General features: G+C 46.7%; 1 protein-coding gene across 1 annotated transcript; it reads left to right on the top strand.

Annotated features, from left to right (window-relative positions):
- The first annotated feature begins 47,184 nt into the window (after positions 1 to 47,184).
- Positions 47,185 to 48,572, top strand: LOC138680795 (uncharacterized). Its single transcript, XM_069768045.1, has 2 exons — positions 47,185 to 47,439; positions 47,591 to 48,572. The coding sequence occupies exons 1-2, from the start codon at positions 47,324 to 47,326 to the stop codon at positions 48,474 to 48,476; spliced, it is 1,002 nt and encodes a 333-aa protein (XP_069624146.1). The 5' UTR covers positions 47,185 to 47,323; the 3' UTR covers positions 48,477 to 48,572.
- The last annotated feature ends 23,517 nt before the right edge of the window (positions 48,573 to 72,089 follow it).

The following is a 72,089-nucleotide window of genomic DNA, read 5'->3' as shown; positions in this document are numbered from 1 at the left end:
TTCCGTCCGTGGGAAGTAAAGCCCACCCCACATGGACGGAATAGTACGTCTAATGGCAGAAAGGGGTTAATATTGGCCTTTCTGCTTGTGTGCCAGTCCTGACTCCTGGGTGTGCCATCTCTCTCTCTCAGATAGTGGGCCATAGAAAGCCTTTTTTTTTTTTTTATTTGGTTTCTAAATTCTCTCTGAAAAAATCACTTTTTTTTTATTTGTTTTCTAAATTCTTCCTTAAAAAAATCATTTCTTTTGGGGGGGTTTCTAAATTCTCCCTGAAAAAATAAAAAAAAACAGTGGGAGATTAATATTGGCCTTTCTGCTTGTGTGCCAGTCCTGACTCCTGGGTGTGCCATCTCTCTCTCTCAGATAATGGGCCATAGAAAGCCTATTTGTTTTTGTTTTTTTATTTGGTTTCTAAATTCTCTCTGAAAAAAATCACTTTTTTTAAATTTGTTTTCTAAATTCTTCCTTAAAAAATCATTTTTTTGGCGGGGTTTCTAAATTCTCCCTGAAAAAATAAAAACAAACAGTGGGAGATTAATATTGACATTTGTGCTTGAGTGACAGTCCTGCGTGTGTGGCATCTCTCTCATTTGGTGCCACCAAAAACAGAGTGTGTAACATTGTGCCTGCTTTTCCTTGCGGTCTCACCCACCTGTAATGGGGTATCTAAATCATACTGAAGTTATAGCTCACGTGTAAGTTGTTTGACAGCAACAAATACCGTTAGTTTGGTTACGTTTTTAAAACAATGAGGAAGTCTGGTGGAAGAGGTCGTGGCCGGGGGCGTTCATTGTCAGCTGGTAATGAGGGTAGTGGTAGTGGTGGAGCATCAGGTGGTCGTGGGAAAAAAAATATTGCACCTAAGTCTGGAGCTGTGGAGCCAGGTTCGTCGTCTGGCTACACAAGGCCTCGAACGCTCCCTTTTCTGGGAGTAGGAAAACCGCTTTTAGAGCCGGAGCAGCAAGAGCAAGTTTTGGCTTACCTTGCTGACTCAGCCTCTAGCTCTTTTGCCTCCTCTTTTGAAACTGGTAAATGTAAAAGCAGCGCATCGTTAGTGGATGTTCACGTCAGGGACAAGTCGCTTCCTTGTCCTCTTCAGCAAAAACAACAACAGAGAAGGATGCAGCAGGCGACACAACGGGTTACTCCATGGAGCTCTTTACACATACCGTCCCTGGCTTAGAAAGTGAAGCAGTTAACAGGCCATGCCCATTACAAGTTGAATCTGACATGGAGTGCACTGATGCACAGCCACAGCCAGACTACTATGCTGGTCCTTTGACTCAGACCACAACATTGCCCTCGCAGGGTACTGATCCAGAATCAGACCCTGATGAGACTATGTTGCCCCGTCACGAACGCTCTACCACCGACTTACACGGTGACACAGACGAAGTTGCGCACGAGCTAGAAGAGGAGGTTATAGATGACCCAGTTGTTGACCCCGATTGGCAGCCATTGGGGGAACAGGGTGCAGGCGGCAGTAGTTCTGAAGCGGAGGAGGACGGGCCGCAGCAGGCATCAACATCGCAACAGGTTCCATCTGCCGGGCCCGTATCTGGCCCAAAACGCGTGGCAAAGTCAAAACCTGTTGGAGGACAGCGTGGCCATCCGGTTAAAGCTCAGTCTGCAATGCCTGAAAAGGTATCCGATGCTAGAAAGAGTGCAGTCTATTTAATGATAAACTTATCTGGAGCAGCCAGTGCCAGGCAGCAGCTGCCAAGGCAAACAGGATCATGGGGTGCATTAAAAGAGGTCTGGATACACATGATGAGAGCATTATACTGCCTCTGTACAAATCCCTAGTTAGACCGCACATGGAGTACTGTGTCCAGTTTTGGGCACCGGTGCTCAGGAAGGATATAATGGAACTAGAGAGAGTACAAAGGAGGGCAACAAAATTAATAAAGGGGATGGGAGAACTACAATACCCAGATAGATTAGCGAAATTAGGATTATTTAGTCTAGAAAAAAGACGACTGAGGGGCGGTCTAATAACCATGTATAAGTATATAAGGGGACAATGCAAATATCTCGCTGAGGATCTGTTTATACCAAGGAAGGTGACGGGCACAAGGGGGCATTCTTTGCGTCTGGAGGAGAGAAGGTTTTTCCACCAACATAGAAGAAGATTCTTTACTGTTAGGGCAGTGAGAATCTGGAATTGCTTGCCTGAGGAGGTGGTGATGGCGAATTCAGTCGAGGGGTTCAAGAGAGGCCTGGATGTCTTCCTGGAGCAGAACAATATTGTATCATACAATTATTAGGTTCTGTAGAAGGACGTAGATCTGGGGATTTATTATGATGGAATATAGGCTGAACTGGATGGACAAATGTCTTTTTTCGGCCTTACTATGTATTTTTTTTAACAACATCCAATTGATCAGCGCAAAGTCATCTGTCAAAAATGTTCAACTACCTTAAGCAGAGGTCAGAATCTGAAAAGTCTCAATACAAGTTGCATGCATAGACATTTAACCACCATGCATTTGCAAGCCTGGACTAACTACCAAACGTCCCTTAAGGTTGTAGCACCCTCGGCCAATGAAGCTAGTCAGCAACGCAACATCCCTTCCGGCAGTGTAGGGCCACCATTTTCTGCACCACCTGCAGTATCTGTGCAGGTTTCTTTGCCAAGCCAAAGCAGTCAGGGTCAGGGAATCACCAGTTTCGTAGTAGGAAACACTGCATCTAGGGCCCCGGCGGCAACAATACCATCTCCCACCGTCTCTCAGTCTGCCATGTCCACCGGCACCCCCGCTAGTTCCACGATCTCCAGCTCTCCAGTCCAGCTCACCCTACATGAGACTATGGTTAGAAAAAGGAAGTACTTAGCCTCGCATCCGCGTACACAGGGTTTGAACGCCCACATTGCTAGACTAATCTCGTTAGAGATGATGCCCTACCGGTTAGTTGAAAGCGAAGCTTTCAAAGCCCTGATGGACTACGCTGTACCACACTACGAGCTACCCAGTCGACACTTCTTTTCCAGAAAAGCCATCCCAGCCCTCCACCACCATGTTAAAGAGCGCATCGTCCATGCACTCAGGCAATCTGTGAGCACAAAGGTGCACCTGACAACAGATGCATGGACCAGTAGGCATGGCCAGGGAGGTTACGTGTCCATCACGGCACACTGGGTGAATGTTGTGGATGCAGGGTCCACAGGGGACAGCAATTTTGGGACAGTTCTGCCTAGCCCACGGTCTAGGAAACAGTTGGCTGTAGCCGTTCGCACCCCCTCCTCCTCCTCCTCGTCCTCCTGCAGAAGCGAGAGCTCGTCCACAGACCGCAGTCGCACAACCACTCCATCCGCATCTACCACTGTTGCACACCAGGTCTCCCATTATGGGGCAGCTACTGGCAAGCGTCAGCAGGCTGTATTGGCTATGAAGTGTTTGGGCGACAACAGACACACCGCGGAAGTTCTGTCCGAGTTCTTGCAGAAAGAAACGCAGTCGTGGCTGGGCACTGTAGATCTTGAGGCAGGCAAGGTAGTGAGTGATAACGGAAGGAATTTCATGGCTGCCATCTCCATTTCCCAACTGAAACACAATCCTTGCCTGGCTCACACCTTAAACCTGGTGGTGCAGTGCTTCCTGAAAAGTTATCCGGGGTTATCCGACCTGCTCCTCAAAGTGCGCAGACTTTGCTCGCATATCCGCCGTTCGCCCGTACACTCCAGCCGTATGCAGACCTATCAGCGGTCTTTGAACCTTCCCCAGCATCGCCTAATCATAGACGTTGCAACAAGGTGGAACTCAACACTGCACATGCTTCAGAGACTGTGCGAACAGAGGCGGGCTGTTATGTTTTTTGTGGGAGGATACACATACACGGGCAGGCAGTAGGATGGCAGACATGGAGTTGTCAGGTGTGCAGTGGTCGAAGATACAAGACATGTGTCAAGTCCTTCAGTGTTTTGAGGAATGCACACGGCTGGTTAGTGCAGACAACGCCATAATAAGCATGAGCATCCCCCTAATGCGTCTGCTGATGCAAAGTTTGATGCACATAAAGGATCAGGCGTCTGCAGCAGAGGAAGAGGAAAGCCTTGATGACAGTCAGCCATTGTCTGGCCAGGGCAGTGTACAGGACTTGGTAGCGGGCGAAGAGGAGGAGGAGGACGAGGAGGATGATGGGGATGATTATATTTTTAATGAGGAAGCTTTTCCGGGGCCACTGGAAATTGGTAGCGTGGCAAGGCCGGGTTCTGGTTTTTTGAGGGACACAAGTGACGTAGATTTGCCTGAAACTGCCCCTCAACCAAGCACAACCGCAGATTTGACAACTGGAACTTTGGCCCACATGGCGGATTATGCCTTACGTATCCTCAAAAGGGACACACGCATTACTAAAATGATGAACGATGACGATTACTGGTTGGCCTGCCTCCTTGATCCTCGCTATAAAGGCAAATTGCAAAATATAATGCCACATGACAACTTGGAACTAATATTAGCAACCAAACAATCAACTCTTGTTGACCGTTTGCTTCAGGCATTCCCAGCACACAGCGCCCGTGATCGTTCTCACACGAGCTGCAGGGGCCAGCAGACCAGAGGTGTTAGAGGGGCAGAAATCAGAAGTGGCGTTGGACAGAGGGGTTTTCTGACCAGGTTGTGGAGTGATTTTGCTATGACCGCAGACAGGACAGGTACTGCATCATCAATTCAAAGTGACAGGAGACAACATTTGTCCAGTATGGTTACTAACTATTTTTCATCCCTTATCGACGTTCTCCCTCAACCGTCATTCCCATTTGATTACTGGGCATCCAAATTAGACACCTGGCCAGAATTGGCAGAATATGCATTGCAGGAGCTTGCTTGCCCGGCAGCTAGTGTCCTATCAGAAAGAGTATTCAGTGCTGCAGGTTCAACATTAACCGAAAAAAGGACTCGTCTGGCCACCCAAAATGTTGATGATCTAACCTTCATTAAAATGAACCACAACTGGATTTCGAAATCTTTTGCCCCACCTTGCCCGGCCGACACCTAGCTTTCCTATGAAAAGGTATTGCCTGTGGACTATTCTGAATGACTTTTCCAATCTCGTAATTTGCAGCACCTGATTGTCCAGCATACGACATGTTTACACCTCCCTAAAAGGCCAAACTCCCCACATGGGGCCGTGGTATCGCCACTTGGCGCCAGCACCCGTGAGAGTGCTGTTTGTCTGAAGAGGTGGGTGTGCCCGCTTTTGGTCGATGGCACTGCCACTGGGTCCCTCATAGTACAATAAAGTGTCTCTGGCGGTGGTGGTGCGCACCCAACGTCAGACACACTGTTGTAACATGAGGGGCCCTGGGCTTGTACCGCCGGCCACAAGAGAGTTCCCCCACCCCCAGCTCAAACATTGCTAAACCACTTGCACAATTATCTCTCACAGTTCCACCAATGTTTAGTCTATGCGCTGACATCCTTAAATTCCAGCCACTGACAATACCATTGTATTGACATGTATGATGGTACTTAACATAGTCCGGGGCAGTGTCCTATATTTACCCAAGTAAATACTTTGCGCCAAATTACTAGGTCTGAAACTCCGCAGAGGAGCTCACCCCAGTACCGAATGATTGCACCCTTTGGTGGTTTCGTTTTGTTGTCATGCGAGAGATTAACATCAATTTATTGTTTGGGACTACTAACTGGCAGACACTCATTACAATCGGCCTCCGCTGACAACACCAATGCTGCCCGTGTACCCCTGGAACCAATTATAAAGTGCCTACAGCCCAAATTTTTTTATGTTAGGCCTTCGAAGCCTGTCTGCGGTCCGTTCTTTCTACTACTCCTCCACTGACCAGACCACTGCTGCCCGTGTACCCCTGGAACCTATTTAAAAGTGCCTACAGCCCAATTTTTTTATGTTAGGCCTTCGAAGCCTGTCTGCGGTCCCTTCTTTCTACTACTCCTCCACTGACCAGACCACTGCTGCCCGTGTACCCCTGGAACCTATTTTAATGTGCCTACAGCCCAATTTTTTCTATGTTAGGCCTTCGAAGCCTGTCTGCGGTCCCTCCTTCCACTAGGCCTCCACTGACCTGTCTACTGCTGCCCGTGTACCCCTGGAACCAATTATAAAGTGCCTACAGCCCAATTTTATTATGTTAGGCCTTCGAAGCCTGTCTGCGGTCCATTCTTTCTACTACTCCTCCACTGACCAGACCAATGCTGCCCGTGTACCCCTGGAACCTATTTAAAAGTGCCTACAGCCCAATTTTTTTATGTTAGGCATTCGAAGCCTGTCTGCGGTACCTTCTTTCTACTACTCCTCCACTGACCAGACCAATGCTGCCCGTGTACCCCTGGAACCAATTATAAAGTGCCTACAGCCCAATTTTATAATGTTAGGCCTACTACGCCTGTCTGCGGTCCCTCCTTCCACTAGTCCTCCAGTGACCAGTCCACTGCCGCCCGTGTACCCCTGGAACCTATTTCAAAGTGCATACAGCCTACTTTTTTTCTTTAATTTATAATTATAAAGCCCAGATGGACTACGCTGTACCACGGTAAGAGCTACCCAGTCGTCACTTCTTTTGCGAGAAAAGCCATCCAAGCCCTCCACCATCATGTAAAAATCCGCATTGTCCATGCTCTCAGGCTATCTAATAGTAGAAAGGTGCACCTGACAACAGATGCATGGACCAGTAGGCATGTCCACGAAAGGTTACATGTCCATTACGGCGCACTGGGTTAATGTTGTAGATGCATGGTCCACAGGGGACAGCCTACTAAGTCTGTCTGCAGTCCCAAATAGAAATTGTCTTCCGCTTACCACACCAATGCTGCCTGTGTACCCCTGGAACATTTTATAAACTCCATTGACCAAAATTTTGGGTTTAAAGCCTACTACCAGTGTCTGACGCTCCAAGGTGTTCTCCGGGTTGCCTTTTCTGAGCTTTGATCTTCAGGCTCTCGTTTAGTAGTTTTTTTTAAATCTAACTGCAGTGGGGCTAGTACTTGGGTTGGGGCCTACTACCAGTGTCTGCCGCTCCAAGGTGTTCTCCGGGTTGCCTTTTCTGAGCTTTGATCTTCAGGCTCTCGTTTAGTATTTTTTTGTAAATATAACTGCAGTGGGCCTAGTACTTGGGTTGGGGCCTACTACCAGTGTCTGCCGCTCCAAGGTGTTCTCCAGGTTGCCTCTCCATTGCTTCAATCTTCTGGCTCTCGTTTAGTAGTTGTTGAAAACAACACTGCATGCGGCCTACAAGTTGGGTCAGGGGTGTAGAGACGGTGTGTTCCACTCCAAGGTGTTCCCCAGGTTGCCTCTCCATTGCTTCAATCTTGAGGCTCTTCTTAAGTAGTTGTTGAAAACAACACTGCATTCGGCCTACAAGTTGGGTCTGGGTTGTAGAGACGGTGTCTTCCGCTCCAAGGTGTTCTCCAGGTTGCCTTTCCTGAGCTTCTATCTTCAGGCTCTTGTTAAATAGTTGTTAAATGGAACAACTGCATTTGGCCTACTAGTTGGGTTGGGGCCTACTAACAGTGTCTGCCGCTCCTTGCTTTTCTCCTGGTTTCCTGTCCTGAAATTCCATTTTCAGGCTCTCGTTAAGTAGTTGTTAATGTTAGACTGCATTTGGCCTACTAGTTGGGTTGGGGCCTACTATCGGTGTCTGCCGCTCCTTGCTGTTCTCCTCCACTGAACAAAGCTGTGCCGCCTGTTTACTACTGTTGCCAATTTCGAACTGCATTTAGACTAATTACTGATTTGGGCCTACTCTCTGTGTCAGCCTCTCATTACAGTTGTCCTCCACTGAACAAAGCAATGCCCCCTGGTTAGTCCTCTTACCAATTTTGAACTGCATTGAAACCACTTTATTCTTTGGGCCTATATCTGTGTTTCCTCCTCATCCTGCCCATTGCCCAGCCAGTGATAGATGAGTCTGCTGGTACATTGACCCATAACGCAACATTCCCCGTGCACGCTACACAGCAAGATTGTGACCCTGCTGTAAGTCAGGTTCCTCTTCCCGCATACCATACCACCTTACACGGGGACAAAGTGTTGTGAATTCTGTGGCTGAATTCACTCCTGTGGTCACAAGTGGTACTGCAGCTTCTGAGCTTCCTCCCTCAGGTGTTCTGGTGAGCTCGTTAACTGCTTCATTACTTAACTCCGCCTGATGCTGCTATCCTTGCTCCTTGTCAATGTTTCAGTGTTGGATCTGAGCTTCTCCTGATTGTTCCTGTGACCTGCTGCTCTGTATAGCTAAGTGCTTTTTGCTTTTTTGTTGCTTTTTTTCTGTCCAGCTTGTCTTTTGTTTTGCTGGAAGCTCTGAGACGCAAAGGGTGTACCGCCGTGCCGTTAGTTCGGCACGGTGGTTTTTTTTTTGCCCCCTTTGCGTGGTTTTGCTTTAGGGTTTTTTGTAGACTGCAAAGTTCGCTTTACTGTCCTCGCTCTGTCCTAGAATATCGGGCCCCACTTTGCTGAATCTATTTCATCCCTACGTTTTGTCTTTTCATCTTACTCACAGTCATTATATGTGGGGGGCTGCCTTTTCCTTTGGGGAATTTCTCTGGGGCAAGTCAGGCCTATTTTTCTATCTTCAGGCTAGCTAGTTTCTTAGGCTGTGCCGAGTTGCCTAGGTAGTTGTTAGGCGCAATCCACAGCCGCTTTTAGTTGTGTTTAGGATAGGATCAGGTGTGCAGTCTACAGAGTTTCCACGTCTCAGAGCTCGTTCTTGTATTTTTGGGTATTTGTCAGATCACTGTGTGCGCTCTGATCGCTAAGCACACTGTGTTTCTGGATTGCCTTCATAACACCTGTCACTAGCAAACATAACACAAAGAGGAAGGTGCAGATGAAAGTGCAGGTTCCTTCATCAGGTGGGGGAGGAATACTCGTTGGCGACGTCACTGGCACAGGGCCCCTCATAGTACGCAAAAGTGTCGCTGCCGGTGGGAGGCGCCCCCGCCGTGCAAACACACCGCCGTACTTTGAGGGGCCCTGTGCCAGTGCCAATGCCAACGAGTGGGCCCCCCCTGCTTGCTCAGGATCACAGCACTTGCAAAGTTTAAATACTTACCTTACCTCAACTATTATTATAAGGGAAATTAAGATTGACAAGCTTCATTAAGAAGAATGCATGGTTTTGGCATTAAAATGGGCACTCTAGGTGTTTTCCTGGCCCCCACTCACTGCCGACTATGCTGCCCCATTGACTTGCATTGGGTTTCGTGTTTCGGTCGATCCCGACTTTACGTCATAATCGGCCGATTTCACTCGACCCGACTATTGAGATAGTCAGGTTTTGCGAAACCCGACTCGACTCTAAAAAAGTCAAGGTCGCTCAACCCTAGATAGGACTGCTCTATTATGGGTATACCTTGGCGATTGGTGGATCAGCTTAAAGGGAACCTGTCACCCCGTTTTTTCAGATTGAGCTATAAATACTGTTAAATAGGGCCTGCGCTGTGCGTTACTATAGTGTATGTAGTGTACCCTGATTCCCCATGTATGCTGAGAAATACATTACCAAAGTCGAATTCCGAGTCCGAGTTTGCACCTCGGCTTTGGGAAAATGGCCGCCGTGATCTCTTGTGCACACGCGCGGCATCCCGCGGCCATTTTCCTGAAGCCCCGTGCAGCAGAGCACTGCATCTGCGCACGCGCGGCCCCAGGAAGATGGCCGCCCCCACCGATGAAAGGGATGACAGCGCAGATCGCGCGCTGTGTCTTCACGTGGGCGCAGGGAATTCGGACCTTGGACATGCGCACACCACTACGCCACCAACGGAAAGCTGGGGAAGAAAAGAGCGCTGTGAACACGGCCACCCGACCTGACCAGCCTGATTGACAGGCGAAAACGGCGACTTTGGTAATGTATTTCTCAGCATACATGGGGAATCAGGGTACACTACATACACTATAGTAACGCACAGCGCAGGCCCTATTTAACAGTATTTATAGCTCAATCTGAAAAAACGGGGTGACAGGTTCCCTTTAACCCCTTCCCGACCTGTGACACAGCGTATGCGTCATGAAAGTCGGTGCCAATCCGACCTGTGACGCATATGCTGTGTCACAGAAAGATCGCGTCCCTGCAGGCCGGGTGAAAGGGTTAACTCCCATTTCACCCGATCTGCAGGGACAGGGGGAGTGGTAGTTTAGCCCAGGGGGGGTGGCTTCACCCCCTCGTGGCTACGATCGCTCTGATTGGCTGTTGAAAGTGAAACTGCCAATCAGAGCGATTTGTAATATTTCACCTAAAAAAATGGTGAAATATTACAATCCAGCCATGGCCGATGCTGCAATATCATCGGCCATGGCTGGAAATACTAATGTGCCCCCACCCCACCCCACCGATCGCCCCCCCAGCCCCCCGATCTGTGGCCCGCTCCCCTCCGTCCTGTGCTCCGCTCCCCCGTCCTCCTGCCCGCTCCCCCCGTGCTCCAATCACACCCCCCCGTGCTCCAATCAAACCCCCCCGCACTCCGATCCCCCCCCCGTGCTCCGAACCACCCCCCCTGCACACCGATCCACCCCCCCTGCACACCGATCCACCCGCCCGCACACCGATCACTCTCCCCCATGCTCCGATCCCTCCCCCCCCGTGCTCCGACGCCCCCCCGTGCCCTGATCTCCCCCCCCCTGTGCCCTGATCTCCCCCCCTTATACTTACCGATCCTGGCGGGTCCCGTCCGTCTTCTTCCCCGAGCGCCGCCATGTTCCAAAATGGCGGGCGCATGCGCAGTGTGCCCGCCGAATCTGCCGGCCGGCAGATTCGTTCCAATGTGAATTTTGATCACTGTGATATAATCTATCACAGTGGTCAAAATAAAAAAACAGTAAATGACCCCCCCATTTGTCCCCCATAGATAGGGACAATAATAAAATAAAGAATTTTTTTTTTTTTCACTAAGGTTGGAGTTAGAACTAGGGTTAGGGTTAGGGGTAGGGGTAGGGGTAGGGGTAGGGGTAGGGTTAGGGGTAGGGTTAGGGGTAGGGTTAGGGGTAGGGTTAGGGGTAGGGTTAGGGGTAGGGTTAGGGTTAGGGTTAGGGTTTCGGTATGTGCACACGTATTCTGGTCCTCTGCGGATTTTTCCGCAGCGGATTTGATAAATCCGCAGTGCTAAACCGCTGCGGATTTATGGCAGATTTACCGCGGTTTTTCTGCGCATTTCACTGCGGTTTTACAACTGCGATTTTCTATTGGAGCAGTTGTAAAACCGCTGTGGAATCCGCAGAAAGAAGTGACATGCTGCGGAATGTAAACCGCTGCGTTTCCGTGCAGTTTTTCCGCAGCATGTGTACAGCGATTTTTGTTTCCCATAGGTTTACATTGAAATGTAAACTCATGGGAAACTGCTGCGGATCCGCAGCGTTTTCCGAAGCGTGTGCACATACCTTTAGAATTAGGCTATGTGCACACGGTGCGGATTTGGCTGCGGATCCGCAGCGGATTGGCCGCTGCGGATCCGCAGCAGTGTTCCATCAGGTTTACAGTACCATGTAAACCTATGGAAAACCAAATCCGCTGTGCCCATGGTGCGGAAAATACAGCACGGAAACGCTGCGTTGTATTTTCCGCAGCATGTCAATTCTTTGTGCGGATTCCACAGCGTTTTACACCTATTCCTCAATAGGAATCCGCAGGTGAAATCCGCAGTAAATCCGCAGGTAAAACGCAGTGCCTTTTACCCGCGGATTTTTCAAAAATGGTGCGGAAAAATCTCACACGAATCCGCAACGTGGGTACATAGCCTTAGGGTTAGGGTTGGGTTGGAATTAGGGTTGTGGTTAGGGTTAGGGGTGTGTTGGGGTTAGGGTTGTGGTTAGGGGTGTGTTGGGGTTAGGGTTGTGGTTAGGGTTACGGCTACAGTTGGGATAAGGGTTAGGGGTGTGTTGGCGTTAGAATTGAGGGGTTTCCACTGTTTAGGCACATCAGGGGGTCTCCAAACGCAACATGGCGCCACCATTGATTCCAGCCAATCTTTTATTCAAAAAGTCAAATGGTGCTCCTTCCCTTCCGAGCCCCGACGTGTGCCCAAACAGTGGTTTACCCCCACATATGGGGTATCAGTGTACTCAGGACAAACTGGGCAACAATTACTGGGGTCCAATTTCTCCTGTTACCCTTGAGAAAATAAAAAATTGCTTGCTAAAACATCATTTTTGAGGAAAGTAAAATGATTTTTTATTTTCACGGCTCTGCGTTGTAAACGTCTGTGAAGCACTTGGGGGTTCAAAGTGCTCACCACATATCTAGATAAGTTCCTTGGGGGGTCTAGTTTCCAAAATGGGGTCACTTGTGGGGGGTTTCTACTGTTTAGGCACACCAGGGGCTCTGCAAACGCAACGTGACGCCCGCAGACCATTCCATCAAAGTCTGCATTTCAAAACGTCACTACTTGACTTCCGAGCCCCGACATGTGCCCAAACAGTGGTTTACCCCCACATATGGGGTATCAGCGTACTCAGGACAAACTGGGCAACAATTACTGGGGTCCAATTTCTCCTGTTACCCTTGAGAAAATAAAAAATTGCTTGCTAAAACATCATTTTTGAGGAAAGAAAAATGATTTTTTATTTTCACGGCTCTGCGTTGTAAACGTCTGTGAAGCACTTGGGGGTTCAAAGTGCTCACCACATATCTAGATAAGTTCCTTGGGGGGTCTAGTTTCCAAAATGGGGTCACTTGTGGGGGGTTTCTACTGTTTAGGCACACCAGGGGCTCTGCAAACGCAACGTGACGCCCGCAGACCATTCCATCAAAGTCTGCATTTCAAAACGTCACTACTTGACTTCCGAGCCCCGACATGTGCCCAAACAGTGGTTTACCCCCACATATGGGGTATCAGCGTACTCAGGACAAACTGGGCAACAATTACTGGGGTCCAATTTCTCCTGTTACCCTTGAGAAAATAAAAAATTGCTTGCTAAAACATCATTTTTGAGGAAAGAAAAATGATTTTTTATTTTCACGGCTCTGCGTTGTAAACGTCTGTGAAGCACTTGGGGGTTCAAAGTGCTCACCACATATCTAGATAAGTTCCTTGGGGGGTCTAGTTTCCAAAATGGGGTCACTTGTGGGGGGTTTCTACTGTTTAGGCACACCAGGGGCTCTGCAAACGCAACGTGACGCCCGCAGACCATTCCATCAAAGTCTGCATTTCAAAAGTCACTACTTCCCTTCTGAGCCCCGACGTGTGCCCAAACAGTGGTTTACCCCCACATATGGGGTATCAGCGTACTCAGGAGAAACTGGACAACAACTTTTGGGGTCCAATTTCTCCTGTAACCCTTGGGAAAATAAAAAATTCTGGGCTAAAAAATTATTTTTGAGGAAAGAAAACGTATTTATTATTTTCACTGCTCTGTGTTATAAACTTCTGTGAAGCACTTGGGGGTTCAAAGTGCTCACCTCACATCTAGATAAGTTCCTTTCGGGGTCTAGTTTCTAAAATGGGGTCACTTGTGGGGGGTTTCTACTGTTTAGCCACATCAGGGGCTCTGCAAACGCAACGTAACGCCCGCAGAGCATTCCATCAAAGTCTGCATTTCAAAATGTCACTACTTGACTTCCGAGCCCCGACATGTGCCCAAACTGTGGTTTACCCCCACATATGGGGTATCAGCGTACTCAGGAGAAACTGTACAACAACTTTTGGGGTCAAATTTCTCCTTTTACCCTTGGGAAAATAATAAATTGCAGGCTAAAAAATCATTTTAGAGAAAATAAAATTTTTATTTTATTTTCATGGCTCTGCGTTATAAACTTCTGTGAAGCACTTGGAAGTTCAAAGTCCTCACCACACATCTAGATTAGTTCCTTTGGGGGTCTAGTTTCCAAAATGGGGTCATATGTGGGGGATCTCCAATGTTTAGGCACACAAGGGCTCTCCAAACGTGACATGGTGTCCGCTAATGATTGGAGCTAATTTTAAATTTAAAAAGCCAATTGGCGTGCCTTCCCTTCCGAGCCCTGCCGTGCGCCCAAACAGTGGTTTACCCCCACATATGGGGTATCAGCGTACTCAGGACAAACTGGACAACAACATTTGCGGTCCAATTTCTCCTATTACCCTTGGCAAAATAGGAAATTCCAGGCTAAAAATCATTTTTGAGGAAAGAAAAATTATTTTTTATTTTCATGGCTCTGCATTATAAACTTCTGTGAAGCACCTGGGGGTTTAAAGTGCTCAATATGCATCTAGATAAGTTCCTTGGGGGGTCTAGTTTCCAAAATTGGGTCACTTGTGGGGGAGCTCCAATGCATAGGCACACAGGGGCTCTCTAAACGCGACATGGTGTCCGCTAACAATTGGAGCTAATTTTCCATTCAAAAAGTCAAATGGCGCGCCTTCCCTTCCGAGCCCTGCCGTGTGCCCAAACAGTGGTTTACCCCCACATATGAGGTATCGGCGTACTCGGGAGAAATTGCCCAACAAATTTTAGGATTCATTTTATCCTATTGCCCATGGGAAAATGAAAAACTGAGGCGAAAAGAATTTTTTTGTGAAAAAAAAGTACTTTTTCATTTTTACAGATCAATTTGTGAAGCACCTGAGGGTTTAAAGTGCTCAATATGCATCTAGATAAGTTCCTTGGGGGGTCTAGTTTCCAAAATGGGGTCAATTGTGGGGGAGCTCCAATGTTTAGGCACACGGGGGCTCTCCAAACACGACATGGTGTCCGCTAACGATGGAGATAATTTTTCATTCAAAAAGTCAAATGGCGCTCCTTCCCTTCCGAACCTTACCATGTGCCCAAACAGTGGTTTACCCCCACATGTGAGGTATCGGTGTACTCATGAGAAATTGCCCAACAAATTTTAGGATCCATTTTATCCTGTTGCCCATGTGAAAATGAAAAAAATTGAGGCTAAAAGAATTTTTTTGTGAAAAAAAAGTACTTTTTCATTTTTACGGATCAATTTGTGAAGCCCCCGGGGGTTCAAAGTTCTCACTATGCATCTAGATAAGTTCCTTGGGGCGTCTAGTTTCCAAAATGGGGTCACGTGTGGGGGAGCTCCAATTTTTAGGCACACGGGGGCTCTCCAAACGTGACATGGTGTCCGCTAAAGAGTGGAGCCAATTTTTCATTCAAAAAGTCAAATGGCGCTCCTTCCCTTCCAAGCCCTGCCGTGCGCCCAAACAGTGGTTTACCCCCACATATGAGGTATCAGCGTACTCAGGACAAATTGGACAACAACTTTCGTGGTTCAGTTTCTCCTTGTACCATTGGGAAAATAAAAAAAATGTTGCTAAAAGATAATTTTTGTGACTAAAAAGTTAAATGTTCATTTTTTCCTTCCATGTTGCTTCTGCTGCTGTGAAGCACCTGAAGGGTTAAAAAACTTCTTGAATGTGGTTTTGAGCACCTTGAGGGGTGCATTTTTTAGAATGGTGTCACTTTTGGGTATTTTCAGCCATATAGACCCCTCAAACTGACTTCAAATGTGAGGTGGTCCCTAAAAAAAAAGGTTTTGTAAATTTCGTTGTAAAAATGAGAAATCGCTGGTCAAATTTTAACTCTTATAACTTCCTAGCAAAAAAAAATTTTGTTTCCAAAATTGTGCTGGTGTAAAGTAGACATGTGGGAAATGTTATTTATTAACTATTTTGTGTCACATAACTCTCTGGTTTAACAGAATAAAAATTCAAAATGTGAAAATTGCGAAATTTTCAAAATTTTCCACAAATTTCCGTTTTTATCACAAATAAACGCAGAATTTATTGACCTAAATTTACCACTAACATGAAGCCCAATATGTCACGAAAAAACAATCTCAGAACCGCTAGGATCCGTTGAAGCGTTCCTGAGTTATTACCTCATAAAGGGACACTGGTCAGAATTGCAAAAAACGGCCAGGTCATTAAGGTCAAAATAGGCTGGGTCATGAAGGGGTTAATATACATTTTTTTTAAAAAAAAGTATTAACTAAATACCCTGTATTTTTTTCATTTTTTGACTAGCACTTTCTCATTTACTGTGACTTCTTTACAACACAGTATTTTTGACCTCGCTGTGTCCATTAACTGATCAATATTTCTGCATTGATGCCAATTTATTTTCTTAACCTAAACCACATTTTGGAGGGTTTCAGCTTTCAAAAGAATAATTTATACAACCAATGGATGAATTTAACTTCAGGTTATAAGCTTTTATTTACATAACATGGATAAGCGAGATAAGTTATGTCAGGGAGTGTATAGTTGGTGTATGAATAACCCTGCTTGTAATTTTTGGCAGGCTTTCCACTTAGTGTATAGCCTTTGTGTGTCTAGGAGTACCACTACAAGACAATTTGAACAGAATGTGTTTGAGGCCCTTCTTTATCTCTAATTCAGGGTATATCTGAGTCCCTCTACCATCATATTTTTGGCAGTTTTTGCTTCCTTCATAAATTAGACTGAAATTTCCAATGTTGTAATAAAAATTTCAATTTTAGTTTACTTAAAATATTTTTTCTAATCCTTTTTAAAATTTGCCTTATATACAAGTAATTATATAAGAAAGAATGATTATTAACAATTTTTTCCTGTAAACTCCAAATTCTCATCGATTTTGAATGTTTAAAAATGGAATAAAAGTGTGACATCATTGTTCTCCGCAGCGATCAGGGAGTCGGAGATGCTTCCAGGGGTATTTCACATTATATTTTCCTTCCATTCTGCACTTTTTCCATCCATTTCAACATTTTCACTACCCCCAGATCTCCTTGTAGGGTCTGCCAGAAAACTGCTCAGATTTTATATTGACTCTCATTATACTTGTTACTCGCAATCAGCACGCTAGCATTAGGAATTGCTCGGTTCAACTAACGATCATCAGTAGTGTGGAGAGCCATTGTGTTTTTGTTATACAGTTGCGCTCAAAAGTTTACATACCCCAAAAGAATTTTTGCTTTCTTAGCCTTTTTCAGAGAACATGAAAAACAACACCAAAACTTTTTCTCCACTCATGGTTAGTGGTTGGGTGAAACCATTTATTGTCAAACTACCGTGTTTTCTCTTTATAAATCATAATGAGAACCCAAAACATCCAAATGACCCTGATCAAAAGTTCACATACCTTAGTGATTTTGGCCTGAAAACATGCACAGAAATTAACACAAATGGGTTTGAATGGCTACTAAAGGTAAAATCCTCACCTGTGACCTGTTTGCTTGTAATCAGTGTGTGTGCATAAAAACGGAATGAGTTTCTGGGATCCAGACAGACTCTTGCATCTTTCATCCAGCCACTGAAGTTTCTGGATTGTGAGTCATGCGGAAAGCAAAAGAATTGTCAACGGATCTACAGGACAAGGTAGTTGAACTGTATAAACCAGAAAAGAGATACAAAAAGATATCCAAGAAATTGATAATGCCAGTCAGCAGTGTTCAAAAAGTGATTAACAAATGGAAAATCAGGGGCTCTGTAAAAACAAAACCATGGTCAGGTAAACCAACAAACATTTCATCCACAACTGCCTGGAAAATTGTTCTGGATGCAAAGAAAAACCCACAAATAACATTAGCTGAAATACTGGACTCTCTGAAAGCTAGCCTTGTGGCTGTTTCAAGATGCACAATAAGGAGGCACTTGAAGAAAAATGGGCTACATGGTCGAGTGGCCAGAAGAAAGCCATTACTGCACAAATGCCACAAAGTATCTTGCTTACAATATGCAAAACAGCACAGAGACAAGCCTCAAAACTTCTGGAACAAGTAATTTGGAGTGATGAGACCAAAATTTAACTTTTGGGCTACAGCCATAAACGTTACATTTGGAGAGGTCAACAAGGCCTATGATGAAAGGAACACCATTCCTGCTGTAAAGCAAGGAGGTGGATCGCTGATGTTTGAGCTACAAAGTCACATGAAACTTGGTCAAAGTTGAGGGAAAGATGAATGCAGCACGTTATCAGCAAATACTGAAGTCAAATTTGCAATCATCAGAGACCGGAAGCTGCGCATGCGATGTACTTGACCATTCAAACAAGACAACAATGCAAAACACAAGGGAAAGTCGACCTGTCATTGGCTACAAAGTGAAGGTTTTGCAGTGGCCATCTCAGTCTCCTGACCTCAATATCATTGAACCACTCTGGGGAGATCTCAAGTACGCAGTTCGTGATACACAGCCCAGGAATGTTAGGGGGACAATTCACAATATTAATAAATGGGGTATCTAAACTTATGATCAGGGTCAATTGGATGTTTTGGGTTGTCATTATGATGTAAAAAGAGTAAACACAGCAGTTTGACAATAAATGGCTTCACCCAACCACTAACCATGAGTGGAGAAAATATTTTGGTGTTATCATTCATATTCTCTGAAAAAAGGCCAAGAAAGCAAAAATTCTGCCGGGGTATGTAAACTTTTGAGAAAACTGTATTCCACTTAATGACAATTTAAATTTTAAAATGAAATAATGGTATGATCTGCTTTTCTATAAAGAGGTTTATTTTCATAATATACAATAACTTTTACCTGCTTGCTATGCATTGTCTAATGGTTCAGGGTAATAGTGTTGTACCAGTTACCCGTGGATGAAGAGAATGACCAAATATCCTGTTTTTGTGTTCTAAGGGTTAAAATTTCTTCTTGTAGAGAGTGACATGCCTAGCTGGCATGCCAATATAAGGAGACTTATAAGCCTTGCAAAGCTCCTCTTGGAAAATAAATATGGAAATTTCCTCTTCAGAGAGGAAGAGGAATTAAATTCCCCATACAATGTACGTCCGCAAGGACAGGGTCCTCTCCCCTCTGTACCAGTCTGTCATTGTAAACTTGTTTACTGTAAACGATATCTATAACTCTGTATGTAACCCCTTTCTCATGTACAGCACCATGGAATTAATGGTGCTATATAAATAAATAATAATAATAATAATTCTAGTGTCACCTATTGGAAGTACCAATTCAAAAATCAGTACCAAAGACACAATTTGCATACCTTTTTTGTACAATCCTTATCCCCTTTACGACATGCACCGTGTATATTTGATGCTGCGGGATCTGCATTTCTACAAACCGCCGTATACATACTTCATGAAAATAAAAATAAACTAAAAAAAGTTCACATATTTCGTATCGCTGCACCTGGAGTGACCCGACTGTTAAAACTGCCACTAGTTAACCCCTTCAGTGAACATCTTATTAAAATTGTTAAAAAAGCCCAAAACTATGCTTTTTTGATTATACGCTGAACAAAAAGTGGAATAAAACGAGATCAAAAAGACAAATGTACATAAAAATTGAATTTCTGAAAACGTCATCTTGTCCCAAAAAAATAAGCCACCAGTCAGCGGAAAAATAGACAAGCTATAGCTTTCAGAATAAAGTGATGCAAAAATAATTATTTTTTCTCTAAAGTAGTTTTTTATTGTGTAAAAGTGCCAAAGCATAAAAAATGATATAAATGTGGTATTGCTGCAATTGTACTGACCCAAAGAATAAAGCATAATCCCCACCCAAAAAAATTCTGTGTTGCTGTTTTTTGTTCATTCTATCTCCTACAAATCAGAATAGAAAGCAATCAAAAAATGTCATGTGCCATGATGTGGTACCAACTCGTCCCACAAAAACCAAGCCCTCACATGTGAATATATGGAAAAATTATAACTATCTAAATATGGTGATGCAAAAACCTATTTTTGCAATAAAAAGTGTCTTTTTATTGCAAAAAGACTCCTTCAGTGTCTCCGGTATGTGTGATGACAGTTTTCACACGTAATGAAGACATTTACATATGTACAGTATACCCATACAAATGATTGGGCCTGAGCACAGGTCAGTGTGTTTTTTGTATGGACCATGTGTCCGAGGGGAAAACACACTGACTTGTTAGTATTTTAACAGTAGCACGGGCCACAGAATGTCTCTCACATGTGCACACATCAGTCTGGGTAAAAGCAGTACAATTTGCACTACGCGCTTCACAGTACAGTTCCCTGGTGCCGGGTGCTAAAGACAGCGCTCATCATTTTTGCCTGGTCTTCCTGACATAAACATGACCAGGCAACAATCATGGGAATTCAGCACCCTCTGGGTACATTGCGTATAAAATAAATAAAAATAGGTGTGGGCTCCCTCGTAATTTTCATAATTTGCAGAGGAAATGCCTACCGCTGGGAGCTGATGTTAAATATCTAGGAAAGAAGTCAATATCCCAAAAGGTTCCCAGGCTATTAATGGCAGCTCACAGCTGTTTGCTTAGCCTTTTCTGATTAGTTTACGCTCCAGAAAAAAAACTAAGTAAGGTCCCCCTATAATTTCTATCCAGCAAAGATGATATAGACAGCTGTGGGCTGATATTAATAGCCTGGGAAGGGGCCAGGGATATTGGCTCCCCTCCCAGGCAAAGAATATCAGCCCCTAGCATCCCCAGAAATGGTGCAGCAATAAGATACGCCAAATCTGGTGCTTAGCCATTGCCCTCGTGAGGTGGGAAGTGGGTTAGCAGGGTTGGGGTTGATGTCAGCTGTTTTATGGACGCTGACATGAACCACAGTTGTTAGTAATGGAGAGGCATCTATAAGACACACCCTTTACTAACTCCATAGTCATATTGTAGAAAATACATGCTTGGGAAATTTTTCAAAAAAAGGGTGCTTCTACTCAATGCTGAGCAAAGGGTCTGCATACTTATGACCATGTGATATTTCAGTTTTTCTTTTTTTAAAAATTTGCAAAGAATTCTACATTTCTGGTTTTTTTCAGTCAAGATGGGGTGCAGAGTTTACATTAATGAGAAAAAAATGATGTTTTTTGACTTTACCAAATGGCTGCAAAGAAAGAAAGAGTGAAAAATTTAAAGAGGTCTGAATACTATTCATGTCCACTGTTGATCCCTCAAAGCCACTTCAAATGTGATGTGGTCCCTAAAAAAATGGTTTTGTAACTTTTTCTGGAAAAATGAAAAATTGCTGGACAAATTTAAACCCTGCTAACCTATATATATATATATATATATATATTCCAAAAATTGCGCTGAGGTAAAGTAGATATGTGGAAAATGCTATTTAATTACAATTTTGTGTGACATAACTTTCTGATTCAAGGGCGTTAAAATAAAAAATTTGAAAATATGAACATTTTCTAAATTTTTGCAAAATTTCAGTTATTTTCACAAATAAACCCAAGTCTTATTGAATACATTTTACCACTATCATGAAGTACAATATGTCACAAGAAAACATTCTCAGAATCAGTGGGACCTTTTGAAGTGCTCCAGATTTATTACTTCATAAAGTGACACAGGTCAGAATTGAATAAATTTGGCCTGGTCATGAAGTTGAAAAAAAGGATTAGGGGTTAAGAGGTTAAACCACATATTTATTTATGACAATCAAAACTGGCAATCAATAAAATACTTTTAAACATTAATAATGAAAGGATTGCAGCCATACCCAAGCATTGTAGGTCCTTTCATTCTTATGATAAGATCTGTATCTAAATCCTTTCCTGGATTTTGTATTTGGGAGAAAGAGCTTCAAGTTTAATAAAATAGAATGTACCCTCATTCTGAATGTTTAGGACTACATGATAAGATCATCTCTCCTTCACTTCTTAAGTGTACTCTATTGCAAAAGAAATGGAAGTATGGTTCAATTGTGCCATAGTAAAGCATTTACAATATATTCTCAAATGTCATTGGTTAACTGCTGGCAAATACGGTATATAACAAAATGTTAGATTAGATACCACTTAGGCAATTGTATTTTGTATATTTTAAGGCATCAGAGTTAAAAACCCTTCTTCCATCTATTCTTAAGTACATAGCATTTACACTGCTGACCATCTAGTACCTATTAGGATTCAGAATAAGAACCCGAGAGTGGACCCTCTGGGTCGTGGCTCTAGAGCCCCTGAGGGAGAGCGGGCCAGATGGAACCATCCCCTATACAGGGAGCGGTAGGGGCAGGCCCAAGGGGGATGGGGACACAACTGCTAGAGCCAAAGGGCCGACCGCAAGCAGGAGAAGGAAAGAGACTGAGGACTGAAGGGAAAGGACAGATGCAGGGAAAACTGGGAAAATGGAAGATCATGGGAACCGGACCAAGGTCAATACGATGCTGCAAAAATAAAAAAATCTATCTAAGTTAAACTTTTCCAATGGAAGAAGTTAAAAGATCTCAACATATTCAAAATTTCCAAATCTTCTTGCGCACCTCTTTCTTCAGATGAGCCCCCAGCAGGCCCTCAAAGCAAACATAAACCTCACTATGTGCCCTATCATCTAAATGAATCCTACATTCCTTTTCTTTTTCTGCCTGAACAGACAATGACAATGGATACGAAATTGTAACAAGCGCTACCAAACCTAAACCAGGAAAAACCTGATCCACCCCCTGCGATCCCACCCATGCAGCTAAGTGAGCCGGAGTCGACCTATCACCTTCCAAATGTGTAAGCAACTCCCGCACAGTACTGAACACCTCCCTAACCCCGTCGCCCAAAACAGTCTGAATCCCCACACCCAATTCCGGGACTACCAACCCCACCACCTGACTGACCCCTAACAAAGGCGACAGTGAAGATGACGGCAACTGACAAGACATAGAATCATCCTCATCAGGCTGCGAGGGAGCTGTGAACCCCCCAGCTGAAGACCTTGCATCAATCCAGCTGTCTGTCATCCCCATCGTGACTCCTTGACCCTCCGAGCCCTGAGGTCCGCCTCCAGATTACCTTGATGATCCCAAAGCCCTGGCCCTGACGGGCTGCTCGATCCTGGATTTTACTGTTCCAAGGACGCTCCTTGGACCAGCAGGCCCCCCTTGGGAGGTTAGCCCCCAAAGAACCAGCCCTCTGCACTCTTTGCTCCCAGTGGACAAATGCTGTAGTTCAACTCCAGCCCTGCTAGAGGGTGATGCCACTTGGCCAAGATCCCCAGACAGCTCAGGCAGCCCTAAATCCACTGGGGCACCACCTGCTACAACATATGAAGAGGGTATCCCTCCATGTCTCCGGAGGAAGAGGCGGGCCGCCTGACAGGGTCATCACCACGGCAACCCACCATGACATCACAGGAAGCACCAGAGATCCCAGTGCACATAGGCATGCCCCCAACTGCAACAGAGGCGAAGGCCCCAGCCCGGCTGTCAGATTCAGGATTCCTTCCAGACCAGAGCCTGGTTGAACGTTTGCGGGCAGGCACCTGGCCTGAAGGGTCCCCGGAGGGGCTCCTGCGCCAGCACTGTGACCAAGAAGGAGCATCAGGACCAGTGCACCAGAGGCCAAAGATGCCAGGGACACCGCGCAGCAGATGACTCCCACAGCGCTGACCTGCCGCCACCTCCTATGATCGGTGCCACCTGGGCCTCCAGCCAGCCAGGTGGTCAGCTCACCACAGCCAACCTCAGCCTCTCTGGGACCTGCCTGACGGACCCCATGGTAAAAGCAGGGCGGATGAGGGGACTGTTCATGCCGATTTCAGAGTGGGAACTGCCCAAATCCCTCCCCAAGCTCACCCTATAATGATGATTTGCATACCCCACCTCACTAGCCTTATCCCCACCCACTCCAACCCCCTTTCATGCCAGCCTTTGCCTATGCCACTGGGGGGAGGGGTGGCTTGCTCCGGCCTGTACTTTGTATGTTTCATGCCTCTTAGTTCTCCATATGTTAATGAATCAGTAAGATGCACGCCCATCTGTGCCCAAACTTCACCCTTCCAACCTACCCTACCACTCTCATCATTATGATTGTTTTACAATTACAGAGATTACAGAGAGCACAGAGCTTGCTCTATGTGATTGTTTTGTATCAGAGCAGAGATGGCTGTCAGTCAGTGCTCTGGACACCGTTGCAGCCGCTGCTCGCTTTGTACTGAACAGTGTCCTCTGTGACTAAATGACAAAAGCTAACGGGAGGAATAAAGTTAATAACCAACCAGCAGCTGGGCTCCCAGTGTGTTGGCTGCGCAACTTTAGAATGTCATTAACTTGTAGATTAACCCTATATCTGCAAGTTAATAACATTCTTTGACATGAAAGTTTCCCTTTAAGCTATACAAAAGAATGCCTTTCCTTGTTGCACGGGGATGGTTAGGGATGTTTAGGTTCATGCAACAAGCACAACTTTTGTGTAAAACAAAGAAGGATATTGAAAGATGTGCATGAAGAAGACAGTTCTATGCCTCTGATATAAGGCTACTTTCACACTTCCGTCTTTTACAAGACGTTGCAATGCGTCATTCTGTGAAAAAAAACCGCATCCTGCAAAGTTGCCCGCAGGATGCGTTTTTTGCACATAGACTTGTATTACCGACACATCGCGACGTATGGACATACGCTCCATATGTCGTGCACTGGATGCGTTGGTATTTGGCGGGCCGTCGTATCGAAAAAACGTTCAAGGGAACGTTCTTTCGTATGTCGGGTCCTGCATTTTAAACTGCGCAGGCTTGGCCGGAACTCCACCCCTCCTCCCTGAGACTTCACAATGGGCAGTGGACGCATTGAAACACTGCGTCCACTGCTCACGTTGTGCTAAAAAATTTCAACGTCCGTTGGTTTGTCGCGCCGACGCTTAGCGACGGCCGTGTACCGACGGAAGTCTGAAAGAAGTGCCAGAGAAAGCTTTAGCAGGAGACACTTTTTTGTAAACAGAGAAGCTTTAAAGACACCAATGCATTTTGGATATTAGCTTTCCTCTAGCAATATTCACGGCAAACAGTGTAAAAACAAATTTGCTCAGTCTTTGTAATGCATGACAAAAATAATGCAATTTATTATTCTGCCCTTGATGCTTTCAGTGCAGGAGTTTTATTAGAAGCAGAATTGTACTGTGTAGTCACATTTTTCGAATTTCCAGACTACTTTTCTTTGAGAAATGCTGTCCTTGGAACTAAATAAATCGTCTTGTTGTCTTGTCTTACTACCTGTAAGTAATTCATGTTTAACCTCTCTGAGATCTGCCTAAATGACTTCTCTGCGAATGCCATATTTCCTGACAATGTCATTCACAGCAAAAGAAGGACATTTTTATAACTCTCTCAATCGTTATATTGCATTATGTGCAGACTGTAAATAATAAACCCTTCTACTTTTGCTGGCCCTGTCACCACATGATGTTTATGCAATGTTAGTGTATGCTGAATATAAGATGTAGAAGATATTCTGAGTTCTTTCTATAATAATGGAATATGGAATAAAAGATTCACATATGTGGAAATTAACATTTTTAATGAATACATACATTTTATGTAATCAAAACTTACATTGAACAAGAATATATTTTTACACAGGTTTCAGAAACCCTATCCCCCATCTGGAGTCTCTGCCCTGCCCTCATGTCTGTTATTGTTTGTAGTCCTGATATGACATCAACTGGACCACAGCCAATCAGTGAGCCCATAAGCTCTGCCCGAGTTGATGGCACAAACTGCTTAACGCCTCTAAGCTCATTGATTCGCTGTAGCGCTATCAACGTGACATCAGCACTACAGGCAATAATAGACACTGGACACAGTCATTCAGACTCCGTATTGGACCCAATCAGAGTGAGAGTAAAGCACAGGCTGTTTTTTGTTGTTTCAAACAACTGCATTTAAGGGAGGATATTAGCGAAGGGAATGAGGATGTCGAGTCCATATGGGTCGAAATTCATGGAGGGAAAAATGGTAACAAAATTCTCATTGAGGTCTGTTACAAACCCCCAAATATAACAGAAACCATGGAAAGTCTACTTCTAAAGCAGATAGATGAAGCTGCAACCCATAATGAGGTCCTGGTTATGGGGGACTTTAACTACCCGGATATTGACTGGGAAACAGAAACCTGTGAAACCCATAAAGGCCACAGGTTTCTGCTAATAACCAAGAAAAATTATCTTTCACAATTGGTGCAGAATCCAACCAGAGGAGCAGCACTTTTAGACCTAATACTATCTAATAGACCTGACAGAATAACAAATCTGCAGGTGGTTGGGCATCTAGGAAATAGCGACCACAATATTGTACAGTTTCACCTGTCTTTCACTAGGGGGACTTGTCAGGGAGTCACAAAAACACTGAACTTTAGGAAGGCAAAGTTTGACCAGCTTAGAGATGCCCTTAATCTGGTAGACTGGGACAATATCCTCAGAAATAAGAATACAGATAATAAATGGAAAATGTTTAAGAACATCCTAAATAGGCAGTGTAAGCGGTTTATACCTTGTGGGAATAAAAGGACTAGAAATAGGAAAAACCCAATGTGGCTAAACAAAGAAGTAAGACAGGCAATTAACAGTGAAAAGAAAGCATTTGCACTACTAAAGCAGGATGGCACCATTGAAGCTCTAAAAAACTATAGGGAGAAAAATACTTTATCTAAAAAACTAATTAAAGCTGCCAAAAAGGAAACAGGGAAGCACATTGCTAAAGAGAGTAAAACTAATCCCAAACTGTTCTTCAACTATATCAATAGTAAAAGAATCAAAAGTGAAAGTGTAGGCCCCTTAAAAAATAGTGAGGAAAGAATGGTTGTAGATGACGAGGAAAAAGCTAACATATTAAACACCTTCTTCTCTATGGTATTCACGGTGGAAAATGAAATGCTAGGTGAAATCCCAAGAAACAATGAAAACCCTATATTAAGGGTCACCAATCTAACCCAAGAAGAGGTGCAAAACCGGCTAAATAAGATTAAAATAGATAAATCTCCGGGTCCGGATGGCATACACCCACGAGTACTAAGAGAACTAAGTAATGTAATAGATAAACCATTATTTCTTATTTTTAGGGACTCTATAGCGACGGGGTCTGTTCCACAGGACTGGCGCATAGCAAATGTGGTGCCAATATTCAAAGAGGGCTCTAAAAGTGAACCTGGAAATTATAGGCCAGTAAGTCTAACCAGGGCTGCCACTAGAAATTTCGGGGCCCCATACTGGCAAAATTTTCGGGGCCCCCCTTGAAACTCCGCCCAGGCTCCACCCCAGCCCCGCCTCCAGGCTCCACCCCTCGAACTGTCCGCAGTCCCACCTCTCTTGGAAAATCTCCACTTCTCACCTATCACACATTGACAGTTCCCATCACCAGATCACACATATAGCAGGCAGCTTTTGTTTTGGCCAAAAGATTTTTTAAGCCGCCACCATAACACGGTAGACATTTTTGGCCGGGCCCTACTCTGCTGTAACCTATTAAATATTTGTTAAAATATGCAATACAATTTAGGTATATTTTTATTTATTTTTCAATTTTTAAAATGACCTATAATACTACATACAAGGAACAAATACCACAGCACTATGACCAGACCACATATTACCACCACAGTGATCGAATAGTATAAAATACAAGGAACAAATACCGCTACACCATGACCAGACCGCATATTACCACCAATGACTGAATACTACATTACTGATCAGTAATAAAAAAAAAAAAACCACAATACTATCACCATCAGTGCCATTATACACAGGAGATCTGTACTTGGTATGCAGTGTCTGTGTACAGGTAATACAGTGATCACCAGTGACATTGTACACAGGACCTCTGTATATAGTATACAGTGTATAGTGTCAGTGTATAGGTAACACTGACTCACCAGTGACGTCTCTAGGTGAAGTCCTTCATCTTTCATCCAGCACAGACCGCCATCACTTCATCCAGCCAGGACTCGTCTCTGCAGGAAATAACACAGTTATCTCGAGTTCTGCTTGTAGAACACATTACTTAATTTTCCCAGCCTCTACATTACACCACATGAAGAAGGCGACATAGTATCACTCTACACAGTAACAGGACTGACCCCCATTTAAAACAGTATACTCAAAAAATAAAATAAATGCATCACTGCAATAATAATATCCCTTAATTAGCCCCTATGGTAATATTCGCCATCCTAGCCCACGTGTGTCTCATTCCTGGCGTCAGCCATATGTTCTCCCATCCTGCCCCATATGATCTCCCCATCCTGCCCCATCTGTCTCCATCGTATCCATCCTGCCCCATCTGTCTCCAATCCTGCCCCATCTGTCTCCATTCTGCCCCATCTGTTTCCAATCCTGCCCCATCTCTGTCCAGCACTCTGCCCCATCTCTGTCCAGCACTCTGCCCCATCTGTGTCCAGCACTCTGCCCCATCTGTGTCCAGCACTCTGCCCCATCTGTGTCCAGCACGCTGCCCCATCTGTGCCCAGCACGCTGCCCCATCTGTGTCCAGCACGCTGCCCCATCTGTGTCCAGCACGCTGCCCCATCTGTGTCCAGCACTCTGCCCCATCTGTGTCCAGCACTCTGCCCCATCTGTGTCCAGCACGCTGCCCCATCTGTGTACAGCACGCTGCCCCATCTGTGTCCAGCACGCTGCCCCATCTGTGTCCAGCACTCTGCCCCATCTGTGTCCAGCACTCTGCCCCATCTGTTTCCAGCACTCTGCCCCATCTGTTTCCAGCACTCTGCCCCATCTGGGTCCAATCCTGCCCCATCTGTTTCCAGCACTCTGCCCCATCTGTGTCCAGCACTCTGCCCCATCTGTGTCCAGCACTCTGCCCCATCTGTTTCCAGCACTCTGCCCCATCTGTTTCCAGCACTCTGCCCCATCTGTGTCCAGCACTCTGCCCCATCTGTGTCCAGCACTCTGCTCCATCTGTTTCCAGCACTCTGCCCCATCTGTTTCCAGCACTCTGCCCCATCTGTTTCCAGCACTCTGCCCCATCTGTTTCCAGCACTCTGCCCCATCTGTGTCCAATCCTGCCCCATCTGTTTCCAGCACTCTGCCCCATCTGTGTCCAGCACTCTGCCCCATCTGTGTCCAGCACTCTGCCCCATCTGTGTCCAGCACTCTGCCCCATCTGTTTCCAGCAATCTGCCCCATCTGTTTCCAGCACTCTGCCCCATCTGTGTCCAGCACTCTGCCCCATCTGTGTCCAGCACTCTGCCCCATCTGTTTCCAGCACTCTGCCCCATCTGTGTCCAGCACTCTGCCCCATCTGTGTCCAGCACTCTGCCCCATCTGTGTCCAGCACTCTGCCCCATCTGTGTCCAGCACTCTGCCCCATCTGTTTCCAGCACTCTGCCCCATCTGTGTCCAGCACTCTGCCCCATCTGTGTCCAGCACTCTGCCCCATCTGTTTCCAGCACTCTGCCCCATCTGTTTCCAGCACTCTGCCCCATCTGTTTCCAGCACTCTGCCCCATCTGTTTCCAGCACTCTGCCCCATCTGTGTTCAATCCTGCCCCATCTGTTTCCAGCACTCTGCCCCATCTGTGTCCAGCACTCTGACCCATCTGTGTCCAGCACTCTGCCCCATCTGTGTCCAATCCTGCCCCATCTGTTTCCAGCACTCTGCCCCATCTGTTTCCAGCACTCTGCCCCATCTGTGTCCAATCCTGCCCCATCTGTTTCCAGCACTCTGCCCCATCTGTTTCCAGCACTCTGCCCCATCTGTGTCCAATCCTGCCCCATCTGTTTCCAGCACTCTGCCCCATCTGTTTCCAGCACTCTGCCCCATCTGTGTCCAGCACTCTGCCCCATCTGTGTCCAGCACTCTGCTCCATCTGTGTCCAATCCTGCCCCATCTGTGTCCAGCACTCTGCCCCATCTGTGTCCAGCACTCTGCCCCATCTGTGTCCAGCACGCTGCCAAATCTGTGTCCAGCACGCTGCCCCATCTGTGTCCAGCACGCTGCCCCATCTGTGTCCAGCACTCTGCCCCATCTGTGTCCAGCACTCTGCCCCATTTGTTTCCAGCACTCTGCCCCATCTGTTTCCAGCACTCTGCCCCATCTGTGTCCAATCCTGCCCCATCTGTTTCCAGCACTCTGCCCCATCTGTGTCCAGCACTCTGCCCCATCTGTGTCCAGCACTCTGCCCCATCTGTTTCCAGCACTCTGCCCCATCTGTTTCCAGCACTCTGCCCCATCTGTTTCCAGCACTCTGCCCCATCTGTTTCCAGCACTCTGCCCCATCTGTTTCCAGCACTCTGCCCCATCTGTGTCAAATCCTGCCCCATCTGTTTCCAGCACTCTGCCCCATCTGTGTCCAGCACTCTGCCCCATCTGTTTCCAGCACTCTGCCCCATCTGTTTCCAGCACTCTGCCCCATCTGTTTCCAGCACTCTGCCCCATCTGTTTCCAGCACTCTGCCCCATCTGTGTTCAATCCTGCCCCATCTGTTTCCAGCACTCTGCCCCATCTGTGTCCAGCACTCTGCCCCATCTGTGTCCAGCACTCTGTCCCATCTGTGTCCAATCCTGCCCCCATCTGTTTCCAGCACTCTGCCCCATCTGTTTCCAGCACTCTGCCCCATCTGTGTCCAATCCTGCCCCATCTGTTTCCAGCACTCTGCCCCATCTGTGTCCAGCACTCTGCCCCATCTGTTTCCAGCACTCTGCCCCATCTGTGTCCAATCCTGCCCCATCTGTTTCCAGCACTCTGCCCCATCTGTTTCCAGCACTCTGCCCCATCTGTGTCCAGCACTCTGCCCCATCTGTGTCCAGCACTCTGCCCCATCTGTGTCCAATCCTGCCCCATCTGTTTCCAGCACTCTGCCCCATCTGTTTCCAGCACTCTGCCCCATCTGTGTCCAGCACCCTGCCCCATCTGTGTCCAGCACTCTGCCCCATCTGTGTCCAGCACTCTGCCCCATCTGTGTCCAATCCTGCCCCATCTGTGTCCAGCACTCTGCCCCATCTGTGTCCAGCACTCTGCCCCATCTGTGTCCAGCACGCTGCCCCATCTGTGTCCAGCACGCTGCCCCATCTGTGTCCAGCACGCTGCCCCATCTGTGAGAAGCACTCTGCCCCATCTGTGTCCAATCCTGCCCCATCTGTTTCCAGCACTCTGCCCCATCTGTGTCCAGCACTCTGCCCCATCTGTGTCCAGCACTCTGCCCCATCTGTTTCCAGCACTCTGCCCCATCTGTTTCCAGCACTCTGCCCCATCTGTGTCCAGCACTCTGCCCCATCTGTGTCCAGCACTCTGCCCCATCTGTTTCCAGCACTCTGCCCCATCTGTTTCCAGCACTCTGCCCCATCTGTTTCCAGCACTCTGCCCCATCTGTGTCCAATCCTGCCCCATCTGTTTCCAGCACTCTGCCCCATCTGTGTCCAACACTCTGCCCCATCTGTGTCCAGCACTCTGCCCCATCTGTGTCCAGCACTCTGCCCCATCTGTTTCCAGCACTCTGCCCCATCTGTTTCCAGCACTCTGCCCCATCTGTGTCCAGCACTCTTCCCCATCTGTGTCCAGCACTCTGCCCCATCTGTTTCCAGCACTCTGCCCCATCTGTGTCCAGCACTCTGCCCCATCTGTGTCCAGCACTCTGCCCCATCTGTGTCCAGCACTCTGCCCCATCTGTGTCCAGCACTCTGCCCCATCTGTTTCCAGCACTCTGCCCCATCTGTATCCAGCACTCTGCCCCATCTGTGTCCAGCACTCTGCCCCATCTGTGTCCAGCACTCTGCCCCATCTGTGTCCAGCACTCTGCCCCATCTGTTTCCAGCACTCTGCCCCATCTGTTTCCAGCACTCTGCCCCATCTGTTTCCAGCACTCTGCCCCATCTGTGTTCAATCCTGCCCCATCTGTTTCCAGCACTCTGCCCCATCTGTGTCCAGCACTCTGCCCCATCTGTTTCCAGCACTCTGCCCCATCTGTGTCCAATCCTGCCCCATCTGTTTCCAGCACTCTGCCCCATCTGTTTCCAGCACTCTGCCCCATCTGTGTCCAATCCTGCCCCATCTGTTTCCAGCACTCTGCCCCATCTGTGTCCAGCACTCTGCCCCATCTGTGTCCAATCCTGCCCCATCTGATTCCAGCACTCTGCCCCATCTGTTTCCAGCACTCTGCCCCATCTGTGTCCAGCACTCTGCCCCATCTGTGTCCAGCACTCTGCCCCATCTGTGTCCAGCACTCTGCCCCATCTGTGTCCAGCACTCTGCCCCATCTGTGTCCAGCACTCTGCCCCATCTGTGTCCAGCACTCTGCCCCATCTGTGTCCAGCACTCTGCCCCATCTGTGTCCAGCACTCTGCCCCATCTGTGTCCAGCACTCTGCCCCATCTGTGTCCAGCACTCTGCCCCATCTGTGTCCAGCACTCTGCCCCATCTGTGTCCAGCACTCTGCCCCATCTGTGTCCAGCACTCTGCCCCATCTGTTTCCAGCACTCTGCCCCATCTGTGTCCAGCACTCTGCCCCATCTGTGTCCAGCACTCTGCCCCATCTGTTTCCAGCACTCTGCCCCATCTGTTTCCAGCACTCTGCCCCATCTGTTTCCAGCACTCTGCCCCATCTGTGTTCAATCCTGCCCCATCTGTTTCCAGCACTCTGCCCCATCTGTGTCCAGCACTCTGCCCCATCTGTGTCCAGCACTCTGCCCCATCTGTGTCCAATCCTGCCCCATCTGTTTCCAGCACTCTGCCCCATCTGTTTCCAGCACTCTGCCCCATCTGTGTCCAATCCTGCCCCATCTGTTTCCAGCACTCTGCCCCATCTGTGTCCAGCACTCTGCCCCATCTGTTTCCAGCACTCTGCCCCATCTGTGTCCAATCCTGCCCCATCTGTTTCCAGCACTCTGCCCCATCTGTGTCCAGCACTCTGCCCCATCTGTTTCCAGCACTCTGCCCCATCTGTGTCCAATCCTGCCCCATCTGTTTCCAGCACTCTGCCCCATCTGTTTCCAGCACTCTGCCCCATCTGTGTCCAGCACTCTGCCCCATCTGTGTCCAGCACTCTGCCCCATCTGTGTCCAATCCTGCCCCATCTGTTTCCAGCACTCTGCCCCATCTGTTTCCAGCACTCTGCCCCATCTGTGTCCAGCACCCTGCCCCATCTGTGTCCAGCACTCTGCCCCATCTGTGTCCAGCACTCTGCCCCATCTGTGTCCAATCCTGCCCCATCTGTGTCCAGCACTCTGCCCCATCTGTGTCCAGCACTCTGCCCCATCTGTGTCCAGCACGCTGCCCCATCTGTGTCCAGCACGCTGCCCCATCTGTGTCCAGCACGCTGCCCCATCTGTGTCCAGCACTCTGCCCCATCTGTGTCCAGCACTCTGCCCCATTTGTTTCCAGCACTCTGCCCCATCTGTTTCCAGCACTCTGCCCCATCTGTGTCCAATCCTGCCCCATCTGTTTCCAGCACTCTGCCCCATCTGTGTCCAGCACTCTGCCCCATCTGTTTCCAGCACTCTGCCCCATCTGTTTCCAGCACTCTGCCCCATCTGTGTCCAGCACTCTGCCCCATCTGTGTCCAGCACTCTGCCCCATCTGTGTCCAGCACTCTGCCCCATCTGTGTCCAGCACTCTGCCCCATCTGTGTCCAGCACTCTGCCCCATCTGTGTCCAGCACTCTGCCCCATCTGTGTCCAGCACTCTGCCCCATCTGTTTCCAGCACTCTGCCCCATCTGTGTCCAGCACTCTGCCCCATCTGTGTCCAGCACTCTGCCCCATCTGTTTCCAGCACTCTGCCCCATCTGTTTCCAGCACTCTGCCCCATCTGTTTCCAGCACTCTGCCCCATCTGTGTTCAATCCTGCCCCATCTGTTTCCAGCACTCTGCCCCATCTGTGTCCAGCACTCTGCCCCATCTGTGTCCAGCACTCTGCCCCATCTGTGTCCAATCCTGCCCCATCTGTTTCCAGCACTCTGCCCCATCTGTTTCCAGCACTCTGCCCCATCTGTGTCCAATCCTGCCCCATCTGTTTCCAGCACTCTGCCCCATCTGTGTCCAGCACTCTGCCCCATCTGTTTCCAGCACTCTGCCCCATCTGTGTCCAATCCTGCCCCATCTGTTTCCAGCACTCTGCCCCATCTGTGTCCAGCACTCTGCCCCATCTGTTTCCAGCACTCTGCCCCATCTGTGTCCAATCCTGCCCCATCTGTTTCCAGCACTCTGCCCCATCTGTTTCCAGCACTCTGCCCCATCTGTGTCCAGCACTCTGCCCCATCTGTGTCCAGCACTCTGCCCCATCTGTGTCCAATCCTGCCCCATCTGTTTCCAGCACTCTGCCCCATCTGTTTCCAGCACTCTGCCCCATCTGTGTCCAGCACCCTGCCCCATCTGTGTCCAGCACTCTGCCCCATCTGTGTCCAGCACTCTGCCCCATCTGTGTCCAATCCTGCCCCATCTGTGTCCAGCACTCTGCCCCATCTGTGTCCAGCACTCTGCCCCATCTGTGTCCAGCACGCTGCCCCATCTGTGTCCAGCACGCTGCCCCATCTGTGTCCAGCACGCTGCCCCATCTGTGTCCAGCACTCTGCCCCATCTGTGTCCAGCACTCTGCCCCATTTGTTTCCAGCACTCTGCCCCATCTGTTTCCAGCACTCTGCCCCATCTGTGTCCAATCCTGCCCCATCTGTTTCCAGCACTCTGCCCCATCTGTGTCCAGCACTCTGCCCCATCTGTTTCCAGCACTCTGCCCCATCTGTTTCCAGCACTCTGCCCCATCTGTGTCCAGCACTCTGCCCCATCTGTGTCCAGCACTCTGCCCCATCTGTGTCCAGCACTCTGCCCCATCTGTTTCCAGCACTCTGCCCCATCTGTTTCCAGCACTCTGCCTCATCTGTTTCCAGCACTCTGCCCCATCTGTGTCCAATCGTGCCCCATCTGTTTCCAGCACTCTGCCCCATCTGTGTCCAACACTCTGCCCCATCTGTGTCCAGCACTCTGCCCCATCTGTTTCCAGCACTCTGCCCCATCTGTTTCCAGCACTCTGCCCCATCTGTTTCCAGCACTCTGCCCCATCTGTGTCCAGCACTCTGCCCCATCTGTGTCCAGCACTCTGCCCCATCTGTTTCCAGCACTCTGCCCCATCTGTGTCCAGCACTCTGCCCCATCTGTGTCCAGCACTCTGCCCCATCTGTGTCCAGCACTCTGCCCCATCTGTGTCCAGCACTCTGCCCCATCTGTTTCCAGCACTCTGCCCCATCTGTGTCCAGCACTCTGCCCCATCTGTGTCCAGCACTCTGCCCCATCTGTGTCCAGCACTCTGCCCCATCTGTTTCCAGCACTCTGCCCCATCTGTTTCCAGCACTCTGCCCCATCTGTTTCCAGCACTCTGCCCCATCTGTGTTCAATCCTGCCCCATCTGTTTCCAGCACTCTGCCCCATCTGTGTCCAGCACTCTGCCCCATCTGTGTCCAGCACTCTGCCCCATCTGTGTCCAATCCTGCCCCATCTGTTTCCAGCACTCTGCCCCATCTGTTTCCAGCACTCTGCCCCATCTGTGTCCAATCCTGCCCCATCTGTTTCCAGCACTCTGCCCCATCTGTGTCCAGCACTCTGCCCCATCTGTTTCCAGCACTCTGCCCCATCTGTGTCCAATCCTGCCCCACATGTTTCCAGCACTATGCCCCATCTGTTTCCAGCACTCTGCCCCATCTGTGTCCAGCACTCTGCCCCATCTGTGTCCAGCACTCTGCCCCATCTGTGTCCAATCCTCCCCCATCTGTTTCCAGCACTCTGCCCCATCTGTTTCCAGCACTCTGCCCCATCTGTGTCCAGCACTCTGCCCCATCTGTGTCCAGCACTCTGCCCCATCTGTGTCCAGCTCTCTGCCCCATCTGTGTCCAATCCTGCCCCATCTCTGTCCAGCACTCTGCCCCATCTCTGTCCAGCACTCTGCCCCATCTCTGTCCAGCACTCTGCCCCATCTCTGTCCAGCATTCTTCCCTGGGTCCCCCCCGATCTCTGCTCTCAAGGAAAAAAAAAAAGTTCTTCTTACCTGGCCGTGCTCCTGCGGCGGGCGAAGTCTCCACGCAGCTGCAGCGTGCACTCGCCGGTGACTGACAATGATGTCAGACGCCGGCGACATGCACGCACGCTGCGGCTGACGTCAGCTGCCAGCCTCAGATTGGCTGGCGGCTGTTAACTATTGACGTGCGGGCCCGCACCCGCACGTCAATAGCTTTGAACAGCTGCAGCGTCGGCGCTAAGGGCCCGGTTCAGCCTGCGGCTGCCGGTAGGGGCCCGGTGAACAGATGTGACGGGGCCCGATGCGGGCCCCCTCTGCCCACCGGGCCCCATACTCCAGTCACAGCCGTCATGCCCTGATGGCGGCCCTGTAAAATGCTCACATATATACATACAGTATACCAGTATATGACGTCTTCTCACTAGTGTTGAGCGATACCGTCCGATACTTGAAAGTATCGGTATCGGATAGTATCGGCCGATACCCGAAAAATATCGGATATCGCCGATACCGATATCCGATACCAATACAAGTCAATGGGACATCAAGTATCGGAAGGTATTCTCATGGTTCCCAGGGTCTGAAGGAGAGGAAACTCTCCTTCAGGCCCTGGGATCCATAGGGAGGTGTAAAATAAAGAATAAAAATAAAAAATATTGATATATTTACCTCTCCGGCGGCCCCTGGTGAGTCCGCGGGTAACCGGCAGGCTTCTTTGTTCAAAATCAGCGCTTTTAGGAACTGAGAAACACGTCCCGGCTTCTGATTGGTCGCGGGCCGCCCATGTGACCGCCATGCGACCAATCACAAGCCGCGACGTCACCGCAAGCTATTAGCGCGCTCATTTTTAAAAATGAGCGCGTTAATGGCTTTCAAAGACGTAGCGGGTTGTGATTGGTCGCGGCCGCGACCAATCACAAGCCGCGACGTCACCGCAAGTTATTGACGCGCTCATTTTTAAAAATGAGCGCGTTAATGGCTTTGAAAGACATAGCGGCTTGTGATTGGTCGCGGCCACGCGACCAATCACAAGCCGCTATGTCTTTCAAAGCCATTAACGTGCTCATTTTTAAAAATGAGCGCATCAATAGCTTGCGGTGACGTCGCGGCTTGTGATTGGTCGCGGCCGCGACCAATCACAACCCGCTACGTCTTTGAAAGCCATTAACGCGCTCATTTTTAAAAATGAGCGCGTCAATAGCTTGCGGTGACGTCGCGGCTTGTGATTGGTCGCGGCCACGCGACCAATCACAAGCCGCTATGTCTTTCAAAGCAATTAACGCGCTCATTTTTAAAAATGAGCGCATCAATAGCTTGCGGTGACGTCGCGGCTTGTGATTGGTCGCGGCCGCGACCAATCACAACCCGCTACGTCTTTGAAAGCCATTAACGCGCTCATTTTTAAAAATAAGCGCGTTAATAGCTTGCGGTGACGTCGCGGCTTGTGATTGGTCGCGGCCGCGACCAATCACAACCCGCTACGTCTTTGAAAGCCATTAACGAATAGCTTGCGGTGACGTCGCGGCTTGTGATTGGTCGCGTGGCCGCGACCAATCACAAGCCGCTACGTCTTTGAAAGTCATTAACGCGCTCATTTTTCAAAAATGAGCGCGCTAATAGCTTGCGGTGACGTCGCGGCTTGTGATTGGTCACGTGGCCGCGACCAATCACAAGCCGCTACGTCTTTGAAAGTCATTAATTAATAGCTCATTTTTCAAAAATGAGCGCGCTAATAGCTTGCGGTGACGTCGCGGCTTGTGATTGGTCGCGTGGCCGCGACCAATCACAAGCCGCTACGTCTTTGAAAGTCATTAACGCGCTCATTTTTCAAAAATGAGCGCGCTAATAGCTTGCGGTGACGTCGCGGCTTGTGATTGGTCGCGTGGCCGCGACCAATCACAAGCCGCTACGTCTTTGAAAGTCATTAACGCGCTCATTTTTCAAAAATGAGCGCGCTAATAGCTTGCGGTGACGTCGCGGCTTGTGATTGGTCGCGTGGCGGTCACATGGGCGGCCCGCGACCAATCAGAAGCCGGGACGTGTTTCTCAGGTCCTAAAAGCGCTGATTTTGAACAACGAAGCCTGCCGGTTACCCGCGGACTCACCAGGGGCCGCCGGAGAGGTAAATATATCAATATTTTTTATTTTAATTCTTTATTTTACACATCTCTATGTATCCGATACCGATACCCGATACCACAAAAGTATCGGATCTCGGTATCGGAATTCCGATACCGCAAGTATCGGCCGATACCCGATACTTGCGGTATCGGAATGCTCAACACTACTTCTCACGCATTATAGGTGAGGTGTGTTATTAAAGATAATTCATAAAAATACACACATGCATTGTGTGCTGGCATTAGGGTACACAGTGCAGCACTCCTCTGTAGACATGGCATCTCTACACTGATAGAACTATAATATATATACATACACACACACTGTACACTATACATTACGTACAATATATACTACAGATACAAGGATCATATATATATATACACACACACTGTACGCTATACATTAACTACACTATATACTGCAGATACATTATTACATATACAAGGATCATCTCCAGTATATCCATACACTTATTTACAAACAAGAAAATACATATACTGCACACTATATATTACATACACTATATACACATAGTATTATATATACTTACCTATGCTGCAGGGCCTTCACCACCTGCACCATTATCCCAGGGCAGCAGTCAGTAGGAGCCCCCAGCACAGCAGGAGACTATAATAGGAGCGGCTGCTGTCTCTTCCAGTGCAGACTCTTGGTCACCCCCTCCCCCGGTCCCGACTGCAAGTGATGAGTACAGGGAGACTTCCTACACAGCAGTTTCCTAGCACTGGTGTTAGGCTACGTTCACATTGGCGTTCCGCCAAAGTGCGTCGCTGTTGCGCCGGCGACGCAGCGGCGACGCAGCGGCGACGCGCCCCTATGTTTAACATAGGGGACGCGTGCGTTATTTTGGTGGCGTTTTTCGCCACGTGCGTCGTTTCCGACGCTAGCGTCGGACGCAAGAAAACGCTACATTGTAGCATTTTCTGTGCGTCCGATTTTCGTCAAAAACGACGCACGCGTCGCAAAACGCGCGCGCTTTTGCGCGCGTTTGCGCGCGTTTTTACGTGCGTCGCGCGTTGCGTCGCCGACGCAGGGCGGCGCAACGCTAGTGTGAACCTAGCCTTATGGAGGGACAGAAGTGTAGCCTAGTGCCGGCAGCTTGATCCCACAGGAATAGTGGGGCCCCGGGGTCCCTCCTGCAGCCCAGTGAAGCCCTAGTTCTGGAGCCACTAGGAGGCAGCAGCACAGGATTACTGACCTTTACTGGCTTCAATCTCTTCCTGCAGAGCTCCGGTCACTTCTGCTGTTATGTTCTGGAGTAGGTGAGGGTGAGAGATGATGGAGGCGGAGCCTCTGCTGGAGGCGGCACCGAGCTCTGCACAGAGCAAAAGCCCAGGTCCTTGTGCAGCGTCTGCTGCAGTGAGTGCGGCCACATCAGACAGGAGCGATGATCACCTCATAATGCCTCCAGACCAGCAGGAAAAGAGGTGGGGCCCAAAGTGTATGAGACATCCTGACTGCGTGTCTGGTCAGTCCGGGCCCCCCCTCCTTGCCTCTCCTCACCGGGCCCCTTACACATGTAATGGCTGTAATGCCCTGATGGCGGCCCTGAGTCTAACCTCTATTGTTGGTAAAATATTTGAAGGGTTTCTGAGGAATGTTATTCTGGATTATCTCAATGAGAATAACTGTTTAACTCCATATCAGCATGGGTTTATGAGAAATCGCTCCTGTCAAACCAATCTAATCAGTTTTTATGAAGAGGTAAGCTATAGGCTGGACCACGGTGAGTCATTGGACGTGGTATATCTCGATTTTTCCAAAGCGTTTGATACCGTGCCGCACAAGAGGTTGGTACACAAAATGAGAATGCTTGGTCTGGGGGAAATTGTGTGTAAATGGGTTAGTAACTGGCTTAGTGATAGAAAGCAGAGGGTGGTTATAAATGGTATAGTCTCTAACTGGGTCGCTGTGACCAGTGGGGTACCGCAGGGGTCAGTATTGGGACCTGTTCTCTTCAACATATTCGTTAATGATCTGGTAGAAGGTTTACACAGTAAAATATCGATATTTGCAGATGATACAAAACTATGTAAAGCAGTTAATACAAGAGAAGATAGTATTCTGCTACAGATGGATCTGGATAAGTTGTTAACTTGGGCTGAAAGGTGGCAGATGAGGTTTAACAATGATAAATGTAAGGTTATACACATGGGAAGAAGGAATCAATATCACCATTACACACTGAACGGGAAACCACTGGGTAAATCTGAAATGGAGAAGGACTTGGGAATCTTAGTTAATGATAAACTTACCTGGAGCAGCCAGTGCCAGGCAGCAGCTGCCAAGGCAAACAGGATCATGGGGTGCATTAAAAGAGGTCTGGATACACATGATGAGAGCATTATACTACCTCTGTACAAATCCCTAGTTAGACCGCACATGGAGTACTGTGTCCAGTTTTGGGCACCGGTGCTCAGGAAGGATATAATGGAACTAGAGAGAGTACAAAGGAGGGCAACAAAATTGATAAAGGGGATGGGAGAACTACAATACCCAGATAGATTAGCGAAATTAGGATTATTTAGTCTAGAAAAAAGACGACTGAGGGGCGATCTAATAACCATGTATAAGTATATAAGGGGACAATACAAATATCTCGCTGAGGATCTGTTTATACCAAGGAAGGTGACGGGCACAAGGGGGCATTCTTTGCGTCTGGAGGAGAGAAGGTTTTTCCACCAACATAGAAGAGGATTCTTTACTGTTAGGGCAGTGAGAATCTGGAATTGCTTGCCTGAGGAGGTGGTGATGGCGAACTCAGTCGAGGGGTTCAAGAGAGGCCTGGATGTCTTCCTGGAGCAGAACAATATTGTATCATACAATTATTAGGTTCTGTAGAAGGACGTAGATCTGGGTATTTATTATGATGGAATATAGGCTGAACTGAATGGACAAATGTCTTTTTTCGGCCTTACTAACTATGTTACTATGTTACTATGTAAATAAATCAAATGTTAAAGTGGTTTTCCAGTTTCGGAAAACCCCTGTGCTGGAGGGAAACCACTTTAACATTTGATTTATTTAATCTATTTATTAGTATAATAGTTACTAAAAATGTCATATCCATATCCTGACTCCATATCTATGCTGAAAGTATGAAGCTCCTTAGACTTTCCCAATATAAATGCCTGTATTACACCAGTACTCACACCAAGAACTTTGTCAGTGTCAGCTCAGGTGAAGAGGCATGTATGAAGATTCCAGAAGAGGCTTACTATCAGGTTGAAATTCTTGTAATTATGCACAGAACAAAAGGTGAAAAAGATGATAACTTTCCAGGATTGAACAGAAGATAGCATCAAGATAATGATGGCTAACATAAGAGTGATACAAGACACAAGCAGAAGGAAGTCACTGTGCAGCAGATGCAACAACCGCTAAACTCAATAAGCAAAAATACAATGAGTACTTATTTATTGTAAATATTTGTGAGATGACAAAACCATCCAGTATTTTCTATCTTCTGCTTCTTCTAGTTCAAACCTGCTGTTTCCTCCACCTTGAGTCTACCCAAATGCTTTTATCTGTTCTGATCACATGCTGTCTAGTGTACTACAATATCATCGTTGTAGCCTTTCATGTACTTTTCTTGCACTTCCCCAATTCATCCTCAAATTTGTGCCCAGTTTCGTAATCTGTTCTGTTTCATACTGTATATAACCTAGTATATAAACAATGACTAGTTACCCTGCAGCATGTAAATAGATAGTAGAAATACAGTACATGTAAAAAACGCAGGGTACTTAGTTGACATTTCTTTTAACCAAATAAAAGCATAAAAGCCATCCCACCGTATCCATAAACCGTAGAAGCGCCAGAAAGGTGTAAAACAGCTGCAATGCCCCAGGGTCCTGGTCATTGCAGTAATATCATTCTCCTCTAGGGGGGAGTGATGTTACATTTGAAGGCAGTAAAGGAGATCACTTTACCAGGTATCACAAACATGCAGCACATTTCATACTCCAGTCCACCAGGGGGAGCTATGTTCCTATTTATTAGGACACTCTTCACAATTAGATAAAACTGGTGGTCTGGATAGGAAGTTAGGCAGAAGCTGGCTGGGCTTCACCCTGTTAGCTACTATCTGAGCTCTGCTCAGGTAGTGGGTCCCTGACAGGGGTCCGCAGCAAGAAATTTCCGGCGCTCCGAAGCCAGAAAGCAAGGCCCTGCCGGAAAGCGAGATACTGCAAACAGAGATGACAACGCCACAGCACAAGGCCCTGCAACCAGCGTTCCAGACCATAGTGGAGACGGAGCAGATCGGCACCGGAGGGACCACATCTGAAGCAGGTATGAGGAACAACCCTGCCCCGGTGACCGACCCCACTCCAGTGATTGCTCGTGCCACAGTTACTGACTCCGTTCCAGTGACTGATCTTACCACGGCCCCTGACTGTGCCGCACTGCATGCCGACGAGACACTGGTAGGTTCACTTCCAGCATAAGAGAAAGTAAAAGAAAGAATATGACTGTAAATAGTTAACTGTTTGCTACAAGTTCCTGAACTGTCTGTTGCTGTTTGTTTACAAAGTTGCCTTTTCGTTTTGCATCAAAGAACATTTGAATCATGGACGGTGAATGATTCACAAACTGTCCTTGTAAATAGTTGGCACCTTTTCAAGGGTGCTTCCTACTGGTTTTACAAAGGAGGCTTTTACACAGACTGCCTCCAATAGAGACAACTACTGTAAAAACTGCTTTGCTTTTCAGACCTGAAGAAAAACCCTTTGGTTTGGCAGATTTCTGGGTCAGGATACACGTCTTGTAGCCCGCCCAAGACCAACGTTGGGTCCCTCGCTCACGTCACCTTTGTTGCTAAACTTACTTGAATATTGATGATGTGATTAATGTGTTACACTACCTCAGAAAAGACTTGACTTTGCCCTTAAAGGGAATGTTTACTTGTTGCACTTTGCCTAAAAGTGATAGTGTTTGAAAGTGTTGAGTAGTTAGATAGAATTGTGTTTACATAGTCAATAGAATGTATTCAACGTTATAGAGTTAAAAGTTAGATAGTCTGATATGATGTACTTTGAATAGATTGACAGAAAATGCAGTGAGCCCGTGGAGGTTGATAGACTGTCCTGCATTTAAATAAAGTGAACCCGTGGGGGTTGGTTAGTGAGTTAGTTAGTTGAAAATTTTGCACTTAGGGTACCGTCACACTATACGATTTACCAACGATCACGACCAGCGATACGACCTGGCCGTGATCGTTGGTAAGTCGTAGTGTGGTCGCTGGAGAGCTGTCACACAGACAGCTCTCTAGCGACCAACGATGCCGAGGTCCCCGGGTAACCAGGGTAAACATCGGGTTACTAAGCGCAGGACCGCGCTTAGTAACCCGATGTTTACCCTGGTTACCAGCGTAAAAAAAAAAAACAGTACATACTTACATTCCGGTGTCTGTCCCTTGCCGTCTGCTTCCCGCACTCACTGACTGCCGGCCGTAAAGTGAAAGCACAGCACAGCGGTGACGTCACCGCTGTGCTCTGCTTTCACTTTACGGCCGGCAGTCAGTGAGTGCGGGAAGCAGACGGCAAGGGACCTGACGGACACCGGAAAGTAAGTATGTAATGTTTTTTTTTTTTTCTACATTTACCCTGGTAACCAGGGTAAACATCGGGTTACTAAGCGCGGCCCTGCGCTTAGTAACCCGATGTTTACCCTGGTTACAAGCGAACGCATCGCTAGATCGGTGTCACACACAGCGATCCAGCGATGACAGCGGGAGATCCAGCGACGAAAGAATGTTCCAAACGATCTGCTACGACGTACGATTCTCAGCAGGATCCCTGATCGCTGCTGCGTATCAGACACAGCGATATCATATGGATATCGCTGGAACGTCACGAATCGTACCGTCGTAGCGATCAAAATGGCACTGTGTGACGGTACCCTTAGGAAAGAATAATTGTTTGCACTTGAATAAAGATAAAATGTTTGCCATTGCACTTATTAGATAGTATACCTGTAAGGGTAATTTCATTTCATAGTTAGTTAGTACATCTGTTATTAAAATGGTCAGCTATAAAAGTAGGTCGGCAATGTAAATATGTTTTTGTTTGTAACGTTTAAGTGTTCTCACCTCCCATAAAGGGAAGCTTAGTATATATTAATTAGTTTTATAGCATTTCAAAAATTGCATGTCTTTTTGCTAATGTATTGCTGTTTTCTTTTCCCAGTCCCGGAGTACTGGATTTAACAAGGGGGAGTGCAGCCTCCTAGGGTCCTGGTCATTGCAGTAATATCATTCTCCTCTAGGGGGGAGTGATGTTAGGCCATGTTCACACAATCCTTTTTTTAATGCGGAACCGCCGCGATTTTGCCGCTGCGGGTCCGCAGCTGTTTTCCATGCAGGGTACATTACAATGATGATTAAGGGAGCCTAGTCTCCAGAAACGCGTTGAGATTCTTACCCATATGGTTGTGCTGAAGTCTGTATCCTCCATGTTTAAAGTTTGTTAATAAAGAAATCGCTTTTTTACGGACTCGGTGAAGCTGGACATTTCTTTCTTTTTTTTTACATTACAATGTACCCTATGGAAAACAGGAACTGCTGTGCCCACATTGCGGAAAATCGTGAAAAAGCCACGCTGAATAGCTGCAGTAAAAAAGAAGTACCATGTCACTTCTTTTTGCGGAACTGCAGCGGTTCTGCACCCATTGACCTCCATTGTGAGGTCAAACCCGCAGTAAAACCCGCAGACGAAAAAAATATCTGCGGGTTTTCTGCGGTTTGTGGTGCAGAACCGCTGCAGCAGGAAGTGCGTGGGCGGAGTGTGGCTGCCCCCCCGTGCCCCAATCCCACCCCCCCATGCTCCGATGTCACCCCCCCGTGCTCCGACGCCCCCCCGTGCCCTAATCTCCCCCCCATATACTTACCGGGCCTCCCGGTGTCCGTCCGGCCGTCTTCTCCCTGGGCGACGCCATCTTCCAAAATGGCGGGCGCATGCGCAGTGCGCCCGCCGAATCTGCCGGCCGGCAGATTCGTTTCAGGCACATTTTGATCACTGTGATAACCTCACAGTGATCAAAATAAAAAAAAAGGTAAATGCCCCCCCCCTTATCACCCCCATAGGTAGTAACAATAATAAAATAAATATTTTTTTTTTTCCCCCACTACAGTTAGAACTAGGGCTAGGGTTAGGGGTAGGGTTAGGGGTAGGGGTAGGGTTAGGGGTAGGGTTAGGGTTAGGGTTAGGGTTAGGGTATTTTCAGCCATTTTAACCCTAAAAAACTTCCTAGAAAACACACAGAAACTGCACTAAAAACCGCATCAAAAAACGCATCAAAAAACGCATCAAAAAACGCACCAAAAAGCACCAAAAAACGCACCTGCGTTTTCTGCCAAGAGCTGCGGTTTTTAGTGCAGAAAAAACAGCAGGGAAATCAGGAACGTGTGAACATGGCCTTATGTTTGAAGGCAATAAAGGAGATCACTTTACTAGGTATCACAAACATGCAACACATTTCATACTCCAGTCCACCAGGGGGAGCTATGCTCCTATTTCTTAGGACACTCTTCACAATTAGGTAAAACTGGTGGTCTGGATAGGAAGTTAGGCAGAAGCTGGCTGGGCTTCACCCAGTTAGCTGCTATCTGAGCTCCGCTCAGGTAGTGGGTCCCTGACAGGGGTGGGATCCTGTCAGAGGCCTAGACAGAAGGCCACGGAGCTGCGCCTGCCCCACGTGCGGCAACATCCTAAGAAAGAGACACGAACAGCAAACTGTATTATAGAGGGTGAGAAACAAAGTCTTAGCAAAAGGAGAAGAAACCAGAAGAAGTTCTGCCCTACACAGGCTGACTCCTTCTGAGGCACAGTATTCGGTAGCCAGAACACCGAGGGAGTAAGGACCTCTACGCTTTACTCTAGAGATCATCTAGCTGCCATAACATCACCCCAGCGGACCACTAAGCAGCCTCGGCCACCCTGACTGAATACCACAGGTGGCGTCACGAACATTTCCCCTTTAAAGACATTTACTTTTTACAACGGACCTCCCGAGGGCCACGGACCGGGTGAGCCACCGTGACATCCCCCCTTCGAGAACCGAAGGACCCGGTATTGAGTACCCCACTGCCCTACGGGGGCGCTCCACCGCCATAGTCCATCAGGTCTTCTATTCTCATGAATCACTCCCCTGACACCTGCATCACTGCATGTAACCATGTTTTCTACTTAATGGCATAAACCACAAGTTCACACAGGATTGGGTCAGTGCTGCATTTCTTTTCATTGCTTAACCCTCCGTCACATACAACTGATCTGACAGGCGCTTCTCTTTTACTTTCATTTCTCCTTCCTCACCAGATTGTGAGGAAACCCCCTCCCTCCAGGTAGTCTCCTGTCTCTTGAAGGTCTGTGAAACCTGATATCACAGTTGGATTTCAGAGCTTCAGGGGTGAGGATATAGCTGCACAGATCTCTCAGGCTCATTGTATGTGAATACGTCACATTCAGTAAGGTTGGTATTTTATGTTTTTATTCATCACAATAGTTTATTTAGCTTGTTTTATGAATGTATAGCAGAAAATGTGAGGATATTTCATAGAAATAAGGGAGATTTTATAAAAGAAAGTGTGCTGCTCAGGCATATACAGTAGTTCCCTAACATATTCCTTCTCTTGCTTCAGATTATCTGCTGAAATGGAGAGGAAAATGTACAATTTATCCAAACAACTTGATGTTGAGGAAGTAACAAACATGCTGTTAGATGATAGAGACCTCACACTGAATGAGGATTTAGGAGAGGAAAGTGAGATTGATTCTCATGATGAGGTGGAAGAATGTGTCCTGGATTCTGAAACAGAGCAAGATGGTGACAGTGGTGAGGATGAAGAAGTTGGATCATATTATATTGGAAAAGATAAAAATACTAAATGGAACAAGAAGCCATTCCAGAAAAAACGTAGGGAACCTTTAAACATTATTACTCACCTTCCTGCAGTAATAGGAACTGCACGTAATGCAAAAACTGCAGTTGAATGCTGGAACAGTATATTTAGGCTACGTTCACATTAGCGTCATGCGACGCAGCGTCGCCGACGCAACGCAAGACGCATTGGAAACGCACGCAAAAACGCACCTTTTTTGACGCTAGCGTCAGACGGATGCGTCGTAAAACGCAGAGTTTTTGGTGCGTTTTTGTTGCGTTTTTACAAAAAACGCAGCGTTTTACGACGCATGCGTTGTCAAACACTGATTAGATCTTTACACACAATTTAGTGTCTAGACACTAGATAACACCACCAATGAATAGAAGAGGGTGGGTTTAGTGTCTAGACAATCGATAATGCCACCAATGGGTAGATGGGGGTGGGTATTAATGTAATAGTGGTATATATACCCCGGCATACATTATTTCAAACCATAGAGCATCAAGATGGATCGTCCCATGGAGAGTATCTACCTCACTTTTCAGCTGGAATTAGCCCTTGCTATAGCTTATGCTTTTGCATGTCATGAACAGAGGAGAAGAGACAAACTACGGAGAAGGATTCGTCGGCGTTTTTGGCTACACCCTATAGTGGAAGTCCGAGAGAGTCGTGGAGCCTACCATTGTCTGTTTGGCGAATTAAATGAGAACCAGGACAAATACTTCGAATACACCAGGATGTCAAAAGACAGCTTCCGATATCTGCTGCGTCTGGTGGAAGGAACCATTTCCAGGCAGGACACGCAGCTCCGTAAATCGATTTCCCCTGAGGAACGTCTGCTGGTGACTCTACGGTACGTAATGGAATGTGAAGGATTTATATGTTCTTGCCATTTTTTAAAGTAACGTGTTTTGTTTTTGTGGGGTGGGGGATTGTAATTAAAAATGAAAAATTCTTTCATACCAATTTAATTAATTATATTTATTTATTTATCTTCTTGTCAGTTTCCTGGCTACCGGAGAGACATTGAGATCACTGCATTTCCAGTTTCGGATTGGAGTCTCCACACTGTCTGGGATTATTGCCGACACTTGCCGCGCATTGTGGGACAACCTCCGGGAGGAATTTTTACCCATCCCTACAAGAGAAATATGGCTTGCCAACGCCCAAAAATTTGAACAAGTGTGTTCTTTCCCTAACTGTATTGGAGCCGTGGATGGGAAGCACATTAGGATTACCAAGCCTTCAAGAAGTGGATCTCTTTTTTTTAATTATAAAAAATACTTTTCCACCGTGCTGATGGCAATTGCAGGTGCGGACTGCAGGTTTATCGCTGTGGACATTGGAGCTTTTGGTCGTGCAAATGATTCACGGACATTTAAGGAGTCTGATATGGGCCGAAGATTGTACAATAACAATTTTAATTTCCCCCAGCCACGACCTCTTCCCAACACCGACGGCCCGGCCCTGCCATTTGTTGTTGTTGGTGATGAGGCTTTTCAAATGAGTGGCAACCTACTTAAACCTTACTCAAGTCGTGGGTTGGACCGCACCAAAACTATATTTAATTACAGACTGTCCAGGGCCAGAAGAACTGTGGAGTGCGCCTTTGGCATCCTGGTCTCCAAATGGCGTATCTTAGGATCCGCCATAAATTTGAAAATTGAGACAGTGGATGAGGTGGTGAAGGCGTGTGTGGTTCTCCACAATTTTATTATTGATAAAGAGAGAGTCAACGTGGAACTTGATGAACCCATACCAAATCCATTGCCTGATTACCAAGCTCATCCTCTGCGGACAACTGTGGAGATTGCTCATATGAGGGACCAATTTGCTGCATACTTTGTTTCTGATGTTGGCCGTGTTTCATGGCAAGATCAAATGGTTTAATTCTTCGTGTTATTATGATGTCATGTAAACACTGTGGAGTCCATGTCATTTAACCATCCTATGTTTGGTTATTGTTATAATGTCCCCTGATTTTCTAATGCGTTGTGTTTTGAAATAAAGTTCTTGTGCCTTTCCGTTTTCACCACACAAATCTCCTATACGTTTTTTCATAGTAATAATAGAATTGTAAAATCCAATATTGAAAGTAATGTGTGTCACACAAAATTTGTGTGTTCCATAGTTTTGACGTATAATAACATAATCGGCTCCCACCTTGTCAACCATTTTTAATCCTGCAGACTATTTGCATAGGGAACCTGGCTTGACAAGGAGGGAGACGATCATGTTTGCAAAACTCTACAGAGTTAACACTATTGTACTCAGGATGCTAGAATTTGTCCAGAGTCAAATAGTGGCGACACTGTGAACATTGCTTCCACCTCACCTTACCAATAATCTTAAGGTACATTAATAAAAGTATTATCCAACGATACCGACCAGTGATACGACTGGATCGAGATCGTTGTTTAGTTGTCGCGTGGTTGCTGGAGAGCTGTCACACAGACAGCTCTCCAGCGACCAAAAAAGAGCAAGTCCCATCTGGGTAAAAGCGCTTTGCCACACTCACGATGTTTACCATTGTAAATGTAATTTTAAAAATTACAAAAAAACCTTACACTCCGGTGTGTGAAACGTCCATCGCCGTCAACTTCCCGTACTGTGGCAGCCCTAAAGCACAGCACAGCGTTTATTATTAAGTCAACGGTGTGCTCAGCTTTACGGGCGTTAATCACAGTGTCAGTGCGGAAAGATGACGGCGAGGGACGTGGTAGACACCTTTTTATATTTGTGGGGTATTGTTCACTTTTTATGTGAGTGTTTAAAACAGTGCGCTAGTAACCCAATATTCCCTTGTTTAAAACAAAGACATCGCTGGATCGGTCTAAACTCGCCGATCCAACAATGACAGCGTCTGATCAGTTACCCAAAAAAAATTCCAAATCATTCGCTGACACCAAAAAACTCACAGCAGGGGCTCAATCGTTTTACGATTTCAGAAAAGATAACGTTGGTTACACATAAGAAACCAACTTTATCTATACTGAAATCGTTGTGTGATGGTACATTGTTAAAAACTTGACATATTGAGCAATGCTGTTTGTGTTTGTAACATCTGAGTACAATGAGCGACAGCCCTATAAAAAAAGGAAATAAAAAAGTGATACAATATTGTCACACATTGCACATCAGGTGTTACAAAGACAAGATTTGTGTGTACGGCGCAAGGTGTGATTTGGTGCAAACTTTATTTGAGACAATAAAAACCAAATTTTTTTTGAAAAAATATAACAAATTTATTTAGGGTACAAAAATAAAATTGGGGAAAATATTTTTATGGGGTACCAATATCCGCAACTAAAGGGGATTCATATCCCACAGTTTTTTGGGGTGTAAAGGAGACCGAGGAGGAGGAGGACGAGGGGGAGGAAGCAGCATACTCTATCACACTAGACGGGATGCCGACATCAATCCAGGAAGTGGATGGTGGTGAGATAAGCAAAGAAGGAGGTGAGGGAGGAGGAGGGACGACCAGTGTCCTTGGCTGGCTACTCCGTCTCCGGGTCGACCCAGGCTGTGTTGATGGTGTGCTCCTCGTTGACCCAGGCTGGGTACTGGGTGTGCTCCGTGTAGACCCAGCCTGGGTACTTGGTGTGCTCCGGGTCGACCCGGGGTGTTTTCTGGTGGTACTTAGGGGAGCAGGCATAGCCAAGGACGTAGTGCTTGTTGTCGTCGTCGTCTTCTTCTTTTTCCTCCTCTCTCCCTCTGGGTGTGGGTCGGCACCCCGTCTGTGTCCCCTTGAAGGCCTGTCAGGCTCAGAACTTTGGGGCTCTGTTCTGTGGTGGCGGTGGCGGTGGCGGTGGCCCTCAGCACGCGGAGCTCTGTGGTGGTGCTCTGCAGCAGGAGTCGGAGTCATGGCAGCCAGCGATGGTACTGCGGGCATATTTGTCGCTGACTGCATGACCCGAGCCTGCTGCAGAGCACTGACATATAAATTGTTGCAGCCCTGCATGAACGAAATCTGGAGTTCCGGCGTAAGATGTTTAACCATGCCGTTGTGAATGGCAGTAAAAAAATGTTTGGCCGGCCTCGAGAGATCCGTTTCGATGTTTTCAAGACGCCGTTCGATATTGCACATTTTATCGCACAGCGCCTTGAAACCATTCTGAAATACGGTGCTCAGATGTAAAAATTCGGACATGGGCGCCCTGTCCGAGGCCCGCTGACGCTGTCGGGAAGACCCGAAGGAAGGAACGCCAGAGGCCTCGGCCAGGGGAACATCTGATGGACCGGCTGCCGGTTCGCCAGATTGTGTTGGTGCAGACCTGCTCTCGCTGTGGGATGGCTGCGACAGTTCAGATGGCGCTTCACAAAGGACCGCTCCAGAGGGTCGGACAGTCTCGCGGGTGCTGCTGTGTGTTCTGTGAAAACATAAGGAAACCATTAGTATACAAAATATCACATTTCACATGCGTCATTAAACTTTACCGCCAGGTATCCATTGCCGCCATAAATATTAAACTATTTTTAATATTGACACTGCATATGCACCATCAATATTAAAAAAAAAGGTATTTATTTATTTCTAAATAGTCAACCAAGGTTGTGGTTTGCAACGCCAGACAATTATGCTTACGTTGGAACTGCCATGACGTCACGGTCATGTGACCGAGACGTCATCACAGGTCCTGCGAGCTGAGCAACCATGGGAACATAACCTGCCTTGCAGTAGAATGTATGCCGTATCTATTATATTTTACTTTTTTGTGTATAAAAAATCGTGGATACACCTGGATGGGCAATATACTACTCCACTATGAAATATTGGCTGGGCTTGGACAATCTACTATTTTTATGTATACTTCAGATTTTAGTGAAATTGCTAAAAGTCAAGCTCACCATTGTTGTAATCCCAGAAGGGAGCCGCTGTGTCAAGTGTGAGAAGACCAGAAATGAATTACAAATTCAAGGTCAACGAGGTGTGAAAAGTAAAAACAAAATTCACTTTAATCAAAAGCAGAGGATGAAACATCTGCACAATACAATAAAAACACTATCTACGCGTTTCAGGTCTGATGTTCCCTGTCACCTGAAACGCGTAGATAGTGTCTATTGCATTGTGCTGATGTTTCATCCTCTGCTTATGATTGAAGTGGATAAAAGTATGTATTTTTTACTTTTCACACCTCGGTGAACTTGCCTTTTTTTCTTCATTTCTATACTTGGGACTTGCCAAAATAAATGGCTGGGCAATAAGCAACGTGGCTGGAATGTAGTATGTGAATATGCATGTTGTAAAAACTAGGTATGTGCATAGGTACTATACTTACTCTCTGCTTTCAAGGACCGGTCGCAAGAACTGCAGTATACGGTTATACTTGTACACCGAGGTCCTTGAAGCGGCAGCACCACTACGAGTCTGTCCCTCCTTTTTCAGGCCCCTCCGGAAGCGGTCCTTCATGGAGCGCCATCTGGTCTTCAATTGTTTAACTGTGTATTAAAAATAAAAAATAAAAAAGGTTTTAGATAATATATTGAAAACGATTACGCAACCGTGTGCAATCCCAATAGAAGACATCACAGACGGTTGTGTAATCCTGGCATGATGGGTCACAGCAGCATTTTGGAAATACTTACGGAAACTAGTTTTGGCCTTTGGTGAAGCGCTGTCGAAGCCATCCCACAGCAATTGTGCCACCTCCAACCACAGACGCCGCAATATGCCCTGGTCCGCGTGCTGGGGGTCACGGCTGTCCCACAACGGGCCCCGTGCTTCTATTGATGCCACCATAAGGTCGATATTAAGTGGCTCATCCAGGACCCGTTGTGAAACCTAAAAAAAAATAGAAAATATTAATGTTTGAAAGATAAAAAAAATTGTCCCTACCTCCTCCACCGCCACCTACTACACACAACACCACAACCTCCCACCACCCCCCATACCCGCAAAAAATAAAAAAATTATAGGTTTGAAAGAAATACTTACGCTCCGTCCTGCAACCACAGCTTGGCCCCGTGGTCCCTGCTGCTGCTCCCTCTCTTCCTCCTGGTTCTCCTCCTCACTTGAAGAAGCCTGCAAAATAGTTTACCAAAAAGTTGAGTGACCCATCTACAAATGACAGCGAATATAGTAAGCAATAGTAGATCATGGACTCACCGGACTCCTCAGCGGTGGGGTATTGCTGGAATCACTGCCGCTGGCCATGACTAATAATGCAAATCTGAAATAAAGAACAAAATAACATTGATACTATGCTCCTATGCACAATCCAGCAATAAATAAAAAAAAAAAAAAAAAAAAGTCATTTAAACCACAAAGAACATTGCACTCCAACTGAACTAACGCTGAGCAAACAACACTGCCACATTGATTAGATTGATTAGATTAAAGAAACAATGGCAGAGACAACCCAATGCCAGAGTACAAAAGCCTAAAGATAAGAAAACTAATCTACAACAGACCCTATGTAGTAATTAGTGTTGAGCATTCCGATACCGCAAGTATCGGGTATCGGCCGATACTTGCGGTATCGGAATTCCGATACCGAGATCCGATACTTTTGTGGTATCGGGTATCGGTATCGGATACATAGAGATGTGTAAAATAAAGAATTAAAATAAAAAATATTGATATATTTACCTCTCCGGCGGCCCCTGGACTCAGCGCGGGTAACCGGCAGGCTTCGTTGTTCAAAATCAGCGCTTTTAGGACCTGAGAATCACGTCCCGGCTTCTGATTGGTCGCGGGCCGCCCATGTGACCGCCACGCGACCAATCACAAGCCGCGACGTCACCGCAAGCTATTAACGCGCTCATTTTTAAAAATGAGCGCGTTAATGGCTTTCAAAGACGTAGCGGCTTGAAAGTCATTAACGCGCTCATTTTTAAAAATGAGCGTGTTAATAGCTTGCGGTGACGTCGCGGCTTGTGATTGGTCGCGTGGCCGCGACCAATCACAAGCCGCTACGTCTTTGAAAGTCATTACCGCGCTCATTTTTAAAAATGAGCGCGTTAATAGCTTGCGGTGACGTCGCGGCTTGTGATTGGTCGCGTGGCGGTCACATGGGCGGCCCGCGACCAATCAGAAGCCGGGACGTGATTCTCAGGTCCTAAAAGCGCTGATTTTGAACAACGAAGCCTGCCGGTTACCCGCGCTGAGTTCAGGGGCCGCCGGAGAGGTAAATATATCAATATTTTTTATTTTAATTCTTTATTTTACACATCCCTATGGATCCCAGGGCCTGAAGGAGAGTTTCCTCTCCTTCAGACCCTGGGAACCATGAGAATACCTTCCGATACTTGATGTCCCATTGACTTGTATTGGTATCGGATATCGGTATCGGCGATATCCGATATTTTTCGGGTATCGGCCGATACTATCCGATACCGATACTTTCAAGTATCGGACGGTATCGCTCAACACTAGTAGTAATCACAAAAAAGGTTTTTTTTTTTTTTTTTTTTTTAAAAAGTACAGAATGAACGGAGCAACACAAAAAACACAATATTTTTTTTGTAAGTAACAACAACACCCAAAAATTAAGGGCATAAACATTAATAACACACCGTACTTTACAATAAAACCGACAGGGACGGAGACAATAAAAGGCCATACAACGCCATACATCGCAACCAGAAAACTTACAACAATGTCTTTACACAACCACAGTGCTGAACATAATACACATCTTGCAATAAAAAATTAATAAATGTAATAAAAGGGCGCAGAATCATTCTATACTACCATACTTTAATATAAAACCGACAGGGCCGGAGACTATTAAACGTCATCATATAACGCAAGAATAAAACATCACAACTGAATTCAAAAAAACACCACCAAACCAATAAATGGAAAAATCTATCCTGGAAAGAACAATAATCAAGGCCGCAGACAATGAAACGCCATCCTATACAATGCCATACATCACAACCAGACTAAAAATACAACAATATCTTTAACCACAGTGCAGAATATAATACACAACTTGCAATAATAATTTTAAAAAACATGTAGAAAATGCAGAGAATCATTCTATACTTACATCTCTGGACAGCGGATGAAAAGACTGTAGTAGGAGTAGATGTACTCTGTAGTGTAGCCTGCAGCAGAAGTGACAAACAATCCAACATTTTCTTTATATATGGGGGATGTTTTTCTCACTGTTTGCACTGTCTAGACACTGTCTAGACACTTTTTTGTTTCTTTTTATCTAACGACGCATGCGTCGCACAACGCACGCAAAACGCACACAAGTGCGTCGTCAATACGTTTCAATGGGAAATTATAACGCATTGACGACGCACGAGCGACGCAAGTGCGACGCGCGCGTTTTTTTGACGCTACAAAAATGCTACATGTAGCGTCTCCGACGCCACCCAGGTGCGGTGAAACGACGCATGCGTCGTGCGTTTTACCGAAAACGCACGACAACGCAACGCATGCGTCCCCAATGATAAAGATAGGGGCGCATGACGCATGCGTTGCCGTGCGTCGACGACGCTGCGTCGCATGACGCTAATGTGAACGTAGCCTTACAGATGACATTCTGGACTCTATTGTCACATATACCAACCAATATATAGACATTATAAAGGACAAGTACATCTGCAACAGAACCATCAAGCCCACAGATGAAATAGAACTGCATGCTTTTTTTGGATTACTGTACCTTGCAGGAGCTTATAGGGCAAATAGACAAAGTTTGGAGGAACTTTGGGGTAAAGATGGGGATGGAGTTGAAAAATTTAGCCTTGTTATGTCCATAAACAGATTCAAGATTCTAATTCGTTGCCTTTGGTTTGACGACAGAACTACCCGAACCGAACGCAAAACACATGACCGACTTGCTCCAATTCGTGATATATTTCAAAGATTTGTTGTAAACTGTAAACAAAGTTATTACCCTGGAGAGAATCTCACTATTGACGAAATGCTCCCTGGTTTTCGTGGTAGATGTGCCTTTCGTCAATATATTCCATCAAAGCCAAACAAATATGGAATAAAAATTTATGCCCTTGTTGATGCCAGTAAGACCTACACTTACAACCTGGAAGTTTATGCAGGAAAACAACCAGAAGGTCCTTACTGTGTGAGCAACAAACCCATTGATGTTGTAAAAAGACTGGCTGAACCCTTATTTGGATCGGGTCGCAATATTACAGCTGACAATTGGTTTACAAGTTGTGATCTGATTGATTATCTGAAAATTCAGAAGCTGTCATATGTGGGAACTGTAAGAAAAAACAAAAGGGAATTGCCGCCACAGTTTGTAAGTGTGAAAGAGAGACAACAGTACAGCAGTATGTTTGCATTCCATAATGGAAAGGCTTTAGTTTCCTATGTACCACATGCCAAAAAAATCGTACTTCTTCTATCAACACTTCATGATGATGCTGCCATCGATCCTGGGACTGGGGCAGAAAAAAAACCGGAGATAATTACATTTTACAATGCCACCAAAGGGGGTGTGGATACAGCAGATCAGATGTGCTCCACTTTCAACGTCAGCAGAAACATCAAACGCTGGCCAATGGTCATATTTTTTGCTATGTTGAATTTGGGTGGTATAAATTCACAAGTAATTTATCTTGAAAACAAGCTTGAACCACTCCGTAGACGATTGTATCTGAAAAAATTGGCCCATGAACTAGTACTTGGAGAGCTACGCAGGAGAAGCGTGAAAACAATCGGTATCCCCTCTCGCCTTCAAGTTCAGCTCAAAAGGTTCCGCCCAGAAGATGATGGTGAAAAGTCACCATCTGCACCACCTCACAAAAGAAGGAGATGTACCACCTGCCAAACGGAAAGCGGAACCAGAAGGCTTTCAAATTATGAATGTCTCAAATGTCAAAAAGCAATTTGCCTGACACATGCAAAAATGGTGTGTAATTCTTGCTATTTGCTCTGCAAGTGTGACTTTTCTGGGGAAACCTCAGCATCTACTTCTGATTGAATATGTTTTTAATAGTACTTAAGGTACCTTAAAATTAAGTTTGTGTTCAAAAATTTTCTTTGTACATTTTTTTGAGAGAGTCGAACTGGGGACTATTTGGCGGGAGTTTTGAAAAGTTTGTATTTCATAGTTATTAGTTTTATGTTAAGTAAATGTTTTTTTTTTGCAACTGATTATGTGTAGTCTCTTTTATTACATCCCTATGAAGGTCACTGATCACTTTTAGAGCACTGAAATTGCAAACATTAGATATTATAGGTATTTTTCCAGCAGGCGCCTGACAGGCACATTGTATGTGAACTCGTTAGTCCGAATATTGTATGTGACGGAGGGTTAAGATTCACATATATGTAAAGAACTGACACAAAGATGGCACATGGATGACAATATGTATGAAAGTGAAAGGATGGAACAGCTCTGCATTTAGCTTCTACCACTTCCTTCCCTCTCACCTCTACATATCATCCTATTAATAGGGTAATCTCCTGTCTTAGTAATGTAAAAATCTACTTTTATTCACTGAAGACAGATTTTACCCTTAAATTGAGAATTTTGAGAAAGGATGATCAGTTTAGAATGAAAAAGAAGTAGATTCATAAGTTATATTTCAAAGTTCCTTATTTTTTCATACACTATTGATTTATTAAATAAAAATTAAAACAATGGTTAATCTTTAAAGGAACACTGACTACACTTAAATATTACAGAAAGGGGATGCTATTACCAGCAGTCACCAAACTCTTCATGAGGCAGGTGGTGAAAAACCCTCAAGTAGCTACAAAATACCTGCAGCAAAATTTGATGGTAACAGGCACCAATGTTTCGGTTTGCACAGTAAAGTGTATACTAAATACCGAAGGTCTCCAATGCTAAATTCCAGATCAAGCACCCAAGTCTAAAGCACAAGACAAGCCAGGTCCAATATGCTCAAAACCATGTAAATTAGCCACAGTGGAATTGGCATTTTGTTCTAAGGAGGGATGAAAAATAGAGCTTTTTGGACCTATGGATCAGAGAAACTTGTAGAGGAGGGAGAATGAAGCCTATGTAAAGCCAGTGACTGGGATGTAACACACAGACAAGTGCGACAGGCAGATGCTGCACTGATTATTTGGAATCATCCAGCAACTATAGGGGTTAAAATGGGTATAGCAGACAGAGAGTGGTTAGCTTAGCCCCAGGTGATACTGAGAAAGTTATTATTGAGTCTTAGATATCTGAAAGTAAAGTGTGTGTTTGTTAGGGGTTGAGTTCCTGCCTCTGCACAGGGGGAACCTTGAGCCATCTCCACTGCAGTCTCCCATTCTTGTCCTGCCACAGTGGCACCTGCTCAGCCAAGGCGTTGGTCCCAGCGTCTCACTCACTCTGATACTGTGCAAAGGGTTACTGCTGCCTTTCCAGCTTGTGCCACTGTAGCCAGTACTGGTCAGCGGTGAGCAGACGGCTTTGGGACTAAGTCCTACTTTTCCCCTTCTGAGCATGCCCAGGGTAAGATCTCTCATTGGAGATCAAGGGTCACACGCTCTGGTACTGCAGCAACTCCCATTGGTCCTCTAGGAAGGTCCTGAAGTTGCAGCTATAAAAGGTTCGCATGACTGCACGGCCATGCGCTAGTATCAATCTATGTTATGTGCTTTGCGCCAGTGTGGTCTTGTGTGTATGTATTTAGGGCCCTGGCTGAAATAAGCCCCTAGAATACCGGCACCTCTGGTGAGGAGTTTTGTGTGTATGTAATCAGGGTACCAACTGAAATAATCCCCTAGTATACCGGCACCTCCGGTGAGGAGTTTGTGTGTGCAAGACCACTGACTGCTATCAGCTCAGCAGCTAGCTGTGTACTCCTGTGAGTCTAACAGGGCACAGTGCTTTCTTTTGTTGGCGACTCTGTGAAGTAACAGAGTTTGCTTATACCGCCATATAGTGCCATTTGCTAGCAGCAGGTTCCTCCTGCACGGTGGACCCCGGGCTGCGAGCGCACCAATAACTTCATCTATTTACTTGGTGCGTTCCGCTAGCCCTAACAGAATACTAGTGCCAGGGTCTGGCTAGTAAATGGCAGACGATCAGCGTCTACAGCGGTACATCCAGCAGCTGGAGGGTAGGTTGGTGGCTCTAGAACGCACAACCTCAGCTGTGGATGTTACCGCAGTCGCTGTTCAGGCTGCTAGTGTGGCTGCAGCCAGTTTGTCCTCTGCCACCCCTGCTCCAACATTATCCCGTCTCCCGCTTCCAGACAAGTTTGCTGGTGACAGTAAGCAATGTCGGGGATTCGTGAGTCAGTTCTCCATACATCTAGAGCTTCTGGCTGCACTCTTTCCTGCGGAATGGGTAAAAGTGGGTTTTATCTTATCCCTTTTATCGGGCAGGGCATTGGAGTGGGCAACGCCGTTGCGGGAGCGCAATGATCGTGTGGTGCAGAGTGCTCCTCTCTTCCCAGACTCTCTGAAACAGGTATTTTTAGGACCTCGTGTCACCCACGATATGGCGCTCCAACTGTTGGCAATAACACAGGGTTCGTCCATGGTCAGCCAGTTCGCTTTCCAGTTCCGGACTCTGGTCTCAGAGCTGGAGTGGCCGGATAAAGTCCTTATTCCGGTGTCCTGGAAACGACTGGCAGACCATGCGAAGGACGCCTTGGCCACCAGGGAGATTCCCGCCACACTGGAGGAGCTCATTACAATATCTACCTGCATCGACCTCCGTTTTAACGAGTGGAGGTTATAGCAGACCCAGCGTAGGCAGAGGCTCTGGCTGGCTTCCACCTTTGCCAGACCTCTAGAATCTTCCGTTCAGGCGTCCGACTCCCATGAGGCCATGGAGGTTTCTCGAGCGGGACCTAAGTCCCGGGCTGCTCGAGTACCACTGGTTTGTAATATTTGCCAACAGTTAGTACATTATGCTAATAAATGTCCACAGTGGTTGGGAAACAATCGCGTCTAGTAACCATTGGAGGAGGTTCACTAGACACAGTGGCATTTTCCTCCAAGCTGTCCTTTAAAGGAACAATCACTTTAGGCTCATCCACTCTAAAGGTACCATCACACTGAACGATATCGTTATCAATATCGTTGCTTTTTGTGACGTAGCAACGATATAGTTAACGAAATCGTTCTGTGTGACAGCGACCAACGATCAGGCCCCTGCTGGGAGATTGTTGGTCGCTGGGGAAAGTCCAGAACTTTATTTCGTCGCTGGATCTCCCGCTGACATCGCTGGATCGGCGTGTGTGATGCCGATCCAGCGATGTCTTCACTGGTAACCAGGGTAAACATCGGGTTACTAAGCACAGGGCCGCGCTTAGTAACCCGATGTTTACCCTGGTTACCAGCGTAAACGTAAAAAAACCAAACAATACATACTTACCTTCAGCTGTCTGTCCCCGGCGCTCTGCTTCTCTGCACTCCTCCTGCATCCTGTGTCAGCACCGGCCAGCCGGAAAGCACAGTGGTGACGTCACCGCTCTGCTTTCTGGCTGGCCGGCGCTGACAGTGCAGAGGAAAGCAGAGCGCCGGAGGACAGACAGCTGAAGGTAAGTATGTAGTGTTTGTTTTTTTAACGTTTACACTGGTAACAGCTCTCCAGCTGTGTGACAGCTCTCCAGCGACCAAACAGCGACGCTGCAGCGATCGACATCGTTGTCGGTATCGCTGCAGCGTCGCTGAGTGTGAAGGTACCTTTACAGTTGAGCTTTGTGTGGACTCAGGAGCAGAGGGGAATTTCATGCCCTCTGCCTTTGCTCACCGCCACGCAAAACCTCTGGTGATGCTCGCCAAACCGGTGACTGTTCGAGTAGTGAATGGGTCGACACTGCCCTCACAAATCACACATCAGACTATCGCTTTCACTTTATCCATGTCCCCTTCCCATCAGGAGATTATTTCCCTTCTTGTCATTCCCTAGGGAATAGACGAGATTTTGCTGGGAATACCCTGGCTCCGTTTCCACTCCCCACATATTGTGTAGACCTCTGGGAGGATATTGGGTTGGAGTGAATCATGTAAGGGCAGATGTGTGAGGGAGTGCGTTCAGGTTACCACTACAGAGATACCCACAGATCTTACTTCTCTTCCCAAGTGCTATTGGTATTATGCAGACGTGTTCTCCAAAAAGGCTGCGGAGACCCTTCCGCCTCACCACCTCTATGACTGTCCTATTGATCTCATGCCTAGGGCAGAACCTCCTCGGGAACGAGTCTATCCCCTCTCTCTCCCGGAAATGGAGGCTATGTCCCAATGCATCCAGGAGAATTTGGCAAGAGGGTTCATTAGGAAGTCAGTGTCATCTGCAGGGGCGGGGTTCTTCTTCGTACAGGAGAAGAACGGAGAATTACATCCGTGCATAGATTACAGGGGTCTTAACGCCATCACCATTAAGAATAAGTACCCATTGCCCCTGATTTCTGAGCTGTTTGATAGGCTACGGGAAGCAAGGGTATTTACCAAATTAGATCTGCAGGGTGCTTATAACCTGATTCGCATCCATGAGGGGGAAGAATGGAAGATGACTTTTAATACCAGGGATGGGCACTATGAATATCTGGTGATGCCCTTCAGGCTCTGTAATGCCCCTGCTGTTTTCCAAGACTTTGTTAACAATATATTCCGGGATATGCTCTCCACCTCGGTCGTAGTCTATCTCGATGATATTCTCATCTTCTCTCCAGATATTGAATCCCACCGGAGAGATGTTTGCAGAGTCTTCGACCTATTACAGGCAAATTCCCTCTATGCAAAGTTGGAGAAATGTGTGTTGGAGCAGGAGTCTTTACCTTTCCTGGGCTATATCATCTCTGCCCAGGGATTGGCTATAGATCCTGCCAAACTACAGGCTGTGATGGACTGGCAAGAACCCCATTCTCTTAAAGCGGTGCAGCGCTTTATGGGGTTTAGTAATTACTATCGCAAGTTCATCCCCCATTTCTCAACTTTGGTAGCTCCCTTGGTAGCCCCCACCAAGAAGGGAGCAAATCCCAAATTGTGGTCTGAAGAGGTCTCCAAGGCTTTCATTTATACTAAGTCTTATTTTGCTAGCCCTCTCATTCTACATCGTCCCGATGTTGATAAGCCGTTTATATTGGAGGTGGATGCCTCATCCGTTGGTGCTGGAGCAGTCCTCTTCCAAAAGGATGCTCAAGGTCGAAAGCATCCTTGCTTCTTCTTCTCCAAGACCTTCACTCCAGCAGAGAGGAATTATTCCATCGGGAACAGGGAGTTGCTAGCAATGAAGTTGGCCTTCTCGGAGTGGAAACATCTTTTGGAGGGGGCTCGCTTTCCCTTCCAAGTCTTCACTGACTACAAAAAATTGGTGTACTTACAAACAGCCCAGCGGCTAAATTCTCTTTAGGCCAGATGGTCCTTGTTCTTTTCGCAGTTCCACTTCACCCTCCATTATCTCTCTGGGGAGAAGAACATTCGTACTGACGCTCTCTCTTGCTCTGTTGTGTCTATTGAGGAGGAGGAAGGGGAGCCTCAGCTTATTGTCCCTTCTGAGAGCCTGAGAACCATAGCTCCGGTTTCGCTAGAGTCAGTGCCTCCGGGCAAGACTTTTGTACCTACCAAGTTGTGACCGGAGGTTCTCTCTTGGGCTCATTTGTCCAGGGTGGGTGGAAATTTTGGGATAAAGAGGACATCTGAGCTGCTGGCGAGGACATACTGGTGGCTGCATGTAGTCCGTTACATCAGAGATTATATTCAGGCATGTGTCTCCTGCGCCAAAAATAAGTCTCCTCGACAACGGCCAGCTGGGTTACTTTATCCCTTGCCAGTGACAGACAGGCCCTGGGAGATGGTCAGGATGGACTTTGTGGTGGGCTTACCCAAGTCTCGTGGCTGCACCATCATTTGGGTTATCACCGATAATTTTTCTAAAATGGTGCACTTGGTGCCGCTTCCACGGCTACCTTCTGCATGGCCCTTGGCAACTTTGTTTATAAAACACATCTTCCGCCTACACGGTATGCCGGACAAAATTGTCAGTGACCGGGGTCCCCAGTTTGCATCTCGGTTCTGGAGAGAGCTTTGTCATCTTCTCAGCATTGAGTTGAATCTCTCTTCCGCATATCATCCCGAGACGAATGGGTTGGTAGAGAGGGCCAACCAGACCTTGGTCACATATCTGCGACATTTTGTCTCAGCCAGGCAGGATGACTGGGCATCCTTGCTATCATGGGCGGAGTTTGCGCTGAACAATGCCGCAGCTGACTCCACTGGACAGACCCCATTCCTCATTAACTACGGTCAGCATCCGCGGGTTCCTGTTCCTATGCCCGTGTCTTCCGCCGACTCCAGGGTGGCAGACTGGGCTGTGAAGGCACGGGACATTTGGGACCACACTAAGGATGCCATTCAGGCTTCCAAGGAGAGAATGAGGTCCTCCACCGAGGCACATCAGCGCCCCGCTCTGACATTTGCTCCTGGCGACTTAGTGTGGCTCTCCGCCCGTAACATCAGGCTGCGAGTTGAGTCCACTAAGTTTGCACCTCGCTACTTGGGCCTCTTCAAGGTCCTCGAACAGGTTAACACTGTGGTCTACCGTCTTGCCCTTCAACCACGCCTGGGTATCACCGACACCTTTCATGTGTCCCTCTTGAAGCCCGCATACATGTCCCGTATTTCCGAGTCATCTGCCGGGACATCGGGTTTGTCTACGGACGATTACGAGGTGAATGCTATTTTGGGTGCAAGGTCGTACGTGGCAAAAAAAAATTTATTTGGTGGACTGGAAGGGTTATGGTCCTGAGGACAGGTCCTGGGAGCCTGCTGAGCACATTCAGGCTCCGCAGCTCATTGCTGCCTTCAAGCGTAGCGAGGTCCAAGGAGGGGGGTAATGCTATGGGTCGAGTTCCCACCTCTGCACAGGGGGAATTTTGAGCCATCTCCGCTGCGGTCTCCCATTCTTCTCCTGCCGCAGTGGAGCCTGCTCAGCGGAGGCGTCGGTCCCAGCGTCTCGCTCAGTCTGATACTGTGCAAAGGGTTACTGCTGCCTTTCCAGCTTCTGCCATTGTAGCATTGTAGCCAGTACTGGTCAGCGGCGAGCAGACGGCTTTGGGACTAAGTCCTACTTTTCCCCTTCTAAGCATGCCCAGGGTAAGATCTCTCATTGGAGATCAAGGGTCACATGCTCAGGTACTGCAGCAACTCCCATTGGTCCTCTAGGAAGGTCCTGAAGTTGCTTAAGTTCTGTGGCAGCCTCCCATTGGTCTTTCTGGGAAGGTCGTGAAGTTGCAGCTATAAAAGGTTCGCATGACCGCACGGCCATGCGCTAGTATCAATCTATGCTATATGCTTTGCGCCAATGTGGTCTTGTGTATATGTATTTAGGTCCCTGGCTGAAATAAGCCCCTAGAATACCTGCACCTCCGGTGAGGAGTTTGTGTGTGTGCAAGACCACTGACTGCAATCAGCTCAGCAATTAGTTGTATACTCCTGTGAGTCTATGAGGGCACAGTTCTTTCTTTTGTCGGCGACTCTGTGAAGTAACAGAGTTCGCTTATACCGCCATATAGTGCCATTTTCTAGCAGCAGGTTCCTCCTGCACGGTGGACCCCAGGCTGCGAACGCACCAATAACTTCATCTATTTACTTGGTGCGTTCCGCTATCCTTAACAGTGTTAGAGAGTCTCCCGTCAGACTGAACGCAGACAAGTTGTATAGCCCAGCTCTTCCAGGGAAGTGATTGCTGTAATCATAGAAGCAGTTAAGACAGCCATAAGCATCTTTATTGCTTCAAGATAGAAGTAAGAGAGCTACAGCACTGGACTCATCCCCTTCTCCCAACCTCACTGCATGAGCAAGGTACAGTTATGCTTAGGTTAAGACACTGTGTGTGAAGAGAAGTTATCTGTGAAAAGACTTTCATATATGTTGATGAAGCATTGCATTGGAGTGATTCTGTGTGATGAAAAGGAGCTTGAATAAGACCTCTGTGATCAGCTTCAGCTCAGGAACTGTGTCATAGCTGGGTTCCTGTAAACTGTTACCTTCCCTCTACTGTGAAGAATTATAATTAATGGTTGCCCTGAAAAATATTTAGAATTGAGCATCCTCAGTGGTTGATACCTTTGCAAGCTTTAGAGACTACTCAGGCCTCTTCATCAGGCATACTCTAAAAGAAATTCTGGAGAATCACATATTTATGCATAAAACATCGCAGAAAAAAACCAAAACAAAACATGGATAAGACAGGTGACATGAAGCAGAATTACCATGGGAGATAAACAGTTATGTCCAAAAATATTGGACCAGTTCTTAGATAGGAAATGTTTTATTGTCCTCTGATTGGGGTCTGGTTCTGTTGTGATGACCCCACATGGTCTGAAGGGCAAATTCCTTAGTTCCTTAGTTGATGTAAAAAGACATAAATCCATGCGACACATTCATTCCTGCGCTAAGACTGTCAAAGGTCATCATCAGTTTATATTCCCATATTCTCCTGTCTCTCTGAGATTTGAAGTCACCTTTTAAAATAAGTAGTTTCATGTCCATAATGTTATGATTGGAGAAACAAAAATGTATTGCCACAAGTACAGGGCTGCCACTAGGAATTTCGGGGCCCCATACTGGCAAAATTTTTTGGGCCCCCTTGAGACTCCGCCCAGGCTCCACCCCAGCCCCGCCTCCACCCCTCGAACTGTCCACAGCCCCACCGCTCTCTCTTGGAAAAACTCCACTTCTCACCTATCACACATTAACAGTTCCCATCACCAGATCACACATATAACAGCAGCTTTTGTTTTGGCCAAAAGATTTTTCTAATCTGCCACCACGACACGGTAGACTCTTTTGGCCGGGCCCTATGCTACTGTACCCTATTAAAAATTTGTTAAAATATGAAATACAATTTAGGTATATTTTTATTTATTTTTCAATTTTTAAAATGACCAATAATATCACATACAAGGGACAAATACAACCACACCATAACCAGACACCATATTACCACCACAGTGACTGAATAATACCACATACAAGGAACAAATATCTCTGCATCATGTCCAAATCACATATTACCACCACATGGTGGTCAATAAAACCACATATGGGGAACAAATGCCACCACACCATGACCAGACCACATATTACCACCACAGTGACCGAATAATAGCACATACAAGGGACAAATACCACCGCACCATGACCAGACCACATATTACCACCACATAGTGACTGAATACTGCAATACTGATCATTAATTAAAAAAAAAACACAATACTAATATCACCATATGAGCCATTATACACAGGAGATCTGTACTTAGTATGCAGTGTCTGTGTACAGGAAACACACTGACTCACCAGTGACGTCTCTAGATGAAGTCCTTCAGCCTCGCTTTCCATCTTCATCCAGCACAGACCGCCACCACGTCTTCCAGCCAGGACTTGTCTCTGCAGGAAATAACACAGTTATCTAGAGCTCCTCTTGCAGAACACATTGCTTAATTTTTTCCACAACTTCTACACTACACCAGATGAAGAAAAAAAAGCGACATAGTATCATTCTACACAGTAACAGGACGGCCCCCCATTTAAAACAGTATCCTCAAAAAATAAAATAAATACATCACTGCAGTAATAATATCCCTTAATTAGCCCCTATGGTAATAATATCCCCCATCCTGGCCCGTGTATCTCATTCCTGGCTCCAGCCATATGTTCTCACATTCTGCCCCCATATGATCTCCCCATCTGTCCCATGATCCTGCCCTATCTGTCCCATGATCCTGACCCATCTGTCCCATGATCCTGACCCATCTGTCCAATGATCCTTCCGCCCCATCTGTCTCCATCGTATCCATCCTGCCCCATCTGTCTCCATCCTGCCCCATATTCCTGCCCCATCTGCCCTATATTCCTGCCCCATTTGTCTCCATCCCGCCCCATGTCTCCATCCTGCCTCATGTCTCCATCCTGCCCCATATCCTTGCCCCATCTGTCTCCATCCTGCCCCATATTCCTGCCCCATTTGTCTCCATCCTGCCCTATATTCCTGCCCCATGTCTCCATCCTGCCCCATCTGTCTCCATCCTGCCCCCTATGTCTCCATCCTGCCCCATTTGTCTCCATCCTGCCCCATTTGTCTCCATTCTGCCTCATGTCTCCATCCCGCCCCGTGTCTCCATCCCGCCCCATGTCTCCATCCTGCCCCATGTCTCCATCCTGCCCCATTTGTCTCCATCCTGCCCCCTTGTCACACATTCTACCCCCTGTGTCACACATTCTACCCCCTGTGTCACACATTCTACCCCCTGTGTCACAAATTCGGCCCCGTGTTTGCATTCCTGCCCCGTGTCTCACATTCCTGCCCCCTGTGTTTAATTCCTGCCCCCTGTGTTTTAATTCCTGCCCCGTGTCTCACATTCCTGCCCCCTGTGTTTTAATTCCTGCCCCGTGTCTCACATTCCTGCCCCCGTGTCTCACATTCCTGCCCCCTGTGTTTTAATTCCTGCCCCGTGTCTCACATTCCTGCGCCCGTGTCTCACATTCCTGCCCCCTGTGTTTTAATTCCTGCCCCCTGTGCTTTAATTCCTGCCCCGTGTCTCACATTCCTGCCCCCGTGTCTCACATTCCTGCCCCCGTGTCTCACATTCCTGCCCCCGTGTCTCACATTCCTGCCCCTGTGTCTCCCATCCTGCCCTCTTATCTTTATCATGCCCCGGGCTTGCCGCATTCAGTAAAAAAAAAAAGCCTTTCTCCTTACCTGGCCGGGCTCCAGCGCCGACGTCCATCGCAGGCATTTCAGCGTGGAGTCTCAGACGCAGGTTCAGTGTACTGTCTGAAGCCTACTGCTGGGGCCGGGGCCCGATGGGCAGATGAGATGGGGCCTGATGTGGCCCCCTCTGCCCACCAGGCCCCATACGCCAGTCACGGCTGTAATACCCTGATGGCAGCCCTGCACAGGTAGATCCATTCTTTTTTCTATTACTGTATGGCGGTGAGAATTCATCCTTGTCCTCAGTTGCCCTAAGTAAGATTTACCCAGGATTCCAAAAATAGCTCATTTTCCTTTGTATCGCCCTCATATACTGAGTGGCGTGCATGCAACACAAGGACAAGATGGTGTAACCAACTTACCTATTTATTCTCTGCCTGAGAATACAGTAAAGGGGTGATTGCAACAAAGAATAATTCAGGGGTGTGAAGCATGGGGTTTTTCAAAATGAAAGTCTTTGATAGATGCAAAATATTCCAAAGCAGTTTATTTTAAGCCGTCATTTTCCTCAGCAAATAATAAAAAGTAAAAATCCACATTTTGCTCAACATAAGCCTTTTACATCAGGTTGTTGCATATCCCTTTAACATAGTAACAGGCAAGACCTCACAACTATCCACATTTATTGCTGCTAATTGCTACCTTTTATACACATGAAAACTCCCACAATTCTTTGCAGTACTCACTATATAACAGCAGGCTCCTGGCCTGTCTCTTATAAGGTCAGAGCAGACACCCTGCTGCACCTGGATTACTGCATGTAAGTGAATGCTTTACATTCCAATACTATTATTCAAACAGATTTTTATACATACATACATTTTCCTTGGTATTGGTACATTGTTCTTAGCTGGCAACTCAAAATAAATAAATAAATAAAACATTCTACCTCTTCACATTCCTCCCTCTTTAAGAGGAAACTTGCAGTTCATCAGACAGCTTTTACTTCAGCACCACACCTAGATAAATGATCTGCATCCTGATCGATATTTTATTTGATACTTAAATGGCTGTAATGCTAAATACCATCTTATAATTCTGGTATTTTTGTCTTTCATGGTGTGGATCCAGGTAAGTGGATGATGATCTGTTACTAAGATGAATTTTCTTCCTAATAAATGTAATGCTTCCAAAGAGACTGGAGCCTAAATTACAGCAAAGCATGAACAGAAAGAAACCACCGGAGCAATAGGCGGAGGAGGGCATGACTTTGGGAAGGGTGGATCTTTAACTCCTGCAGTTTTGTGTGTATAGCAGTATAGATTTTAAGCAAGAGTGATGTTGCTTTAAGACTGAAGGATAAGTTTGTGCCTGGTGCGTCACTGTGAGGAGGGTGGGGCTTATATTGGTGAGGTAACTGTCTCTTTCTAAGAGGAGGGTGTGGGCTGGTCTCTCTCTGTGAGGAGGTTAGGGGTTTATATAGAGAAGGTAAATTTGTCTTTCTACTTCTTTCTTTCACCAGATGAAATGAAGAAAAAATCAACCGCCTTCTCGCCCTGTTATACTCATGGTCTTAAAATATTTTAATTATTACTTGTATAATGATGAATGCTTTATTGTATTTTTGTTTTGAATTTGCTATTGTATATCTTTTACCAGGTCCAATTTTATCATGACTGTAAAAAGCTAACATTGGCTTTAACTTTCTAAGCCCAAGGGAAGGGCAATCCTTCAGCCATGGTTCCCGAGAGGTTTCCTCCACTGGGGGTTTCTCTCCCGAGCGCTGTAGGATGACTCTTTATGAGTCAGAGGTTTGCCAAGTTTAGTTTCCTTAGTGCTTTTGCAAGGACTTTTAGTTAACAAGTTTACAAAAATGTGATTTATTAAAAAGTGTCAAATGTGACTTGGAATTTATAACCCGTCACAGCTTTGCAGTTTAGGAGTCGGGTGGAAGTTGCGGACAAGTTGAGGTGGGCTCATGTTAACTAATAGAGGAAGTAAAAACTCATGGTGGTGAACAGGTTCAGCTTAGGTGGCCATCCTCAAGGACGTTGTAATGGTAACGTCAATCAGGGGCGGGCACAGTGGTTAAGCACAGGAGTGAGGATAGAAGGGTCATTGGTGCCCTGAAAGTTTACTGGCTCTGCTTGAATGGCAAGCCAGTGCGTGCCACCCCTTTTATGACTGTCTGTCCTGGTACTATATGTCGACAGCTGGGAGTATCGGGACGAGATCTGAATGTGAGCATGCGCTGCCCCCCAGTGGCCATTTTACCGGAGGCCACTGCATCGCAGCAACAGAGCTGCCGGTGCCTCCAGGCTTTGAGGAAATGCTGGCGGAGCCCCGACGCTGCACAAAGCTACGCCGCCACCTCCCCACAGCACAGAGCCCCCATGCTGCACAAAGAGGAGCCGCAGCTGCTGCCCCACAGCACAGAGAGCATCGCTTCCTTCCCAGTGAGACACCCCCTCTCTTCATCGTCGGGACCACCCACCCTATAAGACGACACCTGGCTTTTAAGAAGTTTTTCAGGGGTTAAAAGGTCATCTTATACGCTGGAAAAAACGGTAATTAAATATGCTTCAACATCATCTTTTGGAGTAAGTCTTTTCATGTGAGTTTCCTTCCAAATTGACACAGTTGCAGGTGGAGGATGAGGAGGTGGCAATGTTTGCTGTTCCCATTTTAGTGTTTGGAACAATTCCCTCCAACGTTCATCCTGACATTGCAACTCTTCATTATGTCTCCTGGCTTCTTCTCCTTGTTTTTGGTCAGCTTAAATTTGCTGCACAGCTAGCCATTTCATCTGATCCACAATGCTCTCAGGTAAAGCCTTTTCAGGTGGTTCAACAACACTTGGATATTCTGCAGCACCAGCTCTATGCTCCTCTGCTTCATCATCTCTTTGAGTTTCTTAAAGGGAACCTGTCACCTGAATTTGGCGGGACCAGTTTTGGGTCATATGGGCGGAGTTTTCGGGTGTTTGATTCACCCTTTCCTTACCTGCTGGCTGCATGCTGGCCGAAATATTGGATTGAAGTTTATTCTCTGTCCTCCATAGTACATGCCTGCGCAAGGTAAGATTACTTTGCGCAGGCGTGTACTAAGGAGGACAGAGAATGAACTTCAATCCAATATTGCAGCCAGCATGCAGCCAGCGGGTAAGGAAAGGGTGAATCAAACACCCGAAAACTCCGCCCATATGACCCAAAACCAGTCCCGCCAAATTCAGGTGACAGGTTCCCTTTAAACTTTAGGTCTAGCACCTTGACTTTCCATACCTTTGAGCTTATTTGCAGCAGTTTGCTTTGCAGGTACAGTTTCTTTGGCTTTAATACCCCAGGAATGTGTCTTGTACATAATTCCTTAGATTTGCTTTTAACGTGAGTACTTGCAGCAATACTCAAAAACAATCCCTCTTCTGACACCTTATGTCAAGCATAGGGTTTTTCAAAGTGAATGTCTTTGATAGATGCAAAAATATACCAAAGGAGTTTATTTTACGCCACCGTTTTCCATGGCAAAAAAAAATAACAATAAGTAAAAAGCCACATTTTGCTCAACATAAGCCTTTTACATCAGGCTGTTGCATATACCTTTAACATGGTCACTGGCAAGACCTCACAGCTATCCATCCTTATTGCTGTTAATTGCAGTATTCACTATATAACACCAGCAGGCTCCTGGCCTGTCTCTTGTAAGGTCAGAGCAGACACTCTGCTGCACCTAGACTACTGCAGGTAGGTGAATGTGTTACACTCCAATACTATTACTCAATCAGATTGTTATACGTAGATACGTTTTCCTTGGTATTTGTACATTGTTCCTAGTTGGCAACTCAGAAAGAGAAGAAAAAGTTTATTAGGTACTGTACTTGTTTTTATTATGTATACCCCTTCTCACATGTAAAGCGCCATGGAATAAATGGCGCTATAATAATAAATAATTAGGTGGCCAGCCTAACAAGAAAAGTAGGAAATAAGAAGCGTTCACAAAGGAGCTATCAGACTAGAAAAATTCATGTACCACTGCCAGGTTTACAGACATAAATAAAACATTCTACCTGTTCACAAGGGGTAACATGGTAATTGTTCTGTCTCCGTCATACAATTTGTTCATATCTTTAGTTATCTGTGATGCTTTGGCTCCCTCTAGCGGTCAGAGTTATGTTGGCAGTCCTATTTTCTGTTTCTGGTATTTTCCATGTTTGATTCTCCTCCTCCTTTGCAATGCATTATGGTAGCTCAGCCTCCATTTCCCTCCATTTTTCCTTTCACTTTCTTCAGTTTGCCTTCAAGGAAAGACGCTTCACTTCATCCCCCTTGCGATTGCATTGCCAGTATGTCTTTATGCTTCCTATAGATATTTCTGCTCTATATTAGCTTAGTTTAACCAGTTGTACTCCTAGTTCAGTTACTAGCCTTCTAAATGTTATGCATAATGTACATGATGTGTAGTATGTATCTGTTCTATACCATGCACTGATTCTATGTATATCATTGTTCAGTTTCACCGCATCAATATACCACTACGTTTAATAAAGCACAGACTCAACTACAGTCTCCTTATTGGACCCCGGTATAGCGGTTTAGCTGACTGGATAGCTACGTGAGCCTGCCTCATCTAGTGAGGACAGAGCAGTGAAACGCCAGCCATCCAACTAGTGGGATTCAAGTCACCGGCTACTCAGAGACTAAAGACAGCTACAGCAATCTCTGCACAGCCAAGCACTTTCCCAAGACACCATGTCTCACAAATCGGATAGGACAAGATCTGTTACTTCCGTCTCCTCAAAGACAACATCCATCAGCAGCGCTGTCGCCATTGCCCACGCAAATGCTGAAGCCGCCAGAATACGAGCGAGCTTTGCTGACCAAGAGATGCAACTTAAATTAGAAAAAGCACGCATAGATGATGAGAGAGCCGAGCAAGAGAGAAAAACGCAGTTAGAG

Source organism: Ranitomeya imitator, chromosome 5, assembly GCF_032444005.1.
Source record: "Ranitomeya imitator isolate aRanImi1 chromosome 5, aRanImi1.pri, whole genome shotgun sequence".
In the NCBI taxonomy this organism is placed as follows: domain Eukaryota; kingdom Metazoa; phylum Chordata; class Amphibia; order Anura; family Dendrobatidae; genus Ranitomeya; species Ranitomeya imitator.
Note: the sequence above shows the minus strand (reverse complement) of the source record. Positions and strands in the feature narration are given on the sequence as shown.

Bases quoted from the DNA above. Each gene is read 5' to 3' on its own strand.
- LOC138680795 (XM_069768045.1), top strand. From the start codon at position 47,324: ATGTCAAAAGACAGCTTCCGATATCTGCTGCGTCTGGTGGAAGGAACC. The intron at 47,440-47,590 runs GTACGTAATGGA...TCTTCTTGTCAG, and splicing joins CGTCTGCTGGTGACTCTACG to TTTCCTGGCTACCGGAGAGA.